General features: G+C 46.4%; 2 protein-coding genes and 1 long non-coding RNA gene across 3 annotated transcripts; all 3 read right to left on the reverse strand.

The window, feature by feature from the left end:
- Window positions 1-16,414: 16,414 nt before the first annotated feature.
- On the reverse strand, window positions 16,415-17,855 carry LOC119453917 (gastrula zinc finger protein XlCGF49.1-like). The gene is made up of 2 exons (XM_037715958.2): window positions 17,806-17,855; window positions 16,415-17,350 (listed from the first exon to the last, which is right to left on the reverse strand). The coding sequence occupies exons 1-2, from the start codon at window positions 17,853-17,855 to the stop codon at window positions 16,684-16,686; spliced, it is 717 nt and encodes a 238-aa protein (XP_037571886.2). The 3' UTR covers window positions 16,415-16,683.
- A 5,536-nt stretch (window positions 17,856-23,391) lies between these two features.
- LOC119453918 (zinc finger protein 239-like) lies at window positions 23,392-36,035 on the reverse strand. The gene is made up of 2 exons (XM_049667065.1): window positions 35,456-36,035; window positions 23,392-24,094 (listed from the first exon to the last, which is right to left on the reverse strand). The coding sequence occupies exons 1-2, from the start codon at window positions 35,694-35,696 to the stop codon at window positions 23,610-23,612; spliced, it is 726 nt and encodes a 241-aa protein (XP_049523022.1). The 5' UTR covers window positions 35,697-36,035; the 3' UTR covers window positions 23,392-23,609.
- A 2,656-nt stretch (window positions 36,036-38,691) lies between these two features.
- LOC125945290 (uncharacterized) lies at window positions 38,692-48,048 on the reverse strand. Its single transcript, XR_007466786.1, has 3 exons — window positions 47,856-48,048; window positions 47,397-47,524; window positions 38,692-38,876 (listed from the first exon to the last, which is right to left on the reverse strand). It is a non-coding gene; the product is annotated as an uncharacterized LOC125945290 (long non-coding RNA).
- Between the last annotated feature and the right edge of the window lie 24,041 nt (window positions 48,049-72,089).

The raw sequence follows: 72,089 nt of genomic DNA on the forward strand, positions 1-72,089 counted from the left end.
AGCGTTCGAGAAGTGAAGCCTTTGTTGACGACGTCTGTAGACAAGAAGCTCCTTTTGTAGAATGCCAATCAGATAGTGCGGGTACGTCCTCATGTGAGCACAGCGACTGATAGCAGCTCAAGTGACAAAGGAGGTCCCCAAGGTAGCGATTCAAGTGATGAGTCTGATGACTTTCTCGCTTCAGACAGCTTCACTGGGCCAGATGAGGGAATAGCCTTCACTTGTAGTCCAACGCTCTCTCATGTACTTTCCGAACAACTGTCTGCAAGTGAAGAGCTTGCTGTAATTGCTTCCAAATATAATATGATGCATGCATGCATTAACGATGTCCTCAATTTCTGCCGGCGAAGAGGCATCTCTGACCTTCCAAAAGATGCTAGGACAGTTTTGAAAACTGAGCGCAAAGCTCAGGTGGAGCAAAATGGTTCATTTGTGCACTTTGGCCTTGCAGAAGGAATTTGTCCAGTGTTGCAGCCGGGGCAAGTAGTTCCAAGTGAACTGAAGCTACAAGGCAACATTGACGGAGTCCCTCGTTACAAAAGTAGCCAGCTTGCCTTTTGGTCCATTTTGTGCCGCATAAAAATGTGGAGGCATCACCGCCATTTCTTGTCAGTGTGTACTGTGGAGCAGGGAAGACGCTATGTCTGCAGGATTACCTAGAGCCATATGTGCAAGCAGTCTCCGACCTAACCTCTGAGGGGTTAAGCATAGGAGGTGCTCATGTTCGGGTGAGCATTGGAGCCATGGTTTGCGATGCTCCTGCAAGGAGCTACGTCAAATGTATTGTTGGCCACACTGGCTATTATGCGTGCGAGCGATGCAACCAAAAAGGGCAGCATATTGAAAACAGGGTGACATTTCCCAAAGTTCATGCAGCAGCACGATTGCATCATTCAGTCTCAAGAGAACAAGCGCCACCATTCTGGTGTTTTCCAGTGATAAGTGTCCTGTTTGTGCTAGCTTAATATATTCTCAAAACTGACTCAAATATATTCTCAATTCATTTCTGTAATTGGCATGCTTTAAATAGAGCTGCTTTGTTTTAGAACAGATCCCATTCTGTGCAATCCCATTCTGTACGAATTAAATCGTTGGAATGCATACAGTCTACTGCTGCAAGGTATGTCCTGGGGCGGTACAATCGGTTTGGTAGTGCAACGGAATGAAAAAGAAATCTAGGATGGACTCCTCTAAGCAAACGCCGCAAAAATCTTCGCCTCAAGCTTTTTTTACGCTATATATAATAATCAAACTGGAATCAAGGCCTCGTCATATCTGCGTCCTCCATATTACTTGTCCACCCGAAGAGACCATGTGCTCAAGGTTCGGGAGTATGCCCCCAGGACTAACCTTTTTAAGTTTTCTTTCTTTCCGAGGACCATATCGGAGTGGAATTTGTTACCGGCTGAGGCTGTGAGCCAAAACTCTGTCGATTTGTTTTATTCTGTATTATGCCCCTCGCAATAATGCCAATGGCGCTGCGAGTTTTGTTTGAATAAAAGAAAAAAAAAGAACCAGCATAAAATCCAGGAGGACAGAAGCAAAACAAGTGACAGAACAAGAGTTAGACTTGGAGATATTAGTTTATCTTCACAATGCCCAACATGGCATTTTTGACACACAAGAGTTCGGTAGCTCAAAATGCTGATGTAAGGGTGGGAAAGTTTGCGAAATTCACGCTAGTGTCTTCGACACACTGAACCATAGCTTAAATTGCAGGTAGCTCAGATAGTCAATTTATAATTAATTACTAAGTTATAAAGACTTTTTTCAGGTGGGGGGAGGATACAAATGTACTTTCTAGGTGACAAAGTTTAAGTTGTTTTTTAAATCTTTTTTTATTATTTTTTGTTTTTTGTTTTGTTTTAGCAAAATGGGTTTTAGGCTTTCTGGGTTTATTCAAAAGATATATCGCAACTAAATGTTTTGCATGTGAGTGATCCCTGCAGCCACATCTCACCTTAACAAGGTTCATAGGTCTGCGTTCTTTATCAATGAGAAAAACAGATGTCATGCTTGCATGTCAGGAGCTGTGTTTCTTAATTAGTACATTTCCAGAAGCTCACTTTCAAGAGTTGTACATGTCTTTCCCATCTCATGCACATCATAAAAACTGGAGGTATAGCTGCGTTCACAGCAATGAAAGAATAAATGGCCACCTGTGTACCCATGGGCAGCAAAAGCAACGTTCACGGATTCTATCATTGATGCACGGATCAATGAATGGAAACCCTGCCACATGTAAAAGGGCTCTGCAAATTATTTCTGTGGCATGTGAACTCTGTGGCATATTTTGTCATGTAGCCACCCTTGAATTGGTTTGCAATATGGCTACAGAAGCCGTCAAGCTTGCTGTGTGCTGAAAACCGTCGATTCACTTTGGGCCCCTTCTCTACTTTCTTGTGCAAAAATGCACAAATATTAGATTATTTCGTTGTTTATTCTTCTCTGTTGTGATCACCTTGACGTGCATATTGCTGCCCATCTCATTTTTTTTTCACAGTCACTGTGCCACCACATCAGTGGCACTACTGAAATGCCCATCAGCTTCCAGGCAACAAATTCCTTGCTGACACCTCACTTCATTTGAGTGAATGCAGCACTCTTTCAAGACATTAATAACAACATGCCTAATGCTTCAAAAATGAGCTGCAGTGAGGTGCGGCAATGTAGTTCTGCCTAGATTGCAACATATTTGGGGCTAAGCCTGACAGTGACTACATAATAGAGCAGGTTGGTCATCATTCAGCACCTTGCCTATCTAAGCCTCACATCTTAATGGCAGCAGCCCTTGCTGCTTCCACACATGTGGAAAGCTAGCGTGAACACAGTATATAAATCTGCATCTATGCATGCAGCATGCACATTGTCACTGGAGCAGCCTTTTGGTGTGCATTAGCACAATGGAAGCACCACATTAATCCACACTCAATTTTACATTATCTCAAGCTGTGCCATGGAAGATGAGAGATGGCACAATTACTGTATCTGTGATGCGTCATGGCATGTCCTTATAGTTGTCATGCACATGTCATCTTCGACGTGATGCCCCTTATGAATGAAGCAACAGCTTAACCACTGCCTTTCAGTATACGTAGCATAGGGACACTAAAGAGCGAAACTAAGTCATCTTAGACTGACTTAGGTTGACTTTTACTGCAGAATATAAAGGCCAAATGGTTTTTTTTTTCTTTTTTAATGTCGTATTGGTGCATCAATGTGGTAGTATGAAAGATTTCAGTGTGTTCCCTCATATTCAGGATGTGTTAAGACAGGGGAAGTACTTAAAAGTTCCTAAGGTTATTTTTTCGCTTCTTTAGAATGAAGTCATTCTTGACCAGATAAACAAGTAGACCCGAGTAGGTCTTGTCAAAATTGAAGACATCACAGTGAGCCTGGTGCTATAGAACTTCACCGCAGCACTACCACTCGTCTTCCAATTTTGTTTCTTCTCGGACTTGCCAAGCTGCCTCTTTTGTTAACAGGGGCCGTTTTGCTATTGCAGTGCATAATTTACGAATACAGCCTAACTTGGTAGTCCCCTTTAGCACACCTATAATGTAAAGTGTAAAATTGCTGTTACAGTTGAGCCTTATCTGAGGTGAGTACATGGTTATGAAAACAGACACCAGAAACATGAGAATTTTCCTGTGTGCATTGGCATGGGAGATAATGACGATTTGGTTAGAGTGAATGCAATAGCCACTTAATTGGGCTTGCATTTCTTAGGTCTAGTTACAATCACTACCACAAAGTGTATGTTAATTGCAAACACCTACTGCACTTCCTTCAAGCAACTGGTAGCAGGATTCTCACACATAACTTCTACACTGTAAACAGTTTAGAATGTATACATAAGTAGGAACAGATGATGGTTTGGTGTGGTAATTAACATGATGAAACAGCACTGAAGACAAACACAAAAGAAGAAACAGATAATGCAGTGACTATAAACTAAAGTTTATTTGAAATGTGTGTGCCATTTCATCAGGTTACCACACGATCTTTCCAGTTGTCATTAGTTTTGCAGATTTTAAGCTGTTTGCAGTGCTAAAGATGAACACCGCACAAAGAAACAACAAGCTTTTTAATAAACTGTAGTTCACATAAAAGGGCATTTAGAAGCCTAGTTGGTGCATATGAAACATGATTTAAGAACCCCCCCCCCAAAAAAAAAAGAAAAAGCAGACATGGCACGAAAGAAAGAGTAGACAAGGTACAAGCGTTTTGAGGGTTCAGAGTTGTGACTACATATGTGTCAGATGGTGCAACATTCAGGAAAGAGGCCTTGTGATATATAATTGGCATGGAAGTTTACATTGCCTTTCTGTATGGATAACACTGAAAATACTACTCGATCCTACCAGCAGTGGCCACAATGCAATGAATGTGGGCAAAATGCAAAATAATGCTTGTGTATAATGCACTTTGGCTGCATGTTGGACTCCCAGGAGGTCAAAATGAATCCATTTTCTTCCACCACACCATTTATCACAGCTACATGCATACACGCCTGTTGCTTAGGGACATCAAACCCCATGAATGAAATCTTTTTATGCACAGCATTTGGTCACTTGTATAAGCTGTTATTATTGTGCACAGTGTAATGGATCACTGTGGCATTTTTTTAGTGATGAATTCAAAAGTCTGTGATGACATATGAGTATGTGTATGTTTCGTGTTATATGATTTGTTGCCATAGAAACTTCTAACATGTTTTAATCCAATCACATTAGCCTCAGCCTCACTTCACCAATGCTGCTATATAGTCGCCTGTTAAGACAGGGGGCGGCCTGTACTGCAAGCTCACCCTCCGCTAAGTACAAAATAACTTATTAGTCAGGGCTAGGTTGCGTGTGCCGCCGCCCGATTTAAAGGGTGCAGCCTTAACCACCCATCCATCCGCACTTTTGTGAGCATGTCTCAGAAGTCACCGATCGCGGGATCGAATCCCGGCCACGGCGGCCCATTTCGATGGGGGCAAAATGCGAAAACACCAGTGCACGTTAAAGAACCCCAGGTTGTCCAAATTTCCGGAGTCCCCCACTACGGCGTGCCTCATAATCAGATCGTGGTTTTGGCACGTAAAACCCCACAATTTAATTGTTTTCTTCGGAAGTCCCCCAGAAATGCTAGCACTTCAGCGGCATTTCTCCCAATAACCACAGATTAATCGGGGTGAAAACGCATGGAATTACAAACGGTAACCGCGAATTAATAAGCAACATTAAAAAAAAGAGAAAAAAAAAGGGTGAAGAGGCGGATTCGAACACGCATCTTGCCGCGAATGGTGAGAAGGTATCCGCACCCCACCCACACGACCACTTACACGAAGCAGCCAGTGGTGCATTTTACGTAGTAATATATATATATATATATATATATATATTTATCACTTTTTGGGTTTACAGAATCAGTCACGCTTAAACGTCTCTTTAAGGTTCGATTTGATAAGAAAGACATTGTATCGACATGCCGTCGACAGCAATGATCGAGTCGAGTGCCTTTTCTACCGACGGCGCCAAGAAAAGGACCAAATATTCCATCGGCTGTCGTGCGAAAACTTGGAAGCATAGCATTCTAGCGAACATTGCAAGGTCGCACTGTTTTGTTTGCTTCTGCCCAAAGTGACGCGAAACAAATTTTGAGTGCTCATGTACACGCTTCAAGCACTCGGCAACCGCCCATACATGGAGCCACTTGCGATTACTGTACTACGTAATCCTCTGACCGTAATGCAAGCATACGTTCCTCGTAATTAATTTTTATCATAAGGTCATTCTCAAACCATTGCTTAATTATCACGTGTGGAGCACACTTAAGCGGCAGGCGCCAGTATATACCCGTGCCCTGCTGTAAACAACCCGCGGTCTGTCACAGCAAATCGATCAGCCCGTCCCCCGTGACAGATAAGCATATCAGCGAAGCTGTATTAACCAACGTGGTATCAGCTCTGTTGAAGGGGTCACAGCTTGCACACGTATTTCTGGTTCCTGCGCAGTGTGCCTGTGATCAGTGCATTAGTCTTTCAAACATGTTATTTAACCTTAGCAAGTCGTACCAGAAAGTATTAAAAATTGATAAGGCGTAAATTGGCTTATTACGGACCAATGTAGCCCAAAGATAGCCAACATAGTAACCCATGTTGGCAAGTCCATATGAAAGTTGGTCCAATAATTCCCGCCTTGTTGAATGGACGAGCTAATATTGTTTACTGAATGTGTAATGCGGGCCAGCGTTGGATCTCTATCAGAATGGTACAGCCTATATTCGCGCCACACTGTTAATCTTAGGCCATCATTCGGCCAGGAATTAGAATGGCCCAGCCCATATTGGAACCATGCTGTTAACCTTAGGCCATCACTCGGCCAGGAAGTGCCAATACGTATCGAACGTTGGTCCGAGCTGACGTGCCGCCTGGGAAGGTGCGAGGCAGGGAACTGCACGCTGGTCGAGGAAACTGGCGCTGAGGCCGGTCTCGGTGCTTGTTTCGGAATCGCTGCACGATCTTCCTCCAGGCACGCTGTCAAACGTTGAATCAGATCGTCTCTTGACCGGTAGCGTCGATTCCGCGGCGAATGAGCTCAGTTTGCAGAAACTCAGTGCTGAAGCATGCGACGGTGGCAGCGTCGACTTCGGCCCAATTCAATCCCGGCATGGCGCTTACTTGGCGGGAGCAAGGAGGTAGACAATGGCGGCTACTTGGCGGGAACGGCGGCACGGCGTGAGCGCCAAATGTGAGGGCGAGGCTGGGGCGAGATGCTTGAGGCTTGACACGAAGGCAGTAACGTTGACGCAGGTCGACGTCTTTATTAATGTTGGCAAGGCATACTGAACAATACAAGGGCTAGCGTGCGCCAGCGCGACTCAACACAACAGTCCTACATGGCAGCGGGACAGAGACTCTCTCAGCTCTCCACTCCCACGGCCGGGCTCGACTGGCGCTCGCGCTCGCTTCTTACGGCCTTCTCACCCGTCGGGGAAACATTGGGAGAGTTTCTCAGCACGTTTCGCCAGCCGTCGGCGGTAGGGGCGCTGCGACCCTGACCCTTCCTCCACTGCTCCGCGTCCATGCGCTTGCCTTCACGCTCGCACGATCGTTTTCCCGCACACACATTTTATTCGGTGCTCTGTCAGTGTTCAGTTTGCAGTAATTTGTGGGCTCCTGAGGACGGTCGTACACCCTTTAGTACGCGCTGCCACAGCCAAGACTTGGCGCCGTTCATTGCACATCGGTATATAACTGCTGTGTGATGGTGTATAGCTTTGCTCCGTATTGCAAGTCCAGTTCCGGGAAAACACCCGGTGTTTCCTTTCACCTGTTCCCTATCAATGAGTTTCTAGCCCGAGTTTCTAGCGCTTTTGGAGAAGATATTTGAACAAGATAGCATCAACTAATAAAGGGGAATTATAAGATAGACATAATAAAGATCGTAGCCTTCTCCCAACGTATTTAGATTACATCGTTGCCTTCTCCTCCGGATACGCTCATCGGCAAATACATAATTTCACTATAACTCCTTTTCCCTCACGCAGCAACTCTTTTCAGTATTCTTTTTTTCCGCGCACAATAGTGGACTGGAACCAGCTAAAAAATGACGTCGTCTCTGCGCCAAATTACCTTCTTTTTTATCATGTTTACAGTGCCATTATTTTGTTTGTGCCATGTTTGCAGTGACAGTATTTTACTTTTTTAGTGTAACGTTGCGTGTGCCCAACCTGTACGCTTTGTGTATTTATTCAAATAACACTTTTCTTTATTAACCTGTGCATTTTCTGTACATACCTATGTACGTATTCGTTATGCCTGTACCACCCTGCTAAAATCACCGCATTGTGATTGGAGTATTTATAAAATTAAAATAAATAAATAATAGCGTTTTTTTTTCGATAAAGCCTCCGAACACCTGCCACGCAGGAATGTACTAGAAGTACTCGAAAGAGCAGTCCAGCCCTATTTACAACGCGCTCCCATCTTGAGCTGCCCTGAAGGTGATGACGACAGTCATGCGATACGATCCGCAAATCTAATTGCCGAGAAGTTTCTGAGAATACTCCTTGTAAATCAGCCAAACCAATGGACTGACGAAAACGACAAGCCTTCGGCGTTTGTACACAAGCCGCCAAGGAAACACTTTAGATTGTAATTGTGAATAAGACACATTTGTGAGCTACTGTGTCCGCAAGAGTTTTCGCCTAGAAAGTATGGCAACCATTGTAAGTGCATACCGAGCAATAAATATTTATTTTAATTCCCCAAAATGCATTTGATGGCGGAGAGCTGTTCTCCCGGCGCATGCATCCCCAGTGAATTTAAAGAAGCTCGATGCATAAATAAAATTACACTGCATCTATTTATAAGAAGCCTAGATGAATCATTTACGCGTCCTCTACAATTAGGCGACTTGTTCTTGAATGCACGGTGAGGTAAGAAGCGCGCCCGAACCAATCTTCCAGCGTTGCGCGCGCTGCACAGATCGGCTGGGAGGAGCTGAGCAGGGTAGGGTGCCTCGATGCCCGCGCGCGCCGCTGAGGGTGAGGACACGCGCATCGTCTGCTACGGCGGCCGCCATTACGCCGCCCGCCGCAGCTGGGTAGCATGCGAAACGCGGTACCGCTTGCGGTGCACGGATACGTTCGGAAGCAAGTACACGTTATCGAGCTTGTTTTCTTGTATTTTTTTAAGCTTGGACAATGCTTAGTGCTGTTGTTCCCTAAATGCTCATTTAGAGAACGATGTACTTCATGTAAGCTGACGTCCTGTGCAAGTGTTATGCGCTAGAGGTTGACGTAGACTTCGTTATATTAAAAATGATTCCTCTTGCTTAGGCCGGAAACAACAGTTTCGATACTGTAAACCCTTACTTATTTCCCTCGGAAACTCTGCATTCCAAATACACAATCGTTTAAAGTACTCATATACATGTCAGCAGCAGCAGTATATGTATCTTAACACACAAATTTTAGCGTTGCGAAGCTACCTGAGCGCGATTATCGTGGCTTATTTTGCTAAGTTTACTAACAATTTCCTCATTTGTTATAAATGGCATCATACGTATTGTACACAGGCTAAAGTAGCGAGGTGCAGTATAGTGCAAATAGCCTGGTAAGATGAAATGGCAGCTTCTTTATCATTAGTATGCTTGCTCAAAGGATTGAAATACTGACCATTATATATATATATATATATATATATATATATATATATATATATATATATAAACACCTGCCGTTTCCCTATTAATATGTCACTTTCTGTACCACCTCCCCCGCCTCACCATTTAAAGCATGCGCTGTGCTGGCTTACCTGACACATATATGTTAGCGATCTACCTTTATGAAACGACACCCGGCAGTTCCAGTGTACAGGTCATTTATTTGTGTGCATAAATGCTCCGCTGACAGAAGCAATTTCTCCAATAAAATGCTCCATGGCAGCATTTGCTGAGGACTGCCACTGGTCGCTTCACAGTGATCGTCAATGAGTAAAAAAGAAAAAAACAACTGCGTAATGATTTAAGACCGGGCGAGAAGGACAGTCATCGACGTTTCTCTCAGTGACTTCATATGCAATAACTTGCTTCCATAAATACAAGAGCATGATTCGCAGGCTCTTCAGGCTTCGGGGGAAGAGTTACTTCTCCGAGAAGTGTGTCTTCAGCACGGTCTAGCTCGAACCCCAGCACTATTTTAATTTCATCCAAAAAAATGGCGCAGTCCTTTTCCACATCCTCCATAGTCTCAGCTTTGCATTTCATAACATCGATCACTTCGTGAAGAATGCCTGAAAGAAACTTCAAACTTTGAATCCTTCGCGCGAGTGTTCTGTTGGATGGGAGAGGATATCCCATTTTTCTTAGCGTTTCATATCCTGTTGTTCCACAAGCGAATTTAATCTGAAGGCTTGACGGTGTGTGCTGACCAAGAGTTCCCCAAGCTGCTGCTTTTTGAGAGAGCGCGAACTTGATCTTCGTTCAGAAATTTCAAATTTTGCGAAATATTCGTTGCGTCACTCTCGAATTTTTGAACTTTGTTCCTGAGACCATGAATTGTGTTCTTGGCGGTGGCATGGTGTTGCTGAAGTTCAGTATACTTTCTTGTAAGGTCAGCAAGCTTCTTCTTCAGTTCTGCTGATTCTGTAGTAGCATTTGATGTTTCAGCAGCCGCATCATTGACTGCTATTGAATCTGCATCACTAGAGTTTGCTGACAGTTTCACAATGGCGTCGCTGACTTCCATGCGCCGGCGAAGGACCAGGTCTATCAGGCGTGATTTTAAAGCGGCCGTTACAGATTTCTTTCCATCTAAAGATTTGTAGCCAAGTCTCCGATTTCCTAATGGGGTCAAATTTAATTATCAGATAAGAATGACACAACACTGCGCAATTGCGCTTGCCTTGTTTGTCATCTAAAAGCACCTGCTTCATAAGTATACAGACGGCGATACACACAAAGCGGGCACGGGTCCGGCCTCGTAACGTTACACATTTTTCACACGAACAGCATAAGTTTTCTATTCAATCGCTACTATTTCGGTAGAGGCCCTCAAATGTCGACCGAGTCGTGGGAAGGTGTACACGAATAAATAAGCGCTGCATCCAGGGTAAAACATTTCCACACAACGAGCACTGCTCTGAAACCGGCGGTAATATTTCTGAATGTATTAGTATACTCGAGGCCCTCGAACCAGCACGAAATGCCGGCACGGGTGCTTTTGTATTCCATATAACACGCCGGCCTCCTATCTGACGCATCTGCTCACAGCGGGGTCGTTCCCCCGAATGGCCCGGACACTACGCTGCACGACGTTTTACTGCCCGACGTTTGTCTACGCACCCAATAAAGAAATAATAGTGCGCTAAGTAATGCTGGCTAATCAAATTACCATGCATTCCAAAAAAATTAATGTTTACTTAAGCTGCAAATGGATGATGTTTTCGTCGAAAGCCACTTGTCGCGTTTGATTTGTACTGTCCAAAAAAGCCTTCTTTTTGGGTCTCTTGGAAAGCGGTACAGCTTCCAGCCGTTCCTGGAATGGTTGGCGCACTGCGGCACGCAACACCCGGGCATGGTGACGGAAGCGAGCGCGTAAAACTGGAGGGAAACGAGCACCGACCTAACAACAAAACGCACGCCACGTACAAGTGATCGGTAGGGGGCGTCAAAATGGCGGCCACGCTGCCGCCAAGGTCGAGGAGGCGTCACCTGCCCCTTCAAAAGCTGACACCACTCTAAGCGGGGGCGCGCGCATCGAGGCACTCTAGAGCAGGGTGGGGTCGCAGCGGCGATAGGCATGAACTAGCCCCAATGCGAAGGCCGTAAGAAGCGAGCGCGCGCCAGTTGAGCCCGGCCGTGCCACTCCAAACTAAAGGCGGGAAAGCAGGGGAGAACGCCAGACAGGTGTTGCCATCTGTCGGGCGACTGGCGAAGTGGACGTGGGAGTCTCGGAGGCACCTCACAGTGCAACATCTATCTCCTCAATGTGCAGCCCCACAAGATACTGCATCCATACCAGACATGCTGGCTGTCCCTTCATGCTGTGGTTGAAAGGCTTATTCAGCAGTACCCTGTCTCGTGGCCTTCTTAGAAGGCCATGGTCATGTGCACTGCCTCTTAGCTGTGGATTCTATCCTCAGTAAGCTGAAGGACCCGACAACGAAGTTGTACCTGCATTTCCTCCATTATGTTCTCCCAGTGTTCACAACACTGAACAAGGAAGTGCAGGTGGAAGGAGCGAGAATCCATATGCTATATGACCGCATACTGTCTGTATAACAATTGTTGAAGCATATTTGCAACCTCGATACCTGCGTGACATGCCGCTCGATCGATTGCGCTACGAAGACCCAAGTAACTTCGTCCCACTCAAGGAAGTCTGCCTTGGTGACATGGTAGCACCAGAGTTATGTGAACCACTTGTCACAGACCGTACAGCTGTGCGCAACTTCCACCTGAAATGTTTGTAATATTATATTGAAGGCGCAAGTCAAATTATCAAAAGATTTCCTCTAGACAATTTATAGATGAAGTGGCTGGAGGCAATATATTCCCGCTATGTGGTACAGAGACATGTTGCTTCAACGCTCTTCTTGCTTCATTCTTGTTCCATTTATTGGTTACGGTACAGAACATCAAGAAGCTTGACAACGAATGGAGGCAACTTTGCAACACGGATCTAGGTTTGCCTGCGGATGTGAATGTGAAAAATTTTTGGAAGTGCATGCAACACAGTCCACAAAGTGACGGTACCCCTATGTTTGACACTAAGTGACTTTGTGAGCAAACTGCTGTGCCTTCCTGATTCCAGCAGTACCGTGGAGAGAGTTTTCTCTCAAATTAACCTTGTCGAGACAAAGACCAGGTACAGACTGGAAGCCGCGACCCTGCAGGCAATGCTTCATGCCAAGCAAGGTTTGGGAGGAGCGCACTGCTACGATTTTCCTGTGCACCAACGGCTCATCGACCTCATGCAAAAAGGCATGGATGAGATGAACAATCTACCGACCATTTAAACATTTTTTGCAACCTGTTACGCGACACACGAGTGGAAGCGGTCATATGCTTCCAGCCGAACAATATGGCTTTTATCAATTTTAGCATTCATTGCATTTTTTCCCTTATGTATGCAAGTTTCAACTGCTTGATGAAGGAGCGCGGCTATCTCCTTCATATGAATATGCATTTGACTAAAATTTTGCTGCTATGTTTGGCATTGTTGAGGCTGTATGCGAATAAATGCTGCTGCAAGCATTATAACTTGCACTATGAGATCATTTTAGCTTAAGCACAGTGACTTCAATAAATCCTTTCAAACAAATACATGTCTTAAAACTAAAATCTGCAGTGTATTTGCATAGCACAAACGCAGTTTATCTTACAGAGAAAATACTAAATAATCGCATTTTTCTAAAGCTCGGGAAACATAGCGAATTTTTCTGTCCGAGTTAGGGGGAAATTATCTTCGGAGGTTGGCAACGCTGTGCTGCGGACAAAACTGCGGTCGCTGCATGGACGCATTCAAAAGCTGCATGGATAGCCCGCTAGACTGCCCACTCTTGTGTCTTGATGTTGGAGCTGCGCAGAGCAGCGGCCCACTTCGATGCAAGAGCCTCTGGAGCTACTGCCATTTTTGCTGCTATAACAGGACACTCCCAAAAGATGTGTGACAGCGTCGCTCTAGTTGCCTGATATAACTTGCAAAGAGCACCCGGGTATTGTGCGGGGAAAATGTGCCTCAATCACACCGGACTGGGGAAGGTGTGTGTCTGCAGTTGTCGCCAGACGACTGCTTGGCGACGTTTCAGTTTGGGGCGAGGTGGGGGCAATATCCTGCCTAATTGGTAGTACTTGGTGATGTGGTTATATCTGACTAGAGCACTACACAGGCTTGGGCTTACCCGAAACCCGGGCTCGACATGTTTTTTCATGGGCCGGGCTCGGGCACAGCATGTGCGTTTTGACCCGGGCCAGGGCCGGTCTCGGGTATTTGCGGGCCCAGGCCGGGCTTGGATTTTCTGGTGGGGTGTATGTAACGTGCAGCAAGTTATCCTCGTGCATCTCGACTCTGAAAAACCTGTTGTCCCGGCGCAGATGGAAGCCAGCAGTGCTACTCCTGTGTACTTCCCTTTTCTTCTTCCATCGTATTTTGCGCCGTTTGAACAGAATGTAAAAGTCCAGAAAGACCGACGTCGCCTCAAACCAAAGAATGCCATTGTATTCCTTACCTAAATCAATGTAATTAATGCTTTCAGCGCGGTGCAAGCACGTTCGTGACTTGCCACTTCTTCAAAGGCAAATTGGTAAAACGATGACTGGTAAGATAAGATAATTCGTCACATGGCTGAAATATGGCACTGCGTCCATCCATGATTCCACGCATGTTTTCAACCGGGCATCTAGCAGCAGCGCATTACGCTGCACCACGGAGGAACGAGAAGCTTTCTGTCTCCATTTACTCCATCCATGTGCTGCGCTCACGACCGGTCGTGGCTGCGCTTCGAGATTACGGTTGAGTGGGACGAGTGGCTGGGGCGGTGCATGCTTCGGCGCCCGACGTGGAAGTACAATGTGGCTACGCTGCGATAGAAGTGGATTGGGCCGCATCAAGGTCGCGCCGTTGGAAACTGCTGGCGATACTGCTTGGCAGGGTCATTCATACGACTTCGCGCTGGTATTTGCATTCAGACCGCTTGTGATGTGTTTTTGTCACTGATCTCACGGGCGTGCGGGTGTTAATAGAGATGGGATTGGAAGACGCATGGCAACACAGCAAGCATATTTTTAATCACACTCAGATTCAAAACTCAAACTAAAAATAAAGCTCACAAACTAACACACACTAAACTAAAACACAATAAACAAATAAATGTTCACCAAAATACAACCTAGTGAATCCATAAACATGCCCTCCCTACAAGAATAAATATCTCTCACTCAGTTCGTCACTGTTGCTCATATTTTCCCGGCGGCAATCTCGATGAGCCTTTCTCTCTGTTGTTCCTCTCGCCGGCCCTCGCTCAATCGTAGCTGCCTTGTGATCGGTCCATCAACTTGAAGTCCAGCTTGGTAGAAGCCCGTAACCCGGTCACTGGCGCTGACGTGGCTGAGAAGATTGACGGGTTAGGCCTCACGACTGGTTCTTTCGGGGCGTCGCTGATGCCGTACGTGCCGACGACTCGCGGTTCCGTTGACCTGGCCGAGTGCGTGGCTGGAGCTCCGGTAGCCGCCGCTGACGTGTCACTTGCCTAATGAAGTGTTCTTCGCCCTCCGACGATCTGCGTGGCGGCCAGGTAGCACGGTGATTATCGGTTGAACGGGCTTGGCCGAGGAAGAGGGATTCTCGAGAAGAAGACCGAAACCACCGTGAGCAGCAGTGGCCGGTTCCAGGAGCTTCGTCCGGACATCTCCGAGGACTACAGCTACGCCTGGGCCTTGCCAGCCTCACGACTTCGTGGCCGGGTTCTCCGCTCTCCCATCATCAGAGCATGGCTGACGAGGCGACCTTCCAGCTCAAGAGCCACGTCGATAATGCTGTTCCGTCGCTTCTCCCTCGTGGATTACACCTCGGCTCGCGTGCCTCGAGTGCTCGCGCCGTTCGGAACGCTCCGTGAACTTCTTCATCCTCTTCTCTCGCCACGGGTCACCTCTTACATGTGACACCGCTCAAATGGTGTTCATAATTGTATATGACATGTATTTATGCCTTAAGAATAAATTCCTTTCATTCTCTTCTTTATTTTTTTTGTTAATGTCGCTCGGTGGTCTTTTTTGGTCTCGGGCCAGGTTCGGGCCGATTTCAAGCCGGGCTCGGGCCTAAGGTAAAGGGGTGGCAGGCCGGGCCGGGCGGGTAATGTACATTATTTCCGGGCCCAGGTCTCGCCATAAAACTTTTGGTCGGGCTCGGGAGGGCAGCCCACCGTAAAAACGGGCCCGGGCCGGGCCCGGGTTCAATATATCAGCCCATGCAGTGCTCTATATCTGACTAAGCGTTCTTGCGGGTTTCGCACCAGGAGGTCCGAACTCGAAGAGGGTGTCTCTAACTCAGTGCAGCGGGTCAGTTTTTGCGTAGAGTGGTGTGCCACCTAATTCAAGTTAGGGGGGCCCTCGTCGGTAGGGGTGGCGACGTGCGCTGGGGACCACATGATCGCAGTGCTATCGAAGAGCTGTCGACCAGCTTTCTTTAAGATCTCAAGAACTTCGGAGGAAATGCGCCCCCGCGCGTAGCTATGAACTGCGGATTGTGAGTCGCTAAGAACTACCTTGCAGAGGGGGTCAGTAAGCGCAAGCACAACCTCTTCCGTTCTTTCTGGGTGCTCCGTGCTGACACTGCATGCTAGCGTAAGCCGGGAGTTAATGTCTATGACTACCGCCGTGAACCAGTGTTTTTGTGTGTATTCTGCCGTGTCTACGAAGTGCACAGTTCTCTTCCCACCGAAGGAGCGCAGCAGTGCCTTGGCACGGGCCTGGCATTGGCCTCCGTTATGTTCGGGGAGTATGTTTCGAGGGATAGGGGTGACATTCAGCAGGTCGCTGATGTCGGGTGGAATGGCCTATTCCCGACCATGTTGAACATGGTAGTTGAAGCCAAGTTTCTGCAGGATGTACTGATCTGTGGCTATGAGGGACATGCGTTCCAGTTGCGAGGCTCTTTGCACATCCACGATTTCCTCACTTGTGTTGTATACCCCCAGATGAATATGGCGATGCGGACTCCGCTGCCTTGTTTCGGTTGGATGCTAGCTCCATTTCTACTCTTTTGCATCGCACCTTTGCAACGATCTGAGCTCAAGCTCCGAGAGTCATCCAAATTAACCAATGTACGGCCAAATATGCCCAAATTACCAAGTTTGATTTTTATTAAATAATGCATACTGCCTGCCGAGACCAATGAATGAGTCCGGATTATCCGATTTTCTGAATTAGCAAGGTTTTATTGCAATTGAAATATAGGTAGTACATCTGTTCAACAGAGTCCTAATTCAGGCTAGTTCAACATGGCTGTTGACCTAGGGCGGTATTCTGTAACAGTCCACCTAGTGGACTGTCCATTTCTGCTGTCGCTGATTGGCTGCTGCTTCACGAGCAGGAAGGAGACCAGCTGGCACCTTCGCGCATGTGAAGCAGCACCCAATGGCGACAGCCGAAGTTGACAGTCCACTAGGTGGACTCTTACAGAATACCGCCCCTAATCTACAGTGTCAGGGTGCTTTCTTTCTTTATGTTCACTCAAGTAATCCGCCCGCACAAAAGACATAGAGCAGACGGTGCAGCAGTGCGGTCGGTCACCTGTATGAATGCGCAGGTGTCGCTTCATGGCACTCTTCTGTGAGAATCCCCGAGTGCATGAAGGGCACTGAAATGGCTTCTCTCCTGTGTGGGTACGCAGGTGCATGTTCAAAGTGGTTTTAAGTGAGAAACTCTGAGGACACCAAGGGCACTCAAATGGCTTCTCGCCCGTGTGGATGCGCAGGTGCCTGTTAAGATCGCCACTATACCTAAATGTCTTAGGGCATGAAGAACAATGAAATGGCTTTTTGCCTGTGTGGATTTTCAGGTGTGCATTGAAATTGGTTTTATGTGAGAAACTCTGAGGGCACGAAGGGCACTGAAATGGCTTCTCACACGTGTGGATGCTAAGGTTCCTGTTAAAATCACTACTTTTCCGAAATGTCTTAGGACACGAGGGACAGTGAAATGGCTTTTTCCCTGTGTGTATTTGTAGGTGTTCGTTCAAATTGGTTTTATGTGAGAAACTTTGAGGGCATGACGGGCACCGAAATGGCTTCTCGCCTGTGTGAGTGCGCAGGTGGCCTTTCAGGGTGGGTCCTTGTGAGAAGCTCTGAGGGCACAAATGGCATTTAAATGCCAAACTCCGTATGTTGGTCCGGTCTTATGTGGCGCCAATGACAGTCCGATTTACCCTACCGGACAGTGTACTGCTCGTGTCCTCATCGACGGAATTCGCCATCATATACAGTTTACTGTGCTTCCGTCGTGCACTCATCCGATCATCTTAGGCTGGGATTTCTTGTCAGCTGCATCTGCTTTCATTTCGTGCGGACAACCACTTATACATATTACGGACACCGAACTCTGTGACGGTGCTGATTCCTCGCCGCCGCACCTTGTCACAGCGGCAGATGTTGTTCTTCCACCCGGCCAAGCCCGCATTCTCACCATTAGATCTAGCGAAAATATTGACGGCGACGCAGTGGTTTCCCCTTCTCAACGCTGCATTTTTCGGGGAATCGCCATCGCTTCTTGTCTAGTGTGTTTCTCACGCGGCTGCGCCAGTCTGACAGCCTACAACACGACGTCAGAACCACTTCTTCTGCCGGAGTGGTCCACTGTTGCCATGCTTATCGACGCCGCACCAGTATGTGTCATCACTGCTTCGCCTGTTTCCTCCTTCGCCGAGTGTACGCCCACGGACGGTTCACCCAGTGCTCTCAGGGCCACAGTGAGTTCAGATCTGAGCCCAACTCAGACTGATGCCTTGCTGACCATCTTAAGGAAACACCAATCTTGCTTTGACATGTGTTCGGATGGCTTGGGTAAAACAACCGTGGCCGCTCATCACATCGAAACCGACGGATCCCGCGTCATTCGTCGGCGCCCTTACTGTGTATCGTCTGCTGAACGGAGAGTTATAGAAGACCAAGACAACGACATGCTCGCACGGAACGTTATAAGGCCTTCAGGAAGCCCTTGGTCGTCTCCTGTTGTCCTAGTTAAAAAAAGGATGGTTCGGTACGCTTTTGCGTCGATTATAGGGCACTAAACAAAATTACCCGTAAGGACGTATATCCTATGCCCCGTATTGACAATGCTTTGGATACCTTACAAGGTGCCGAATACTTTTCGAGCCAAGACTTGCGTTATGAATATTGGCAGATCCCGATGCATGAGCCGAACAAAGAGAAGACGGCGTTTGCAACACCTGATGGCCTTTTCGAATTCATCGTAATGCCTTTTGGCCTGTGCAATGCGCCAGCCACATTTCAACGAATGATCGATACCATACTACGCGGCCTCAAATGGAAAACCTGCCTATGTTACCTGGACGACATTGTCATCTTTTCCTCCAGCTTCTCCCAGCACCTAGAACGTTTAGACCACATTCTCACATGTCTGGCCAAGGCCGGTGTCCAGCTCAATACTAAAAAGTGTCGATTTGCGAGCCGCAGCATCAAAGTATTAGGTCACGTGGTCAGCAAGCACGGCATTGAGCCAGATCCCGACAAGGTCGCTGCTGTACAGCATTTCCCAACACCAACCACACCTAAAGACCTTCGCAGCTTTCTCGGATTAGCATCGTACTTCTGCCGCTTTGTCCGTGGCTTCGCGACTATCGCAGCTCCTCTTCATAAACTCCTGACCACGACCATACCATTTACCTGGACGGATGAATGTGAAGCCGCCTTTCAGACAGTCAAGCGATGCCTCACATTAGGACCAGTGCTTCGTCACTTTGATCCCACACCCTCTACTATCCTCCACACTGACGCAAGTGGACATGGAATAGGCGCTGTCCTGCTGCAGCGGAACCACGCATCTGAAGAGCAAGTTATGGCCTACGTGAGTCGTACTCTTTCTCCTGCTGAGCGAAACTATACCATCACCGAACAAGGATGCCTCGCCATCGTACGGTCCATACAAAAGTTTCGCCCCTATTTATATGACCACCAATTCACAATTGTGACTGACCACCATGCTCTGTGTTGGTTGTCCTCCCTGAAGAATTTGTCCGGATGCCTCGGCCGTTTTGTTCTGCGTTTGCAGGAGTACGACTACACTGTCACGTATAGGTCTGGCAGGCAACGTCAAGATGCTGACGCTTTATCTCGTTGCCAGCTGTCGCCAAATGGCGACGTCTCACCTTCCCTCCGTTCGGCACCGCCCAGCCAACCGACCACAACCATGGCCCCGGTACGGTTCGTGAGTTCGGTTGACATTCTGTCCTCAGAAGACCTCGCCGCCCTCCAACGTGCAGATACGTACTGCCGCACAATTATCGACCGGCTCACTGGCTTATCCCGTCCTCCCAACAGGCGCTTAAGACGACAAATGGCACGGTTTAAACTTCATGATGGCTCATTATTGCGGCAAGTTTACCACCCTACCGGTCACCGATGGGTCCCAGTCGTCCCTCACTCACTTAGACTGCAAATTTTACAAGCTTTTCACGACGACGCAACAGCTGGCCACTTAGGGTTGCATAAAACCTACGACCGCATTAAGACTCGCTGTTTCTAGCCTGGCCTGTCTACTAGTGTTGCCAAGTACGTCAGTTCATGTGCGTCATGCCAACATCGAAAACGTTCGACCTCTCTTCCCGCCGGCCCTTTACAACCATTGCCGTGCGCGTCCGTTCCCTTTGAATTCGTGGGCATCGACTTATACGGACCCCTTCCGCTTACACCCGCGGGTCACCGCTGGATTGTCACCGCCGTGGACCATCTCACTTGCTATGCTGAGACGGCAGCTCTTTCTTCTGGTGTGGCTTCTGAGGTCGCCGAGTTTGTCCTGCAAGCCATTATCTTGCGCCACGGTACGCCTCGTGTTCTTCTAAGTGACCGTGGCAAGACATTTCTTTCCCATGTTCTTGCTGAAGTCCTGCAACCCTGAAACACCATCCATAAGACCACCTCTGCGTACCATCCCTAGACCAATGGTCTTACCGAGCGTTTCCATCAAACTCTATCCGACATGATCTCCATGTAAGTGAAACCCGACCACACAAACTGGGACAATATACTTCCTTTCGTCACGTTTGCATATAATACTGCTGTTCAACGCACAACAAACTACAGCCCCTTTTTCTCGTGTATGGCCTCGCACCGCCTTTTTTTTTGGACACCACCTTTCTCTCTACGCCTTCTGTTCCATCCACATCTCTACTAGAGGAGTTTGCCGCCCGCGTCGCCCACTGCCGCGAAATTGCGCACGCCCACACCGCGACCATTCAGGACAAGAGGAAAGTCCGTTGTGATGCGACCCGTCATGTCATTTCGTTCCGCCCAGGCGACGAAGTGCTCCTGTGGACACCTGTTCGAGTTCCAGGACTCTGAAAAATTTCTTCATGGGTATCACGGCCCATATACCATGCTTGAAAGAACATCTGCCGTGAACTATCGCGTAGCTCCTGTTACCTCGGTTACTGACCGCCGTTGCCGCAGCACTGAAATTGTTCACGTCTCTCGCCTGAAGCCGCATCTTCGGCGTTCCGACCGTTTCTGACTCGCTGCCTTACCGGCCGCTTTCGTGAGGGGGTGAAGTTAGTGTGAGCGCTAACTGTGCAGTTCATCATCGTCTTCATGTGTATATAGCCATCGTCACAATCATCATCATTTTGTCGGGTTGGTGTTCGTGGACTGTCTCGCGCTGTGTGACAATACAAGAGCTCTGCCTTGATCCCGGACGTCGTCTCACAATATTATTATTATTATTGCGATAGCAATTATATGGACACTCCGTCCATATAATTCGGCGTCGCCATTGCCGTCGCCGTCGCCGTCGCCGTGAGGTTCCGTATGACGTCAACGGAGATGAAATCGTCGCCGCGCGCCGCCGAACGCTGTATGTGCGAGTGAAAGGGCGCGAGGGACGTGCGCTTTCACGGGGAGTGAACGCACGGCGGAGAACAAACGCACGTTCTGTGCCGTGCTCCCTTAAGGGCTGCAGAAGTAGGCGTCTCTTTCCTCCTTTACAATCACCATATATGTAGAGCAAACGCGCCTTCTTCTGACGCACGAAAGGCCACGGGGGGCAGGGAAGGGAGGCGACGTTTAGCTGCGGCACCAAGTGCCTATTTATATCAGAGGCTCCGGCAACAGTCACCAACGCCGCACGCATTTTGTGCGAACGCGGGCAAAACGCCGACGGCGTCGACAACAGTGCTGTGTGTTGCCGGTGCTGCTGCATGTCCAAGTTTGTACAGCAGATAAAACTACTATCCTTACTCCGTATAGCTCTCTACTAAGTTGCTATCGCAATTGATGCTTCGCCTTTCGGGTGAAACTGCGCCAACTTTATTCTGAGGAATGTGGAAACAAATATTTGCTTCGGTATAAGTGACACCCCCATGGCCGATCCCTCATTTTCGATTTCACCAGCAGGAAAATACTCTGCGCAGAGGCCACGGCGGCCCCATTGCGATGAGGGCCAAGTGCAAAAACACCCGTGTACGTAGATTTCGGTGCACGTTAAATAACCCCCCAGGCGGTCAAAATTATTCTGGAGTCCCTCACTATGGCAGGCCTCATAATCTGATCGTAGTTTTGACACGTAAAACTGCATAATTTTATTTTATTTTTTACTCTGCACAGATAAAGCATGACAAAACAAATTTTACATTTACTTCATTATATCAATAATTCTTCATGCCCGTGTTTGTTATATCCAGGTTTGACTGTATTGCAAAAATAGACACAGAGTTTCCTAATGGAAATTAGCAAAGCAGGTCATTCAGACATCCTCAGCACAGTAATAAGCATTGCAGTACAGTAAATAGAACATAGATATTTTGTAGGGGCGTGTGAACAGTCATTCTTGAGATCGAACGAAACAGTATTGAATTAAAAAAATATGTTTTGAATATTACATAGTTTCTTCCACAAGTAATAAAAACCAGCAATCGCATCCAAGTACTCATAACGTTAGCCAACTTTCGTCATTACAATGCACATTAGGAAGCATTGTTAATAAAAAGCACAAATAGAGCATTATAAAACCGATTAACAGCCTGTTCACGTACACAGAACTCTTCGGAAAGTGCAAATGATCGCTGTGTAGCCAGTAAGGTCTGACTCTCCGAGCAGCACAGCCTGTTCCGCTAGGCAAGTTCACATGTTGTGAAATACCATGTTGCTTAGGAATTAGTATATTATGTTTCTCGAGAAAAACTACAATTCTTTTCTCAATGAGCTTTTCAAAAGTTGCTTATGCATGACAAGATGGTAATGAGATGCTATATTTATAATGCACTCGTATCACTAATTTTGTGATTGACATCACCTTGTCTTAACCAAGTCTGCATATATGCCCGAGAAGAATATGTGATGAAAAACTTATTTAGTGGTAGGCATAAAAATATTATATTTTGTGTTTATATGTTTAACAATTCATCAATCATCATACACAGCTGTTTTGTTTGATTTCGTTGACTTTACAATGTTAATATTCTCTGATGCACTGATGTCTTGATATACAAATGTGTTATATTGATAAGCAGGGATCTTGCGGATGCATTCGTCACAGCTAATACCAAGTGGACTACTGCCCATGTTGATGGAAATGTCAGCAGAACATTCAGCACGTGCTGCCTGATTGCACCATGGCTGATCTGGGTCTAACTCTTCAATCAGAAGACAGTTAAAGTAGATTACTTTGCTGGTAATAGCAGAATAACAATGGAACATCCTTATAAACCTAGATAAGTTTAAGGATGTTCCATATCCACTGCCATGGCCATCAGCAGCAAACCGGCTAACACATCCAGGTGTAATGCTGTACACATACACAAAACGGGCAGGATGGTTCATTTGCCCAGGTATCTCACCAACTATTAACCAAACAACCTAACTAGTAAAGCACTGAACTTGGAATTTGGAAGATGTAGTGCCACCTGTGGGAAGTTTTCTTTATATTTCCCAAATTCTCATGATTTGAATTAAACACAATTATTTTCCTCTATGCTTTCTTTGGCGATCGTCTATTTCCATCTTATGTTCATAACTTCAAATAGGCAGCAGTATATTTAGAGCACCAATATACTTGCGTGAGACATTTGATTATCAGAATTTCACATGCAGGTATACTATTATTACACACACTGAGTCACTTGAAGGCATAATTGAGAGATGAGCATATCTCTGTTATGTATTTACATGAAGGAATATAACCTGAACATGGCGAATGTAGTGCACTGCAATCTTATTACTACAAGTGTCCCTGCAACTTCCTAGATCAGGCTGGAACCTCCTGTAAGGTGACTTAGCAATTCAAAATTAAAGGGCACATGATGACACTTGTGCTAGCTGATACACAGAACATGAAGCATGCTACACATGTATGTAGATTCCTACCACAGACTCTAGTTCAACAAGGAAATTAAACTATGGTATCCTGGTGCTTCCTTTTATGCGTTCTCAAGCAACCGTGCCACCGAAATGTCATGGAGCAGACGGTGCAGCGGTATGGTCGATCACCTGTATGTATGCGCAAGTGTGACTGCATTCTAGACTTTTGCTTGAAGGTCCGAGGGCATGAAGGGCACTGAAAGGGCTTCTTGCTTGTGTGGGTGCAGAGGTGTTGCTTCATGGTGGGCATGTCGGAGAATGTCCGAGGACATGAAGGGCATCGAAACGGCTGCTCACCCACGTGGACACGCAGGTGCCTGTTTAGGCTGTTCCTCTGTGAGAAAGTCTGAAGGCACAAATGGCATTCAAATAGACGCTCGCCAGTGTGGATCCTGGCGTGTACTTTCATACACCACAGCTTATTGGTCTCATAATCACAGAGGGGACAGCTGTGGAGGCATCCCTGAATTGAGTTGCCACCCTTGGCCTTTGAAGGAGAAATAGAAGGCCTTGATGCTGCACAATTAAACAAAAGTGAAATTTATTGTGAAATGCCAAAGAGCAGCATAAATACTAAAGGTATCGTTGTTCCATCAAAGCAAATGACAAATCTGCAGCATGCTGCAATACTTTTGTACTGGTAAAACACTTCAGCGCAATCATCTAGCATGGCCGAAGTGGGCTTGCAAGTGCTAGAGCATCGGGCCACGTGATTGGGCTATCTTGTCGCAGTAATCTTAGACAGTCATAACATTTTTGGCTCAAGATACCTGAGAGCTGTCGCTTCCACGGCTTCAGGCGAGTGATGCACCACTCACTACGGCACTGTAGTTCATCAGTGTGAAAAACAAATAAGTAGCCATGCGTGCACTGTACATATTCCTTGTAGCTGCATTAAGCTGTTGCAATTATAGCACGAGTTACAGACCAACAGTCAGCACGGCCTGTAGCAAAGCCTGCCCTGTCCATAAACATCCCACGTGCGATCTGCACTCCCCGCACATTTAATCTTCACGATGGGGGCGAAGCCCAACGTGGGCACAGAGATGTTGCATTATGCAAGAGGTCTTGCAGCAGGCACTATAGCTAGCAGGCCGAGGTGGCTGGCATTTGTGTTTCCATGCGCCTAGTGTTAGAGGCTGTGCAATCTGAAGTTTCTTATGATTCGAAGAACTGGTGAATTGAGATGGAGGACGAAGCATGGCTGGTGCTCTTCAACATGCCAGTATTGTGAAAGCAAGGTCATCGAGTGAGATGTGCTCGTGTTTTCCTGCGCGCCCATGACACTATGCTTATTCGTTTAATTCGTAAGCAAATGTTTACTGCAATTGGTAAGGCCGATAAAACTTTGAAGCTTACTCTTGTCTAATACCCTTTTATTGCTATCAATATTTTGCCTTTCGATGCAAACTGCGAAGTTGCGCACCTCGCGACACTTCGTTGTGAAACTGCATTTGATCTTGCGCTCAACTGCCACCAGGCCTAAGAGTGCGAGCCTGTTGGCGGCAGGCTTCTCGAGATGCCTTGCCACCAGCAACTTCACCAGCCACACTGCTTAAGCCGCCAGGTCCAACCAGCACCGCTTCATTGGGGAGTCGGCAACCAAAGTTGTGCTTTTGCGCCAGTCGACATAGGAACACCTTTCTTCATGGCCACCAAGTTTGCGATATCACAGTGCAGTTGATGGCCGAAGCACCTTGCAGCATATGAAATTGCAGTCATTGCTGTTATACATTAGTGCTCGGGGTAGCTGATTATGAGCCACTACAGCGTGCTTCATAATCAGAACTGGTTTTGGCACATAAAACCCCAGAAAGAAGAAGGTAGTGGTGCCGCAGCAATTGTGAAGTCAAGAAAAATCAGGCGTCTGGAAACTCCAGATTTCATTTATTGTTTTTGCTACCAATACGATTATTTTGAGGCATCTGCAAACAAAAATATGCTTCACTATAACCAATACCCTGACAGATCAACTCCGATTTATTAATAGCAGAAGAATAGTCTGCTAAAATAAAGAAAAACCAACCACGTTTTATATTTATTTCCTTACATACGATAACTTATTATATCCTTCAACTGTATATGAAGAAACATTATATTGGAAAGCACTCAGAGAAATACACAGCATTTTGTAACTGAACTGAAGTTAACAAATGAACCACTCAGACGTGTGTCGTGTATAAATGCATTTATTGAATACTGTGACGAGCTTTATTAAGTCATCGAGCGGCAGCCAGAAATGCAGCGGCAGCACTGAGAGCTCAGCTGGATGGGCTAACTGGACACAAACACGCAATGGTAATGGGACTTTCGAGTGTGCTGTAGTGCTTTCTTACAATCGCCCCCTGGCTGAAAAAAGAGCCATCCTGGCAACCTACGGGGACGACGACAGGATTGGCTCATAATAGAGCTTGAGACTGTCTACGTGAACAATTTCACATCCACGGCAATGATGGTCTCTTGGGCCCATCTGTAGCTCAATAATGTAGTGGACGAGCAAGGTTTGGGCAATGATAGGATAAGGACAGTCAAATTTCGGGAGAAGTTTGGTTATAGGTGGGGCCCAGGGACACCCGAGAGATTCGGGCGGGAAGGTGCTCATTCTGGCAGCAGCGAGCTGTGCACTTTGCGTGTTACGAAGACGGCATTTAAAAATCTGCCTGGTTATCTCGAGTTTCTATTATTGTTGCCTGATGGTAATAAGAACATGATTTGCACAAAATAAGGAAATCTGCGGCAGCAAGGCTACTTCGTATCATGCGATCTGACGGGTGCAAAGGTAAAAAAGTTTCGAATTGTCACACAAGCTGTGGAATACTGAGATATGGTAACCCATGGAAGCGAATGCCGCCGATCTTGCTGATGTGGCAAGACTGGGTCGCGTGGGATTACCGGCTCCTGGTAAAGTTGCAAGGTGTTTGAAAATGGTTGAAAAATTGCATAATACTGCTAAAAGCAAAAACATTATGGTAGGGAAGAGGGACGTGAAGGGATGGAGTCAAAGTAGAGTGGCGTAGATCGCCCTGATAACAGGGATGCAACCAGCGCGGCTGCTCTGTCGGCCTGACAACAGCATGTGTCTGGCGCAACGAAGCCTCCTTGCCAGCTCCATGGGGAATCGAGCTTCAAATAATTTGCTGCGGCACGAAAAGTGGTTCACAACATTAGAAATTTAGCACATCGTAAGCTAACAGACTTGGGCTGGGACTTTTGAAGTTATCAGGCATGATTGCATCAGAGATTCTATCGTAGAGACCAGAATTTTCAGCACCTGTAAGTGGCCGCCATATATTTGTCATGACGGTAATGGTGAGGGGGACTGCCGGAACGGTGCGGGCGGCAGCGGGCCCAAGTGTTTGCAGTTGTCAGCCGCCTGCGATGGCTGGTTCCAAAAGCACTGCAGCCGTCTTGTCGTCCCTAAATGCCGCTAAGTGTGTCTTCTTTAATGCAATCACATTTCAGATAACAGAAATACACCACGGAAACTTTTTTAGTGAGAGCACTCTGCAGCACCGTCTGCTTCACTGCAGCTGCCACGTCCTTCACTTGACCAAGCTTTTTTTACGAGATCTGCCTAACCATACACATTTTCTTAGGGCTTCAAGCACTGTACAAGAGATACTAGAGGACATCTAGTATGTATACAGGGGTGGAATTGATACAGTGTGGTTTGGAGCACTCCTGGGAGCAGGTAAATTGCAGTTTTGGAGCAGACTGGGAGCAACTAAAATACCGGTTCAGAAGAGATAGAAGGGGCATATCAGACTTTATTTTGCATTAGAGGAGCATGTATTGTACCTTAAAACGTTGAACATCGTTACAAAAAGAGGCTCGATCGCCTTGGACCATTTTATAGGCACTGGACCGATTTTAATGAAACTTATTGCATTTGTGAAAGAAAGTTAAATTCTAGGTGACTGTTGGAAGCGGAATCTTGATGCCAATTGGTAAGTTCGAAAAAAAAAATAGATGCACGACGTTTACAAATTTGAAGCTCTGCTCCAAAAACAGATATCGCAGTTTTGTAAACTGCATCTGTAAGAGCATCCAAAGTAGACAAATTTTATATATCAATTTATATCTTAAGTGAATTGGAACATTGTTTACCAGGATTTTGCAAAAGTCACACTCACATACTAACTGTATATTGCAGAGCAGTGTATTATACATCATTTTTGTCCACTTTAGATGTACAATTAGATGCAAGTTACAGAATTGTGTTATCGTTTTTCATTTCCGAGTTACAAAGCTGTAAGTTTCATAGTATCGTTTTCTGAAAAGTTGCAATGTTTGACAATCTTTATAAAAAAATCTATGAATAAATCAAAAATACGCTTCCGCCAGTCTCTAGATTTTAACTTTATCTTTTAAACGCAGTAAATCTCATCATTGGTGCAGTGGTTGCCGAGAAAAACTATTTCTCCTTTCTCATGTACAGTATAGACCACTTATAACGTAACCGCTTATAGTGCAGGACCGGATATAGTGCGGTCTTGTCAGACTCCCGTTAATTTTCCCATAGCACTCCATGCATACACGTATCACTTATAGTGCAGTTGCGGGAGACAAAATACCGGTTACAGTGCGGCTGCCTGGGAGTACGGAAGTCGGCGGAGATGGTGAACGCTCCCCTCAAACGGGTGCGCCAAGGAGTGCTCGAGGAAGAAAGAGAGACGAAGTGGAGGAGAAGGGCACGTGGTGCGAATGAACAGCTAGTGAGGCTGAAACCAGAACCTTGGGTGCGAGTCGTGAAATATAACAGCGCGCATAGCAAGCGAGGGCCACGAAACTGCCAATGCTGGCCAACGCTCGCTTCACGATAACGGCAGTAAACGAAACTTCAGGGAGGGAACGGGCGGCGCCGGCACGGCACGGCGAAGGGCGCGCGTGGAGACCGTGGAATGTAAGGGAAGAGGGCAGCAGGGAAGCGAATTTCGCCTCGGCAACTCTGCCGCTTCGGTGGCTCCCCTCGCCATCCCTCATAGCTCCCTCACTTTCGACTGCCACCGTGCGCGCCCGCAGGCGCCGCCGCTCCTGAAGTTTAGTTTTCTGCCGTTATGGGGAAGCGGGCGTTTGCCGGCGTGGGCAGTTTCGTTGGCCGGCCTGGGACAGCGCCGCTGCTTCCCTCTGCGCCGTAGCCGCAGCGTGCAAGGTCAACACGTGACTAGAAAGTAGAGGAAGCATAAAGGAGAAAGAAGGGTTCACTGCCATTTTCTACACGTGGCTACGGTAGCGTAGCTGAGACGTCGGCACTTACACGCATGTTCTGGCGCGACGCAGAATCGGCGACCTTGCCATTTGAGAGAGGGTGAAATTTCCGCTACGTTTTTTTTTTCTTTCTTTTTTTTTTTGTTTTGTTCGCGCGCGACATTGAGGGGCCTCTCCTAAGCTTTTACTCTATGGTGGTGCCGGAGCAATGCTGGTCGGAGGCGCCGCCGCGTGACTTGGTTCGAATTAACGAGATGCAACTCTAAATTGAATGCAAACATTCGAGCCGCATTCCTCGACTGTCGCATATGCGTGGCGGCTCGGTGCACATGTTTTGCATATGTGCGGGCCTTGAAAATTGTTGCTTTGGTTATAGTGCGGTACCACTTATAGTGCGAATATTCGCGACTCTGGCGACTTATGTTATAAGCGGTCTACACTGTATTTAGATAGGAGTGCCGGAGCTAAAGCTTCCTCTTAAACCCTAGAATGCCGTAACTCTTACGCGCGCACTCTACAAGCAGGGCCGCAACACCTGCGAGCGCGGAGAAAAGGTCTACCGGTCTACCGCTTCCGACGCCGCATAGCTGGCTACACGCTGGCTGGTGCGCTTCACACTTTCTCGAGTGCATGCTTAGTTTTGGTTATACAAAATAGCAGCAGAATATTATTTACTTTTGGCCATTTTTCAGTCCTTGAACCTCCCGAAAACCGGCGCACAATGATAGTCGCCACTAACTTCACCAACCAACACGTATGAAGAAGAAGAAAAAAAAAACCTGGCTACAGCAACATCGTAATAAGACTGAATTGAGCTAGCCAGACAGAAGACGCGCTTGCCTGTAACAGAAACCGAAACTACGTAAAGTGCCGCTACAGCGGAGCTGTTAGTCAACGCTTCGCTTCTGTTTAGTCTGTCACGTGACAATAGAGAATGAGAGCCACGACGATGCGAAGGTATGCCTTGGCGCGGCCTCCTCCCCACGGAGCTTTCCGGTCCGGCGGGACCGTGCGACCGCAGTAAAGCGCAGCTCCTCCCTGCCCTCCCTCCGTAGAGATGTCCGCTACTGGAAGACTGCGCACTTCCTTCCCGCTCCCTGCCCTTGCATGCACGAGCCGCGATTGCCAGCTGCCCGTCGCACGCATTCACTCGCACATACCGTACAGCGCGCGGCGATATTATTGCGTGTGGACTTCATACAGAACCTCGTGGCAAAACACCTATAAACAGTCTGCCAAAACGAAGACAGCAACAGCTCCGCTGTTTCGACAGATTTCACTTCGTGGAACTGGCTTCAGTTTTTTTTTAAAGTAAAATTTCCTGCATGGTGCAGTGCAGCGCAGGGTTTTATTTTTGGCTCAATTGGCGGGCGATGGAGCAGGATAGCGCAGGAAAACTCAAATGGAGCAGAATGGTGCAATTGGAGCAGGAATTCCACCCCTGGGTATACCTTGCATTTAAAAAAATGAGTATTATAACTGACAGCATGCTACCGTGATAAGTTGTGCCTCATTTTTCACACTGCTTTGTCATCTTGACCACCTAAGATTTTAGCGTACCCCGATCGTTATGAGTACAATAAAGTTATTTTCTATGTTATGGAAGCTGCACGCAGTCACAGGGAAAGCTGAAGCTCCTATGTGCTTACGTACGAATTGGACACGAAGCAAGTATGAGCAGAATTTCACACTCACAATGGACACACACAGCCGCACAACCAATCATTGGGCCAGTGCAGTCTGCCCGAGATAGAAGCATTCAGTTTGATATTGCTGCCAGTTACAGGCGCTTTATTATTGTCTCCCTCGCAGTCAATAGAGAACACACAATAATTTGCCTATTCATGTATGACATCGCTGAAGGGAGTACCAGCTCTGTTAGGAATGGCTGAACATGCTTCTCGTGTGGCTCACCGTAAGCATCGCACAATTCTAGCAGTTCAAGCATCCTCACATACTGCGCGAAAGAAAGAAAAAATCAAGTTACCGTATTTATTCGAATCTAGGCCGATAGTTTTTTTTTTCAAATAATCACATACGAAACTCTAGGGTCGGCTTAGATTCGAGGATTTTAAAAAACGCGCCAGTTTTTAACTGAAACTGATAAATATGGTGCATAGTTAGCGCCATCTAGAAAAGTCAGTATCTCAGCCGCTACTAGCTGCGCCAGTAGCCAACTGAAGTACACGAGTGACGTCGCCATTTTGACCTGCGTCGTATCGGTAGTATCGGTATGGTGCAGCATCGGCGCGCGGTGTGGCGTTATCGTAATGGCACCAAATGGGCGATGCCACTATAGTGCCGCTTTCTAAACGAATACTGTATATACTCGAATTTAACGTGCACTTTCAACACGACCCTAAATCTGCGTCGGCATTTCAAAATGGCCGCCTCGCACGCGCGTCGAGCCTAGCTACCGTAGCATGCGGAAGCTTCCTCCGTGTGCTGCAGTACACGTGCTTAGGCAATAGTCTAACGTCTGTCTTCACCTTCTCAGCGTCTGCTCTATCAGCATGAAGTACCGAGTTCATCATGATGACGCATTTAAAAGGAAAGCGATCATCTGTGCGGAGACGGACAGAAATCGGGCCGCATCACGGGCGTTCGGAGAATACGAAACTTGCGAGCAGGACTGGCGCAAACAGAAGGAGAGGATTTTTGCCAGCAAAGCAATGCGGAACGGTTTCAGTGGACCGAAGCAAGACGTAATCTGCGACGATCCACTCCAGCGATACGATTGCCTTGGCCCTACCTTGAAAGCAATCTGCGACGGGTAAAGTCCGCCGCGCGCCGTGTTTTCGCCGCGTTGAAGCGAGAGGCATGCTAGCATGAAGGCGCGCTTCGTCTCCAGCGTTCTGACAGTTCGTTTCCGCGGTCAACGAGCGAGATGCGTTCATGCTTGCTTGTGCGCGCGTGACACCGTGCTTGTTAATAGCGGTCTACTAATTTGCTATTGCATTCGATGCATCGCCTTTCGGGCGAAACTGCGACTTTTTTTTATTCATCGCAACTTCAGTGCATAGAGAGGAAATATATTTTTCCAAATGACAGAAAGTTGTATTTCTGTTTGAAAGCATGATGTGCGTGGTACTGGTAAAGGACTTTTTTTTCCTCACAGAAAACGGGTGCGCGTTACAATCGAGGAAGCGTGAGAATCGAGTAAATACGGTAGTTGTGCTAGCCGTAGAGGCATCGTCAAACGTTCAAGCCGGGCGGAACTTCGGCATCAGTCTGTCGTTGGAGGGGGCCACGGGAGATGATTTTTGCGTGCACCGCAACGTGCGCTCCTTCCAAAAATGCAGCATCTCTAATGCGCTGGACGGTACTGAATATAGGCTCCGTACAGTCAACAGGTGGCGCTGCTGCGCAGCAGCGGTGCATGTGGTGGGCGGCGCGAAACTGGGAAGGGGGAAGACAGCGAGATTTCGGAACTACGTATACACGCCTTCAAAAGCCGCACGTATATCCGCGATCCGCCTTATTTTTTTGTGCGTGTGTGTACGTGAAAGTACAAGCGTGGCCCTCTGTGATGTCACAAATAGTTTTTGCGGGGTTCAGGCCTATTAAAGGAATAGACGATTACTTTCACGGTGCAGCGTTAACCAGTGGAGACAAGCTCTACGCTGCTTCGCATGTTGCTTGTGTGAAAGAAGTGGACGGCGTGGACGTTCACGCAAAGTGCCGTTCGCAACAGGGAAAGCAAGTATACGACGTCATCCTTCACGTGAGTAAAGCTTACTGTTATACTAAAATTGAAGTCACTAAACTGGCACCCTGAAAACGTTGTAGTTGACAGATTTTTAATTGACGCCTCACTGTTGGCAATGCATGCCTCATTTCGCTCCGGCGCGTTGTATGCCGCGGCCTATCATTTGATGCCCCTGTCACACTGTTACTTTAGATTGCCATACAGCTCGATCTGGACCGCGTGCATCTACACGCTCACTCGTAGGCTGTCGTCAGCACAGTCATGTCGAGTGAGCTAAACGATTCGGATTGTTGGATCGTGTGGCAGTGAGCATGCTATCCTCGTTGACTCGTTTGGGACCCAGTCGGAGCCACGTGCTGCGCTGATAAACGAGATTTATTAACTAGGCGATCTTAATTTACATGACGTGAATGTTCGTTTTTCATCATGTACAATGATCGAGGCTCATTAGGCCCCTTTCACAAGATACGATTTCGCCTGCGAATTCCTTTCCTTGCATACGCGCTTTGCTTTTACAATGATACATCGCAAATGTATATCACAGAAGAAATCGCACCATGTGAAACCGCGCCTCTCTAGCGCCAGCGGCCGAAACGAGGATCGTCGAATTAGTGCTCGCCAGCACAAAATAGGTTTCCTTGGCATAAAATATTGCGCATCGCACATGCCAGTGCTATGCTGATCATACCGAATGCTAAGACAACGGCAAGCAGTCGTCAAATCAGCAAAGTCGTGACAAAGTTCTTTTAAATGTTCAGCAGCTGGCCATGGCCGCTGGCGTTGCACAACGAGCTGTGAAGCGCGCATGTGTAGCACGCTTTACAGAACAAAACCTTCTCACAAATATCAAAGAAGCTGACTTGCTTTACTCTCCTCACAGCTGCGATCCATTTCTTTCGCCGTTCGATCTCATAAGACTTGCCAGAAAACCTGTACAACTTTATCCCAGGCTGGCCTTCATGGTTGTGACAGTCCTTTACGCAGCAGTATCGCCGGTTCCACTTGCCTTTTTTTTTTCACCTCCGACGCTTGCCGATGAAGCGCATGCCATTGCACCGTCGCAAGACGTATAAAAAAAAAGGAGGCTGGTGAACAAAGCAAAATGGCTTCAACCGTGGCCGCCGAAATGTAGCGCGCGGGAAAGAATACTCATCGAGCCGGCCGAGCTGCGGTGCCCACTTCCCAACAGTGTTGCGTCGCTGCGCCGGATCAGCCGCAAACTCGACTGTACGGAGCCTATAGCGCACTGTTTGAAGATGTCAGCAGTAAGCAAGATAGCGACGAGGCTAGCAGCGATGGTGACATAGAATGAGCTCGGCGTGTTCAAATTTAATAAATGCTGTTTCATTTTGCGAATGCTGTCCTCGCTTTTTCGTTTGGCCTACATTCGAGGTAAGTTTTTTTTTTTCTGACTTCGAACTTTTGGGGGGTCGGCTTAGAATCGTAGTCGGCCTAGATTCGAGTAAATACGGTAGGCATTGACGTGCGCCCAGCCCTGTTTCTGTACAGGCTGTGTGCTGTGCGTCAGAGAAACGAGGTCTCAGCAGGCGCCAGAAAGGCGCCTTTTGCCTCGTTGACTCTGGTAGGAAGGTGTCTCTATTTAATTTTGTGTGTTTTTTGTTGCTGTTTCCTGCCAAAATAAAGAAAGAAAGGCTCGCCATATGCTGCTTTCTCTTTTTGCAGTCACAAGTACTCAAACGCAGTTCAATCATGTGCATGAAACACAGGACACAAAAACCACCAAGTTCCATGCAGTCTTGTTGGTTTGCCGTAACGGAACAATCGCCGCGCAAGTTACGAAGTCAACACATGCACCCAAAAGCTTTCTGCTTACGTATCTTTAGTATCCAAGATGCAGTTTTGGGTACGGACTGACCCCTGTGAGCTTTCTGTTCGGAAAGTGAACTGAGCGGATGCAAAATAAAGACTCCGGAAAGGTCTAAACGGCACCACACAGTGACGTCTTAATATCAACATTGTCATACCATTGTCATCATGCCATCATCCTTCTACTAATGTAATCATTCCAGCATTGGCATACCATTGTCATCACAAAGGTGTGGTAAACCAATGGTCATCATGCCGTATCCGTCGTGCAATCGTGGTGATGCCCCCCATCATGGTCGTTATATTGTAGCCATTTCTTCCACTGTCGTCATTCCATGCCATTGTATCCATTTTAGCATCACCACCCTAATGTCATTCCTTTGTCGTCATTCCGTCTCCGTAATTTCCTTTGTCACCCTGTTGCCATCGTGCATTGTCATACCTTCGTCATCACATCGCCAAGCCATCTTCATACCATCATCTCATGGTCCTCATGCCATCGTCTTGATATAATCGTTGTCACTCCTTCGTACTGCCATTCTCATTTTTTAAATAGTTATTGGTGTGTTTGTTCATCTTCATTTTCTATTGCGATTTGAGTGTTGTCACGGCAGTATCTTCATGCAAACATCGCCATTCCATCATTGATGTTGCATCGTCAGAAAGTCATCTTCATGCCATCATGGTCGTTGCGTAAGTCCTACAGCCATCCTCATCCATCATGATCATAGTGTCATCGTTATCTTCATGCCATCATGGTCGTTTTGTCGTTCCTCTGTCATCAAGCATGTCATCTGTATGATCAAAAGTTTAGGTTGAGCGAGGAGGTTCCTATTCAAAATGTATCCAACTACCTCATGTGGTCACTACTCACAAATGATCACTAAGCAGGATCAGCATTCTCACAAACAGCAATGAAATATTCACTTAAATCGATTCGCACAGCGAGTGGGATCCGTGGATCTTGCATTTTGCCTAAATCAGAATGCAGACAAGAATCGCACACCTGCTGACTTCTCCCTCAGCAGTAGAAAGTCATATACACTTGTGCAGGTCGCACCAGGCAGACTTGACCCTTTACCATAAACTCACACAAGCAAGCTGAAGTAAGAGAAGTGCCGGTAACTGCCTACCTGAGGTCGAGCTCGACTCATCCACAGCCTCTGTAGTCTGCACGCTCCTCGACACACTCTGTGCTTTGAAGGAGCACCCGACAGACTTGTCGGCTAGAGGCACGCAGCACTGCGTGCCAACTTTGACCTGACCGACGACCTTGGAAGGGGCCTGGCATGCCACTATGGCAACAGTGATGCATTTACCAAGGCTCATTGCATTTGTGAGGCCTGCAGAAAATAATTGCAGCGATTGCAACATTGAGAACAAGTGGCAAATACAACAACAAAAATGATGCAGGGGCAGAATACAGTGTAGCCATTGAACTCAATATAATCATGTTGGTTTCAGTAGCACAAAAAGACTACAAGGGACAATCCACGCCAAATATTTGAAAGCTGGGCAACCTTTGTCTGCACATGGTTTATGACTGCAGAACATCAGGCATAACTTCAGCTGACAGATTTTAAAGCTATTGGTGTAGTCCGACTAATGCAAACTAATTAGAAGATACCAAGGTCATTGTCATCTAAGCAGCCTTTTTAATGTCCATCGCAGAACGAAGGCGTCTCTCAGCAACCTCCAATTGCCCTGTCTTGTGCCAGCTGATACCATCCTATGCTTGCAAATTTTCTACTTCATCACCACCACCTTATTCTCTGCCCACCAGGTATCTGCACTCTTCATAATATTCATCACATAAAACATCACAACGAATATTGTCCCTTCCATTGGTACCCCTTCACTCGCCCTAATAGACAGACCACTGATTACCTGCCCTACACACTACAGGTACGTTCAATACGCCTGCACCACTGTGAACCAGTTGACGGCGGCTCACGAGCAGTTGAGATATTGTGCAGCTCGATTTCTGCGGTGCAGGCGTTATGTTATGTTCTACTAATGTGCACAGAATGCGTAAATTTGAGACGTCCTGAACTGCAGATATAATCGGCTTCTGGGGCATAAATACACACCACACTTGCATAGATACATCAGACGTGCATAAGTTGGGTTTTAAAGGCGCTCGTGCCCATGTGCTGCGTCGTCTGCTGCGCTGCTGCCGCGCACCTGTACGCCTGCACCAAGGCGGCACCGACAGTGGAGTGGGTGCAGCAAAATCATGAACCAGCCCTGCACCTTTTGAAACAAACGGCGTGGTTCAGCGGGCGCCATTGCTGCACTGCTGAAACGAATGGAAGGATGCAGCACCTCGTGAACTGGTTCAGGCGGTGCCGAATATTGGCTGCCAAATTTTACTTTTATAGCAATAGCATTCTTTGGGAACTTCATCCAGTTTGTGGTATGTACGTATGTATTTACGTATGCATGTATGTACATACGTATGTATGTTTGCATACCTTTACCGCCAACTAAGGCCACTGGGTAGCCCATGGTTGAAGAATTCAACAGAAACCATCTCACGATGACTGTCACAATGACGGTAATGCGTTTAACGACACAACGTACTGCAGTAGGACTTATCTTTCGTGTTTTGATAATGACGATATTTATTGGCATCCCCTTCGAAACGGGGCAGGGACAAACAGTCATCTAGCCTGCTTGATTTAATCAAGTCTTACTACATCAAATGGTGCCACTGACAAACTGGGATTTGGAGAAATTTTTGGAGCAGCAAAATGTTAATTTTGGAGGAGTTTGGAGCGCCCAAAATGGAGATTTTGGAGCACTTTAGAGCAAATATATGCCAACTGCTTGGGCATATATTCACAACTGGCATGGACCAATTACATGGACATCAACATTTCAGACACGCTCGATTATTCCGACTACTTCGAGGCACCATCACTGGCCCAATAGTTTCAGATACGTTAAACATGCCATTCAATAATGCGGACTACGGCTGCATGACTGCATGCTAATTTGACCACTGAGTTTTCGCTTTGATACATTGCTCACATTGCTCCGGCATGGCCGTCGGCTATGTTGCCGACACCTCCTGGACACTAAAACTTGAGGAGCCCGGTTAATCCGGCACTGACTGCACCCAAAATGAAGGATAAGCGAACCCCGGTAACCCATTCATGAGTCCCGCAGTAATGGTTCCGCACGTCCAGAATTTGTTCATTCACATAATAAATACAGACATGGTCCCCGCGACTTAAGTTGTTCAAGCGGTGCCGACTCTACCTTTGATATCTGTGTTGACGGGGACAATGATCGTTGCTAAAAAAAATGGCGTCATTCGGCTATAACAGCACGGTCGACTTCTGGGCCGCCATGTTGTAGCAATATATTCCACTCGACGCTATATGCCACTCTTATCATGCATCGATCTTGGCCGGCTAATACCATTGATAACGCAGGCGGAGCGTCGCTCTTACCACTGACAAAGCGCAAGAAAGAGTGGCATTGGAAAAGGCATCACGGTCCTGCTATGTTGCCAGGGGTTGAAGATATAGTGCATGCATTGATTGTATTTTCCACACTCATCCTGTCTGGTCTTCCTTCGTGTGTCCATGTTTCTTGCGCTTTAAGTATCAATTGATTGTACTTTCATCTATCTGTAGCGACAGCATGACAAGGGTAAAGATACAGACTGACCAGATCGTAGGCAAGTGTATGTGCATGCTGCCATGGGTTGACAAACATTGGCTTTATTTTTGGACAATCTCTTTTAGGGGTACCAGAAACATCAATGGAGAACAACGTTCCTGGCACAGTGCCAAGAATGCCATCACTCGTAGATGCCGATGTGTCTGAAGCTAGTAATGCACAATCATGCAAAAGAGAACGTATCCCTGAAAGTGATCATCTGAGAATATGGCACACTTTTTTAGCCACTCGTGAAATAAAGTCACTTGTTTTCTGCTGAACTTGGATATTTCGAACTGCCAATTATTCGGATTTTTAGGCGGTCCCTGTCGGTATCCAATTATCGGTCGGCGCCGTATATATAATGGAAAGTTCGATTTATTAAGCCGCTTTAATCATGCGCGCTATGCACGTCTGCAGACAACTGCGGCAACACTAATTTTCTCAAACTTCAGCTCAAAATCGTGTTTTTTTTAAACAAGGTGGCACAGAATATCTCGTTTGGCACAATTTGGTGAATTTGGCACAGGAGTGGGAACACTGTAAATCTATCGCTATTTGACCTCGATCTTTTGTATTTAAAACTATATTGTACCATTATCTATGCCCGCAACAATTCCGGTTCTATCAATCTCTTTCCTGGTTTTTTTTTTCACTAATACTAAAATTGTTCCTTACTTAACTCGTACCAGTTAATTCTTTCACCTTCCTTGAATCCCAACACTTCTAGAAGGTAGACACTCCCCACAGGTCTCGCTGGCTGAATATCTTGGCATTCCATGGCGATATGCTGAGTCGTTTCCAGGCTTTGTTTTTTTAGGAGCGAAGCTCCTTATAGCAGCACCCGTTCCGTCCCCGTCGTAGTAGTAGTAGTGTGTAACCAGTCTGAGAAAAATGAGAAAAAAAATTCCGAAGTTGTGTCCGTAGCGCGGAATCGAACCAGGGACCCCTCGCTTCCGAGCGCGCGGCGTTAGCCCACTACGCCACGAAGCGCACATAGACACACGCACCACGATGGCAATAAATACCCAACATTAACGAAAGGCCGCGTTTCTAGCGCGTTTCTAACGCGTTTGTGCTAGCGCGTTACGGCCCGTGTAAGAAGCTGGTGTAAGATGTTGTGGCCTCTCCGCCTTACCTTCAACGCGTTTCGAACGCGCTGCCCAAGGCGGTGGCAAGTCAAGTTCAAGTCGAGGAGCGTTTATGAATACGGGGGGTATACTCTCTCAGCAGTCATGTGATGGCGTCGGCAAACGCGGTGCACGTTCCGGCATGTGTAAACGGCTGCGTAAGACGCTGTGGCCGCTCCCCCTTACTAGAGAGTACTGCACGTTTCTAACGCGTTTGTGCTAGCGTCCCCTTCAGCGGGAGATCCGATGATTCCCTCCGGAGCTTCGCCCACTCATCATCATTCACCCCGAGGATATGCTGTGATTTTGTTTTGTTTTTGGAGCACACACATGCCCCATTCTGTGGCGCATATTTGCTCCGGTATTTTCTTGTCCTTAGGCAGCCAGCTCAGGCCTCAAATAGCAAGGCACTCCCGTACATACTTTCCCAACTGATTACTTTTTGCTGCATTTGTAAATCTCTAAGATTCTCTTCGGTTTCCCTAAGAACACTTGGCACCACCTAGTGCCGCTGCCGTGAAGCCTGCGCATGGCCTCCAATCTGCATGGCGCACCAGTGCCTGCAAACACAGAGAAATGCATCATGCAGCAACCGGACTCCTCTCTCGCGCTTCTTTCTGGACGTGCTGTGCCACTGCCGAGAAATCCGCACGTGGCCTCCAGGACGAGAAGCGAGGTGCACCAGTGGCTGCTAATGCTGAGTGTGATGATTATGGACGTTCGTCACTTGTTTGTGTGTCTTGAGACGAGAAAAACGCACAAGAAACGCTAGTAGGCAAAAAAAATGTTTTTCTTTCAAACACACGATGGGCAAGGAAAGGAAATGAAAAGAAAACAAAACAATGTCACAGCGGATTTTCACGCGCACATCGATGTACGTGACGCTCAGTCCTACACCACCGTTCGGCGCGTCAAGAGTTCCGAAAAAACCATCTCACGGTTTCGGTCGTGACGATCGACTCGCTTGTCGTTGCCGCGGTACGGTCGTCGAGGCGAGCCGAGGCAGAGGTGGCACGGTTGCTGCTGCTGGAACCGCCGCCGGCACACGGCTGCGTTACCGTGTGCGGCGCCTGGCTAAGTGGAGGACACCACTGCGTTGTCCGTCCGCAACTCACGAGGACCGCGACCCAGGGTCGACCCACGCGGACAGTACCTCGGTAGGCCTCGACCAAGAACAGCCCTCAGCAACTGCGCCCTGGCAGGAGCCGCTCAGCAGGCCTCGTCCTTGGTCCCGGAACAGGCCTCCGCATCTGGCCCGGGTACGCACGCCTTGGTCACTCGGACGCGGCAGGAACCACGGCCCGAGCTCTTCTTCCCGAGCGTCGCACCCGATCTGCTGCCACCGTGGCTTCGCCGCTCGAGCTCCTCCGCACGTTCGCCACGTAGCACTTTTTTACGTCGTTTTTTTTGTTATTTTTTCTTCCAGCTCCCGTGCCACCTGCCATCAGCTCGTCTTCTTCACTTCGGTAGGCACTTCTACTGAGTCCACATGTCTCGGAGTACACGTAAAAAAATATATATATAAAAAAATATTGTGTCCTTTCCCCACAATATCCCCCCGCTCAAGAAAGTTGTTAAAAAAACAACTTTTAGAAAAAAAGTACACAAATGAGTTCATTTATAGATGATGAACCGAAAAGGATGAGACGTCCAGAAGTCAAACGCGGCTGAGGTAGTCGGCACCTATGTTTTCGGCGCCCTTAATGTATTCAACCACGAAGTCGTATTCCGTTAGCAAGAGACTCCAGCGGAGCACTCGGCTATTCATATGTTTGGCAGAGTTTATGTAAGCGAGAGGCTGGTGGTCCGTTTGCAGCACGAAACGTTTGCCGAAGAGGTACACATGAAACTTTTGAATAGCCCACACAAGTGCCAGGGCTTCTCTCTCGATGGTTGAGTAGCGGGTTTCTCGTGCGAGGAGTTTACGGCTGGCATAGGCTACTGGATGTAGCACCCCGTCGTGACGCTGCAGTAAGACGGCGCCAAAAGTGGACGAAGATGCGTCCGTGCGCAATATGAAGGGCTCTTGTAAGTCCGGTGATCGTACAACCGGACTAGACGATAGCAGGCGTCGCAACGATAAAAGCTTGTTGCTGACATTCTTCCCACGTGACCCAGTCGTGACCTCGCTTCTTGGTAGTTTCCCGTTTGTGTAGACCAACAAAAGGTATTTCTTGCTCGTGTGTGGTGTCCGTTTGAACAACAACCGCGGCATGTTGCAAGACGTCAGCCGTGGACTCCCTTTCCACGTATTTCTTTAGGAGGTTGATATGAAATAGGCTCATTCGACCCCCAAGGTCTACCAAATAGTCATATTCATTACGTTTCTCGATGACTGTGAAAGGCCCCTTCCACGTCAGAATCAGCTTGTTCCTATCTGATGGTAGGAGCAGCAATACCTTGTCACCTGGTGATAGCTGTCGAACTCTCGTTTTTTTATCGTAATACTTCTTTTGTATGACTTTGGCCTTCTGTACTTCTTCATGGGCTACCTTGCAGGTGTTTTGCAGGCGCTCCTGGAGCTCTACAACGTATCCATAAGTTGTCTTCGTTTCCGCATCAACGTTATCGCCTGTCCACAGTTCTTTCAGAATGGACATCGGTCCCCGGACGAATCGACCGTAAAGTAGGTCGAATGGCGAGAATCCAAGGCTTGCTTGGGGAACTTCACGGTATGCGAAAAGCAAGGGAGCCAGGTATCTATCCCATTGTTTAGGGCATTCTTGGCACATGCGGCGGACCATTTGTTTGAGAGTTCCATTGAACCTTTCCACCAGTCCGTTTGCCATGGGATGATAGGGAGTTTAGGAAGTTGACGAAATGACAGTAGTCGCCAGAGTTCTTGCATAAGGTTGGATGTGAACGACTTTCCACGGTCGCTCACTATTTCTCGTGGGACTCCAACCAGGGAAAACATTTCTAACAGTGCATCTGCTATCCGCTCGGTCTCAATGCTCGGCAGTGCTACCGCGTCCGGATAACGCGTAGCAAAGTCCACCATCGTTAGCACGTATCTGTTTCCCTTAGCTGAAGTTGGGGACAGGGGGCCAATAATGTCGACGGCGACCCGTTGAAATGGTGTGTCGATGATGGGCATATTCCCCAAAGGGATTCGACCAACGAGATGTTTTGGTACTGTCCTTTGACATATTTCACACGACTTTACAAAATGTGTGACATCCGCCTGTACACCAGGCCAATAAAATTCTTCAAGGACACGGTCTGTAGTCCTTCTTTGCCCCTGATGACCAGACAGAAGACCTTCATGGGCCATTTTCATCACTGTGTTCCGGAGATCCTTGGGGACCACAAGTTGCTCCAAGTCTCGCCGTTCTACAGTGTGGTATCGCCGGAAGAGAACATCACGTATCAGCACAAACTCTATGACTGCTGATTTCTTGGATGTGGTTTTCTTCCCCAACGCTGCGAAACAAGTTTCTAGCGTGGGATCGGTGCTCTGTAATTTCCGCAGCTCTTTCGGGCTGATGTCTACTGGGTTATTCCATGGAACTGACCGTTGTCTTTGTTGCTTGTCTTCTTTTCCTACAGCTGCTGACACATCTTTCCGTCCGCTATTCGGTGAAGTTATGCATTCACTTTTGTCTTGATGGGTAACCTGATCCGTGTGGACCTGTGCGGACCGAGGTCGCTCTTCCGGCTTCGGGATATGGGGTGTATCTGAAAGTACTCCGGTAACGTTGCCTAGCACAACTTCATATAAAGGGTTGTCCATGCAAACAGCAAGAACTTGTCCCTTGAAAAACGGAGAATCAATACACACTTCTGCTTCTGGTAAACTCTTCGTAGACTGATCCAATAAGCGGATAGTGCGGATGCTACCAGTTAGTTTGGAGTCGGGAACCAACGACCGTTTCACCACAACTGTATTGCATCCGGTATCCCGTAATATGGTGACTAATTTTCCTTCCAGGTAGCCCTTTGCTGTCGGCATTTGCTTCGATCCGCCATCACAAGTCGCATTGCTTTGTGTACAGTCGCAAATGTCATGACTCTGGGTTACCCTTTTCTTATCATGTCCCGGTTCCACTAACTCTTCATGCTGCGCTTTCTCGGATCCTAAGAGAGAGCATGATGCTTCCCCTCGTTTTCCAGAGTCAGAGGGGCAACTATCGGATCTGTGTCCTGTCTTCTTGCACGTACAGCACTGTGGCGACTTCGGTGCTCGGGATTTGGTCCAGCAATCCGCAGCTCTGTGGCCCTGCCTGTTGCACAGAAAACAAAGCAGTTTTCCTTTGCTTTCGTTTGTAGTGCCCACTTTACCAGTGACCATAGAGTTCCCTTTTTCTTCTTTACACTTAGCGAGATTCACGATTCCCTGGGCTTCCAAGTACTGGTCTGCCGTCGTAGCCAGCATATCCAGATTACGACATCCTCTTTCCTTCAGAAAGATAGCCAACTTCTCGTCGCACCGTCTTATAAACTGTTCGGACACCATCTTGTCTCGTAGAGCTTCATAAGTCTTCGACGTCTTCGCTAGCTCTTGCCAATGGTCGAAGTATCCCAAGAGGCGCCCTGCGAACTGTCGTACTGTCTCAGCATTTTCGGGCCGGGCATCCCGAAACTTCACGCGGTATCCCTCTTCTGTGTAACGGAACCGCTGTAACAGCGTCTGCTTTAGCTTTGCGTAGTCCGTAGAGTCTTCAGCAGACATGCGTCCTACCACCGTTAATGCTTATCCCGTGAGACACAAACTTAGCGAAAAGGCCCACTTGTCTGTTGGCCAACCTTGGCTTGTGGCCACCCTCTCAAATCTCTGTATGTAAGCATACAATTCATCTCTACCCTCATTATAGGGCGGAATCATCTTGTGCGGGCTGCGAAAACTCTGACCACCACCTGTGCCATCGCCTACCGAACTCATATTCGGACGCTGCGCCTCTGCAGCTCGACGTCGCTCCTCAAGGAGGGCTCGTTCAGCCTCCATGCGAGCTAGCTCCCGCTCATGATCTCCCTGTGCTGTTATGCGCGCCTCTTCTCGTTCTTTCGCTCTTTGGTCCCTCATTTCCTTCTGCTCAGCGCTTACCCATGCCACTAACGCCTCTCCACTCAGCCCCATCTCCTTCCCTAGCTCCACTAGCGTTCTCTTCTCGTCCATTCTCGTCTACTGCACACAAACAACGTGAGGCTCTAAGATAGAATGAGAGCTTCGTCCTGTTCGCGGACGCCAGAAATTGTGATGATTATGGACGTTCGTCACTTGTTTGTGTGTCTTGAGACGAGAAAAACGCACAAGAAACGCTAGCAGGCAAAAAAAATGTCTTTCTTTCAAACACACGATGGGCAAGGAAAGGAAAAGAAAACAAAACAATGTCACAGCGAATTTTCACGCGCACACCGATGTACGTGACGCTCAGTCCTACACCACCGTTCGGCGCGTCAAGAGTTCCGAAAAAACCATCTCACGGTTTCGGTCGTGACGATCGACTCGCTTGTCGTTGCCGCGGTACGGTCGTCGAGGCGAGCCGAGGCAGAGGTGGCACGGTTGCTGCTGCTGGAACCGCCGCCGGCACACGGCTGCGTTACCGTGTGCGGCGCCTGGCTAAGTTGAGGACACCACTGCGTTGTCCGTCCGCAACTCACGAGGACCGCGACCCAGGGTCGGCCCACGCGGACAGTACCTCGGTAGGCCTCGACGAAGAACAGCCCTCAGCAACTGCGCCCTGGCAGGAGCCGCTCAGCAGGCCTCGTCCTTGGTCCCGGAACAGGCCTCCGCATCTGGCCCGGGTAGGCACGCCTTGGTCACTCGGACGCGGCAGGAACCACGGCCCGAGTTCTTCTTCCCGAGCGTCGCACCCGATCTGCTGCCACCGTGGCTTCGCCGCTCGAGCTCCTCCGCACGTTCGCCACGTAGCACTTCTTTTTCGTCGTTTTTTTTTTTGTTCTTTTTTCTTCCAGCTCCCGTGCCACCTGCCCTCAGCTCGTCTTCTTCACTTCGGTAGGCACTTCTACTGAGTCCACATGTCTCGGAGTACACGTAAAAAAATATATATATAAAAAATATTCTGTCCTTTCCCCACACTGAGAATTGTTCCCTCGTTTGCCACACACCCAGTGGAACATATTCAGTGACCCAAGTTGGCGAGAAGAGAGGTGCATACCCACTGCAATCACGGCGCAGCTCACAAAAGCGTTGGCGTTAAGGGAATAAAAGCGGCACATACGCCGTGCATTTGTGGCGCAGCCTGCTAAAGCGTCGGGTTACCGTCCTTGAGGAATGCTTCTGACACAGGTTCGATTCCACTCAGCATCGGGGAAATTTAACGGGTATTTTTTTTAACACGAAAGTGTTTTATGCCGGGGTCCACCAAGACTTCACTGACGTATTTCCGTCACGGAAATACGTCACACGAACATACACGAACATAATAAAAAGAAAGAAACCAGAAGAAAAAGTTCCACAAACATGCAAAATTTGGAAATCGAACCCACGACCTCTCGGTCCGCGACGATAGATCGCCGAGCGTTTAACCCATTGCGCCACAAACGCATTTGCAGAGAGCTACACAGACGCGCCTTATATATCTAACACTCCTCCGTGTACCCGCGCTCTTGCTCGGGGCGGTGCCGCCGCCTACGAGCAGAAAAGAGAAGTACTGCATTATGACACTAACGCGCACCGACAGTGAACGCTTCGGTGGTCTCAGCACTACGACGCCTCGATGCCAGCATTCGAAGGGACGCTGGCATCAAGAAGCACTACCAACGCGTTCTCGCAGAAGCACTACTAGGTGGCGTTCACCGTACTCAGCACAGCGGAGCGTGGCCTCCGCAATTAGCTCTGAAAATGTTTCTGAAGTTGATCGCGGAGGCTGCAATTACGACGCGCTGTACGCGCTGATTTGACTCGGTGACGATTCAGTTACGTGCTTTGTCTTGCGCGTTGTATTAGTGTGTCAGTTACGTGCTTCGTCTTTCGCGTTGTGCTAGCGTGTGCAGCTTCCATATGCACGACGGTTGCTCATGGTCATCGACGTTGGTAGTCGTGATGGAGGAGACGTGCCACCAGGCGTCAGCGTGGGTGCATCAACGCCTAAGGGCGCTTTAGCCACAAAACACCAATAGACATTATATATCAATGTGCAATAAACATTACAGTACTTCTGTGAAGACACGTTTCACTTTCGTGTTCTATACCGATTCCTATATAAGAGGGATCAACCACATTGTTGTCACTGTAGAGTGGCACACTCCCAGTGACCCAAGTTGGCATCAAAGAAGTTCACTGAACAGCGGTACCTACCCAGTCCCGCATCTACAGTGACACATGTCGCCATGAGAGAGGTTCTTCGAAAGAGCGGCACACATGTAAACACTGCCACGCAGTCAGTGACCCGAGTTGTTCCGACAGTTGGTTTCGAACCGTTCCCTCAACACAGTAGCCCAAAGTGCCACCTATTCGACCATGGACTACCCTGTAACCCAGGTAAGCGGGAAAACGGTTAGATACAAACATACATAAATACCTAGCACCCAAAAAGTGTGTGAAATACTTGAAGAATGCTAACACATTAGTAGGGGCTCTCATGCAAGAAACGCTGGTGAACAACAGCGGCCCCTTAGAAATATGGGCCAGAGCTGAGAACGACTATGTTGGTAGCTCTCAACACAATTTTTTATCCATTCACGTGCATCACTCATAGCGCTACCATTGCATTGTACCAATACCCATTTATGATTCACCTCCACGACGTCGTACAGATTGACAGAGTCTTGCGACCATAGATCAGACGCTGAGGATGCAATTGAAAATAACAGGGCCCCTCATGCAACAGATGCTGGTGAACAACAGCGGCCCCATAGAAATATGGGCCTGAGCTGAGTGCATGTTCTCTGGTAGCTCGCATAAAAATTCTTCTTCTATGATTTATTGTCTCGGGAGAGCTGGAAAGAAATTTTTTGGATTCATCTTCTAGTGTGTTTTTTGTGATGGCAGTATGCATCAAGTGCAATACAATATTATAAATGTTTTAGCCTACATAATTCCAAATGGAAGTTTAACACCAATGTGGTAACTTACAACGTTTAAATGACAAGCATCCACAGCTTGAATCTGTGAGCAAGCCCTGCCACCTGTCCAGCACGATTATAAGGTGCCATACATCACTCAAACCCCCATTACCCAAATACGCTCAGCAGCACAAACATTAGACGCTGGCTTTTTTTGCGATGCTCCTAGCACCTTGGAAGGTGCTGAATGAAGAATTGATTGACTGATTAAATCAAGAGCACACTCTTAACAAATGGACATACGTACCAGATTCTGGACTGAACAAACGAGCAACAATCAGTACGTGGGGCTAATTGTTGTCAACAAGGCAGAGACAGACTAGATCCTGGTGGGCCCAACAATTACAAGGTGCAGGCAGAAGAAATCAGCATAACCTGTAAAGATAGCAGCAGCAGAATGAAACAAAAGAGACAATTGGCTGTGTACACAGCCAGGGAAAGGGGTCTAGGGCATTTAACAAAGTTTCTACCACAACTAGAAACATGCTCCTCATGCGCCAGGGCACAAAAAAAAGAAGAAAAAAAACGTATGTTAGTATTTTTAGTTTACATTTTAAAAACGGCGCAGACAAAACACCAAGGCACCTAGTGCCTCTGTCGTCTGCCTTCTTGCTGTTTTTAGAATGTCGATTACGAATGCAAAGTTAGAACGTACATTACTTATAAACGAAAGCAGCGGGCGGCTGATTCGTGCGCTCATGTTTACCTTTGGAAGTGCCCGTAGGCGACAGCAGCAGTCAAGTGGGGTTGTTTACCTACTCGCTCACAATGTATGTACACATAGCTTCACACGCCTCCACAGCTGACACAGCTGCTAGGCTTTAAGTAAAGGAAACAGGCTGTTTCTATCAAATGGAAGGTGCCCACAAGCTGTACAAGCTGCGAGTATGGTATGGGGCTCTTGCGTGGCCCAGGGGGCGCTGCAAATGGATGGATGAATGGATGGATGGATGGATGGATGAGGCTGAACCCTTTAAATCGGGCGGTGGCATACGCCACCTAGCCATGGCTATTAACATAATTTGTACTTTGTGGTGGGTGAAATTTCACCCCTGCCTTAATTTTATCCACCAATCAGATAACCTCTGTTTGGTTATTTCTACCCGCTTAAAGTCTATTTTGCCTTCACTGTCCCTAAACCCCAATGCTTTGAAAAAATCAGCCCCGTTGCCTTGCACTGTAGGGTTCAGCCCCTTACAGAAAAGTATGAGGTATTCAGCCGTTTCCTCTTCTTCTCCACACGCACAGCACAACGTGTCTATACCTTGGTACTTGACTCGGTACATCTTAGTCCGCAATGCTCCCGTCCTGGTTTCAAACAACAAAGAGCTTCCCCTAGAATTATCGTAGATATTTTGAATTATCGTAGATATCTTGCGTTGCCCAGGGGGCGCTGCAAAAATGGTGCTAAAAAGCGCCCTCAATCCGAAACTGGGTAGTACCAAGCTCGGTCGTCTGCTTCGGGAATCACGTTTACAATATGGACCCGCCACTTTCGGTTGCGTTGTACCACGGCTTGCAGCGAACATCGGGCGCCGAAGACTTTTCCATGGGTGGCATGCTGCGTAAAGGCAAGAAATTATGCAACGCCGAATACGTGTACGCCATTCAAGAAATAAGCGGCGAAGTTTTAGCGCGGTGTCAATCGCAAGTGAAGCGAGTCACGCACTTGCAAGTTGAACTTCAGGTAAGGTTTGCACGCTGCTAGATTCAGGCGCACAAACGCGAGGAAATGCTTTCTATAAATGAATTCACAGCAGCGATAAGCAGACATGTGTACGGAACTGCTCGAGCGCACGACGGTACGCGCCGCGACGGCAGCGGTCTTTCAGCATGCAGCGGTGTACGAAATGCTCGAGCGCACGATCGTACGCGCCGCGACTGCAGCGGTCTTTCGACATGCCGCGAAACGGCGGGTCTCCTGCAATCTTTGTTGACTGCATGCCGCTAGACAAGTAGTTGTGCCTGCGCTGTAGTAGCGGCCATCTGTCTAGCAATTGATAAATAACTGATGCAATGCATATAAGCTCGCAGTAACGTACGTACGTGCGAATCGCGCTGCAGCGCGCGCTCGTGCAATGCTCGCTTGGTGTAGCTTTTAATGACAGCGCTCGAACATCGATGTGCTGTAATCAATACTACCTTGCTGTACTGCCTCAACGTGCTGGCTTGAGGTTAAGGATGAGCACATTCAACTCTCTAACCTGTGCTGCTCGTAGTGGGGTAGTGAATTGTCACCGAATCAGCCCGACCATTTGTGGTCATTTGCACACACCTGGTCACTTCACCACTTCGCACCGTTCGAATTGTTAATTGTCGCTGTGGTCGGGTCTCGAATCGTGAATCACCAGCCATGCCTGCTGCTACGTCGGTCTTCCATTTCGCTTACACAGTGGGACGAACTGCAGTTATCCAGCGCACCCGACGCTCCGCAGCGTGAGGCCTTGAAGGAAAACGGTAGAATCTGATGTTGGGATTCAGGCCTTCTTGTTCATGGCAGCCCATGACGCAGCAGTAGCGACGGTGACGCTTTTTCGAAGCTGAGCTAGGTCTCTCCGGATCGGCGTCGCCGATGTCTTCTGCTTCCAGCATAACGTCCCACGGCACACGGAGAGTCGGTTTTTGTAAAACTATAGGCTGCGGCCAGCTCGCAGCCTGGTCGCCGTGGTCTGTGAGAAGTGACGAGCCTTTTCGCACTCGAAATAGGGCAAAAAAATTGCGAATCGACGCAAAACGCGGGCTAGAAACGAGCTTCGCCACAGCCAGGGCTCAATACTATCCAAGCTGGTACTACCCAGATGTCGTTTTCGCCGCCACCAGGTGCCGCTACTATACCTCAAACTCCAGCGCAAGACGCCCATACTGCAGAGAGTTTCTCACTATAACATATAGTGAGAAACCATATGGTGTACTGCATGGTGTACTGGAACTGGAAATATGTCGTCCGACGCTTCTGCGATGACACCACCAGACGGGCGCTGCGATTGAACGGTGTGCCTGGCGCGCGAAATTTAAATATGTTATGCAAAACTTTTTGCCTTTATAAACTAAAACGCTCTCAAAACACAATAAAATAATAATATACAAAAAATATATAACTGTTAGGCTACATCAGTAACGCCGTCTAAGTTTCCAATCACAGATTTTCCATTGTTCCATATCGCCTGCTCAGCGTTTCGGTATTCTATGGTTTCGGTTGCAGAAGACAAACACACAGAACACCCATGACAAACACTCGTCTGCTCGTTCCGTTCGGTTAGGACGCATGTGTTTATCAAGAATTTCGAAACACACGAGGACGAGAAGCCTGGAAGGAGCACCTGCACTACGGCGGCAAGATGTACCTGGGCCGGTATTTTGTAGCGATGCCTTTAAAGTAATAATGTCTTTTCGCGCTTAACGCACTTTGTCAGTGGTCGGAGCAACGGTCCGCTCGCGTTATCAACGGGATCCGCCGGCCGTGAGCGGTGGATGATAAGGCTAGAGTAGAATAAGTCATAATGCCTCGCTACAAAATCGCGGCCCTGCACTGTGCCTGGTGGGTTGCACGGGATTCCTTTCATACTTCATTGGCCAGAAAAGCGGTCGCCAGGTTTCACTGAAGATAATAATAATAATAATAATAATAATAATAATAATAATAATAATAATAATAATAATAATAATAATAATAACAATAAGAATAATAATAATAAGAAGAAGAAGTAGAAGAAGAAGAAGAATACAGTAATGTTTCCATATACTCATGGAGGAAGGACATTTTTCTACCTCCATGCATATGCTAGTGTGCCCGACCTGAAGAAGCCTGCAGTTGCAATTATTGTGCTAGAACCACAATGCACACACATAAAAAAAAACTATTACAAACCCAGCGCTTGCCGCGCACATAAAGGAAATGTGTGAACGTGGTAGGAAAAACCGCACCAACCAAGAGAACCATAATTGTCAATCCCGGAGGCCCTGTGTTGCACCGTTATGTCTCCGCTTGCCAGCAATGACTTCGGGCTGGAGTGAAAGATGACGCTGCAGTAGACCAGAGTGCTCCAGCACTACAGGCCATCGTCGCATAGAGACACGTTTTCGCCCGCAGACTAGTGACACTACTCTCTCGACCTCCAGTGTGCATTTCCAGTGTCGTCTGCTAGTGCGCGTTTCATGACGGGATTGCACACGCACTCTTGTCGTGTTCCGTGATCGTGCTCGGCCAGCCGAACGTGCACCACCACATGCGTGGCGCCCAGATAAGCGTACGGCACCACAGATTTTACTAAAATAATTGTTGTACAAATTGGCACCACATAAAAAAAAAGAAAAGAAAGAAAAATGCCAGCCAGAGATGCCAACAGGTCTTGAAGGCCATGCATTTGCTGCCTGCATGCTGCGAAAGCGATTCTGGAAGCTGAAACACATTTCGGAAACGTAAAGTGAACAAAAGCACAGCCTTCGAGATTTGCTTTTGTAGCAACTGGAAATGCATGCACACCATTTATTGCTTCCGGCGTAACAAATAAGCGAAAGCATCGCCTTTGAGATAGACATGTGCTACCTCTAGAAAGCGGTCGCCGGCGCTGGATTTGCACATAATTTCTAGCTACTCTCGAACACGCGAACGGCTCACATGGCTCGCATCCTTTATGTGCAAGCAGGCAAGCAGCGCGAATTTCGCGTGCTGTAGTGTTGTGATTAGCTCCTATAGTTTTTTTGTACGTGTTTAGAAGCTTTGAGTTACGAACATTGCGGTGGGCCACGAGTTGTTCACATTTGTTGCATATAGCTGCCGGTGCTCCTACTACAAGTTTGTATGGGTGTTCTGTGCTACTACTACATCTAGAGCAAAGGTGGGTGTTCTGCGGCGTTATTTTGTAGGGATGCCTTCTGCTCGGTTCTGTGCCAGCCTTATCACCCACCCACCGCTCACGGCCGGCTGATAACGGGACAGTGTCACTCACCGCTACAAAAGATTTGTGCGATTACGCGTTCTTTTCCTTGCACTTGTAGGAACAACCGGTCGCGAATTGGTGCAGTGTAAAGTGATCTTGAAATGCCAGCGAATGCGAAGCGTTGCTCCATTCTCGCAGGGTTTCCAAACTGCTGTTTCTTTTAGCAATAGACTACTACTGTTAGTAATGTGCAACACGTGTGTGTTGTCGTGTCTTTAGAAAAAAAATGTCACAGTTTCGCCCTAAGGGCGAAGCAATGAATGCGATAGCAACACAGCAATGTCATACGAAGTAAGGTGAGCGGCTTTGGTAACAATATGAATTGTAGTAAACATGAGCTGATTAAGTAAGCAGGTGTGCTGCGGCGTAAGTAGACCGACATGAAGAGAGACTCGATAACCACGAGAAGGCGCGTGTGAAACGGTGGTGTTGATGAGAAGCGCTTCCCGTGGGCAGCGCGCGTGCGAAGGGACACACCTGTAGCGCTGCACTGCCGATCCGGGCAGCATTACATGTGTAGCGTGCGTTGGACAATGTGACCCGACTATTACTAACTGAATGAACAAGCGTGGTGTGAGCGCGCACAAACAAACATGTAGAGATCACACTGAATGACTGCGGACAACGACTGTCAAAACGCTGGCAGCAAGCATACGCCGCTGCCGGCGAAGGTACGTGCGGTCTATCGCTTCAACAGGAACTGAGCCGCGAATGCACGGCACAGAACACCCATACAAACTTAGAGAAGGGAAACTGTACCTTCCACAGTGCAACGAAAATAAGCGTAGCGGTGGCGTTGTGAACTAAAGTATGCGACCGAGAGATGGCGCTGGCAGAATCGAAACTAATATCATCATCATTATGTAGTGAGCAATATGGCCGCTACGGTAGCGGTTCGTAGGGCTGGTCGCGCTGCTCCCTCGCTGCTTTGAGGCGTTTGGTTACCGCTTTCGGGGAGGTATTCGTGTGTACTGTACTCTAACATGACTACAGATATCTTCATTATGTCGCCAGGTGACCGAGAGGCCTCAACTGGCAATAAAACACTTCAAACAAGTAAGCTCACATTGTTTATTGTCAATGGTGAATGAGGCAGTACATGATCACAATTTTCATACAGCTCAGGTGGACTTAATGTTGTCCGTCACTGAGTTTACAACACAGAAACACAGATAACCATCTATTTATTGGGACCCAAAGCTGAAATCGAGCGAAGTTTTCTCATCGTGTTCGGCGTGCCGTAAAGCAGGGAGAACGAAGGTTCAGACAGTGATATTTATGCTGAGCTGCCCTCGTACTTGGATTGCGTACAGTGCTGCTTGACCTTTTACATTCTTTGCGTTCGACGATTTCAGCTAGATTAAAGAAAGGAACACAAAAAATTGCTCGGCAAAAATGTACTGTCAGCAAGATAAGCTCGAGCTGCAATGTCTCATTGCTCTCATAACACATTGGCGAGAGGCACGAAGTGTAGGAGGGGGGCGTTATGCTAAATTTTACATCACATTTCCTGCTCTTGATATTTTTCTGCTGCACATTTAGTGCTCAGGTGCGGCAGCAAAGGCTTTGACACAAGTGGAGTACTTGTAAGGAAACCAAGGAACGTTATGGAGACAGCAGTGTTTACAAGGACTTCTGGAAATATTGTGTGAATAAACAAGGGCACTAAATAAACATATAAGCAAGCCCAATTAATGCTCACAGATCCTTGGGAAATGGAATTTGTGGTTTCATGGTGAGAAATAATCTCGGTATATGTATTAAAACACAGCAAAGAGGTTGCAAGGAGATGAACACTTCAGTTGAGTAACAGGTGACCGAGGGAAGCCTCAGCTTGGAGCCAGCGTTTCACCAAGCAAACATATTTGTGAGGGCCGAGACGAAGACCAGTTCCCACGCTGAGGTTTCCCTTGCTCGTTCACTGTTTATTAGCTGAATGTTAAGCTGAACTTATTCTGTGAGTACATTTCAAAATATTTTTGGGAGCACACCGTGCGCAGGTTTTGTCATCTGCTGTTTGAAGAGAAAGAAAATTTGCTTTTAGTGATTTCTCAAGTTTGTGAAGTGTGAAATAGGCTGACCGGTTGTGTGAGCTTGCCTTTTCTAGCTATCTCTTATGGTGCAGTACTAGCCTAGTTATTGATTTCATGCAAACTGTATATGAGCCTCTTGTAGTAAGCAAATGTAAAATCATGCGCATTTCCAGATCTAATTCTAATCCTAGCACTTGCCATGCTAACGTTCCCTTAGATTTTGTCATGTCATATAAATAACTTAAATTGGACCAATAATATAAAGTACGTCATTAGCAGTGCTAATCACATGCTCGTGTACTTATGGCATAACTTTTCCAAAGCACCATCTACTTTAGAACTACAGCTTTACAAGACTAATTCGCTGGAAACTTGAATATGCATCTGCAATACGGGATCCCAGTCGCGTTAATCTGATTACTTCACTTGAACTAGTACAAAATAACTATACTCGTTTCATTATTTCTAATTATAACCGCACCGCAAGCATAACTTCAATGTAAACTGGCCTAGCACTCATTCCACTAGCTAATCACCATAAAGTCGGCCATCGTTTGCTATTTCATAAAATTTTCTATCACACCACACTTCATGACGACTTCATACTGCGGCCTCAGTGCATTTCAAACTGCGTCGATCATCGCAGTAAGGTAGGAATTGATTCATGTAACACGAAGTCTTTCTTTCATGCCCCGTACATCTCAGAACTGGAACCACCAAGTATCGTAGCCATCACAGATAACAAACTTTTTTGCAAAACATTAGCTAACATTGTATAATCAGGAGAATCATTATGTTACAAGAACTCACTGCACTTGTTTGTTTTACTCTACTACTTTGTAACCACTCCCCTCTTTAATGCCTGTGGCCCTGAGGGTACATTAAGAAAAAAATAAAATGAGTTTCAGTCAACATGAAGTGTCATTTCCTTAAAATTGCATTAAGCGCTTTTGATCATTTTAAAATTATTTGCATTGTCATGTAACAAATTATCGTTGTGAGAGAGCATGTGATACTTCGTGGTACTAATGCCCGTCAAATTGATTTGCAAATAGCAGATGACAGAGTTTGTGCATTAGCAAGTAGGAGCTTGCTACATTGTTTCTGTTCTGGTCGTCATGGCTATAATGACTGCAAAAGAAACAAGTTGGGACTCAACATGTTACTTCTCCGATTGTCATAAAGCGCCCTTAAAAGCAACTAAGCTTGTATGTCAAATTTCTCATTCCCGCTCAGTATGATACAGAACTGTAGACTGCTGTTTTCCTAATAGGGCTCACACCTCTCTATCTGGTAAACTTCCAAACATTTCATAGTGAGGCACGTAGTTCAAGAGGACCTGTTGTCATTGTGGTGACAGTTGAGCATCTTGTGGCTTAGCGTGGGCAGCTTGCAGACCAATAATCTCTCTTTTGTCCGTCTTCCTGAAAAGAGAAATGACAAAGCCATGACACACATGCAAGCAAAAAATGGTGAAACAAAAGTCAGTCCCATAAATGAAGAAAAATCACGGTTCTAGTTGAAGTGTTCAGAAACATACCCTGTGAGGATTCTGGCCCTTGATGTTACTTCCAGTGGAGACACGTTCACGGTTGACTTCTATGTCCAGAGACAATAGAGTCCAAAGGGATGAGTCCAAATATGAGCAGCGTCTTGGAGGCTGGAGTCGAAAGAAAAAAGAGCCTAAATTACTATGGTGGAAGTGTGCGTGAGTTCGTGATTCATGTATGACAGAGAACAGTGCACGAAACGCTCCATGACAGAAAAACGCACAAACACACACACACAACACTGTTTTGAGTGTGCATTTCTTTCAGTGGTGTCCTTGTGTGGGCTGTGCTTAGTCAAGTCTCGATTAGATTACAATTGTTTCTGCCAGATACTAGTAATAAACACAGTCATCTTATTATGTCTCAAATGCAGTTAATCTAATTGTATCACCGGAAGTACACTTGTCACTAATGTGCAGTGAATTTATCGCGGTGTATCATTTATGCAGAAACAGCCAGAACTTTATTTATTATTTATGCTGTACTCATGTTAGCAATTTTAGCAACTTGGCAAAGTAGCAAGAGCCTCGTTTGAATTGCTTTGGAAGGGCAGTAACTTTATAATTATTACTATTTTCTACTTTTAAGAAATGACGACAGGAATCTGCTTTATCCGCCTCGCACGCAAAGAAATTCAAAGTTGAAAATGCGAAACACTGCTTTTTTACTCACCGGCGCACAAGCCCAGGGGCTTCAAGGTTAATCCGCTTTCGTGGGTAGTCTTCAAGCAGACTGTGCTCGGTTCCAGCGATGAATTTTCGTGCTGTCCAGCACGTTTTTTCGAGCAACCAGACGCAACGCGGCCAGACGCGGCAGATCACAAAGGGCGGAAGCCGTGCATGCAGCCGCCAGTGAAACGCCGCAGCTGATAAAATTCACCGTCTTTAAACACGTTCGCTTGGTGGCAGCTATCGAATGTTGGACGCATAAACTGGCTGAGGTATTATTGATATCTAATTAAAATGAACCTGCGCGATGCTGGTCAAAGGAAACGACCACCCCGTTCGCAAATATAACCGCCGTACAATTTGAATCGATAAACAGCACGGACTGCAATCGATACCAGTGGGCTGCCGCTGATCACATGTCAGTGAGGCCTCAAAACCTTTATTCAAGTAACAAAGCACGGACTTTAATAACAGAAGTCCAATAAAAACAATAGACTGCTTATTTTGTAAAAAATTGACACTGTAACTGTGTCTGTCGGTTATTATATGTACTTTAATAGCTCAAATATTGGGTCGTGTTGAGCGCCCCTAGCAGAAAACATACAAACTAAAGTATTCGACCAAATTACAGTAGCTCCACTTGCGCGCTTATGCTGGAACGCGCCGCGGTTGATTTTTCGCCCTCTGTGGCCATTTGGTGAACTCGAGAGTTTCCGGGGCCTGTGCACGGCTCATAAAGGTCAGAGCCGTGTGGAGATAAGAGACGGTGCGGCGAGCGACGAGCGCGGTTGTTGGCAGAAGAAAAGTGCGCCCCCCCTCCCCCCGCTTCCTCCGGCGCTGGCTTCCCGCTTCCTTGCTTGCGCGCGGGAGAGATAAGAGACCGTGCGGCCGAGCGACGAGCGCGGTTGTTGGCACAGTAGAAGTGCCCCCCCCCCCCGCTCCCTCCGGCGCTGGCTTCCCGCTTCGTTGCTTGCGCGTGGGGGATTGAGTGCGTTCGCTCTCCGTGATAGCGTGCGTCCCAGCACGCTTGCGCTCGGGCATACGGCGCGCGGTGAAGATATTATCTATACGGAACCTCACGGCGACGGCGACGGCGACGGCGACGCCGACGGCAGAAATCCGGTTGAAGTGTCCATATAATTGCTATCGCAATAAAATAAATATGCCAGCACATGCCTATGTCCTCAGGTGTTCCTGCCGGCGGTCTCGCGGTGTCTCTATTTTCCTCCGTCTTTATGAGATGTTACACGCCGATTATTTACTCATACGGACGTCATGGGTCTTGGTTCAGCAATGTTCGCACGGCTGCATTTAATTCCCTTTTATCACTGCTTGTGCCGACCGCTCTAGCCATAGCTGGGGGTGTCATCAGCACCTTCCATTTGTGGCACTGAGACAGTGTATTTTCTTCAAATAAAGCTTCTTAGCGGCTCTTATGTGTGGATCGATATGTGTCAAGCTATGTGTACTTTCTGGGTGACCAGGTACAAATAAACTCACTTCACTGCTACTAGTTACGGGCACTTTCAAAAGTAAACATATACGCGTGTATGATCAGTTGGCTACGTCGTTTATATATCGTGTCCGTTACTTTGCATCTGTGATCGACATCTAAGAAACGGCAGGAAGGCAGATGACACGTGTATGCCCCATTTTTGTCTGGGCCGTCTTTAGAATGTCAACCTAAGCAGACCAGCTCCATACACTCATGCTATGTACAGCTGAAAGATATTCTTTTTTTCCTGTTGCATAAGGAGCGAACGTTTCTATTTGTGGCAGTGACATTGTGAAGAGCCCTAGGCCCAGACCCTTGGTTTTGTGTGTAGAATTTGTCTAATGTGCTTGACTGTGCGGCTGCTGCTGCTGTCTTTACTGCTTCTGCCGATGCATTCTGCCTGTACCTAATATTTCTTCTGTTGATCCAGGTCAGCTTGATTCTGCCTTGTTGGCAACAAATATAGCCAGAAAATATATGCGAGGCTGACTTTGTTTCACCTCCCATTTGTGTTCCTGGCATCACCGACTTGTTCTGAATCAATGCTTAATGTCCACCACAATAAAGCCCAGCTCCCTCCAACACTAGTGCATTTCTGTGATGAGGTAAACTACAAAGCCATGAACACAGAATTAAAAAATTTTGTCACTGTGTTGGAAGGTATATGCATTGAGACAGTAATAGTGCTTGGAGAATTCTCAAAGACAATATGCTTGCGTTGATGTCGGAATATATACCAGATCAATGGAAATTTGCTCGTGTTGTCCCTGTCCATAAGCAAGGATAAAAAAATTCAGTTGAACAATAATGGCTAGTTTCTCTGATATTGGGTGCTTCGAAAATATTGGAACACACAGTGTATATAGTAACTTAATAAAACACTTGGGCCTGCTTAAGTTTTTCTACTCGGAACACCATGGTTTTAGAGATTTTCTTGCGACACTCAGCTAGAAGAATTTATTTTTGACATCATATGCATTAAATCAGGTTACCACTGTTGATTGCTTGGTCTTAGATAAAAAACAGCATTTGATCTGGTTCTTCGTGATTTTATTATGCACAAACTTCAATATCTAAATATCCTTGCTAACCTAATGAATTGGTTGGATAACTAGTTCACAAATCATAGACAGGTTACTGTGGTCAATGGATGCTGCTGACCATATATTCCAATTACGCCTGGTGTGCCGCAGGGGTTAACTTTAGGCTTGTTATTAAAAAATTATCATTGATATTGCTAAAGGCGTAAAATCAAATCTGCGGTAGTATGCAGATGACTGCATTATTTATTGCCCACTGAAGAGACTGAGCGACAGTGCCATTGTACAAGACATTAACGAGGTTTCCGAATGGTGTGCCATGTGGTGTATGACATGAAATGAATCAAAGTTCAGCTGTGTGTGCTTTTCCTGGAAAAAGTTCCCACCACTGCAGTCTCAACTGTACGACCTTTCTGATAGTAACAACGGTCGAGTATCGTGGCACCTCTTTTTTGAGCACTCTCAGTTGGCAGCATCACATTGCCAAAACTGCTATGAAGGCAAACAGCATGCTATTGTTATTTCCTCAAAACTGCCCCCATCCACACAAGACCAATACTCGAATACGTGTGCATAACATGGAACCCCATAAACAAAACATAACAGACATCTTAGAGCCTATCCAAAATCGAGCAGCATGCTTTACCACTGGGAACTATTGCTGGTCTAGTAGTGTCACAGAAATCAAAAGAATCTTGGCACTTCTGCCTTATTTGAATGCCAGCATCGCTTGCATGCGAAATTTTTCAATGATATTTGTTACATTAACACAAGCATTAACAAGTCGAAATACTCGCTTAGTTCCATCACATATCACATCGGCTGGAACACAGGCTGAAAATTAGGTTAATGAAAATAAGAACTGATATATTTAAGTGTTCTTTTTCTCCCTTACCATCAATGAACAGAATGGACAGCCCGAGGACATTGTTATCCAAACATGAAACTCGACCGTTTACAATAAATGTTAGGCATGTGATTAAAATTTGTTCTTGGTCTAACTATGCAAATTTTTTACTTCTACGTCTTGGCTGTGCATGTGCGCGTGTGTGTGTGCGTGCATTGCTGCTTTTGTTGTACACAGTAATGTCTGCTGTTCTGCTATGTCTGTTCTTTTTATGTGTGTGTGAAATCTAGATTTTTATTCGTTTAGTACTGTCATGCCTTTCCCCACTGTAATGCTGCACAGAAAAAATGTGGATTTTATCGACGTTTATGACCAGCTATAAAGGGGGAGAAATTTTTACAGGCACAGAAATGTCGCTTCCCCTTTATAGATAGCATCGATAAAATGCATGAGCCAACTAGCCCAGCCACAAGTAGCGAACATGTGTTTGTATAATAAATAGATTGCTGCTGGTTTTCTTTGTCCGGCATGTACATGCATTTGCTAAGGGTGTGCTGTTGCTTCTAATGCTGGTGCTGCTCCATTAAAGGAGGATTTAATTATTGGTGGCTTGAGTGATGGGTATGACACCCTATCACTATTGTGCTATTCAGGTGGCTAGGCTTGTTCGCAGATTCAAGCCGTGGATGCTTACCGTTTAAATGTTGCAAGTTGCCACAATGTGTTAAACTCGCATATAAAATTGCGTAGGCCATAACACTTATAATACTGTATTGCACTTGATGCCTGATGCTGTCACAACAGACATAGTTGAGGAAGAATCCAGAAAATTTGTTTCCAGCTGCCCCGGGACAATAAATTGTCGAGGAAGAATTGTTGCGAACTGCCAACGATCATTCTCGGCAGTGAGCCATTTTTCTGAGGGACCACGGTTGTTCACCACCGTCTTTTGCTTCAGGGGCACTATCACTTGCCAATCGCATCCTCAGCATCTGGCTTATGGTCGTCAGACTGCCTATCTGTACAACATCGTGTAAGTCAACCAGAAATGGCTTTCTCTATGACGCAATGGCCACGCCATGAGCAGTATGCGCAAACAGTACACGAAAGTGTTAGGTTTGTTTGGGTTTTGTACATGGGATGCTTCAGTTGGCTGAAGCAAGGGCTTGCATCACCCCGGCCACAAAAGAAAACGCTCTGCGGGCCTGTGCCTATGCTTCTTAAACGTCTCGGTGCTCGTCTGATTTGCGATAGGTAACTGGTTTCACCACTTCGTGGCTGAGTTTAGAAATAATTATAAATGTGGATGTTCGCACCTGCGTTATGCATTTCTGGTTGACCTGCACGATGTCGTAGAGGTGGACACGGTCAAATCATAATGTTGGCAGTTTCTTGCCAGGGCTGTGCACGCAAGCTTAAGGCACTTTGATTTCATGTGGACAAGTGTACCCCCTCCTTCATAATCTTTTGATAGCATTGAAATCACAAAACGGTGGTACATTCTTGTACCTGGTTTTTATGTATGCATGCAGTGTGGGGTACTCTGCACTTTTCATTCTGGCGTGGATGTGTGGCTGCGATGGAAATCTTTTTTCACACAAGCTCACAGATTAACTGCCGAGCATGGGGCCAGCATTCTTATGAATAAGAGCTTAGGGCTTGCAGCACTCTTGCTTACTAAGATTGTGGGAACATGAGAGGTTTAAATACATCCTCGGTATAGTCTCTCTCCTCCCTCATTTCAGTGCCCATTTATCATTCTGTGTTAAATTTTTTTTGATCAATCATGTGTTAAACCATCTTTTCTTTCAGTGATTGAATGCTTGGAGTCCTCTGTAAGCGGTATATATCATGTTTCTTTTTAGCTGCACCAAATGAAAAAGAATTGCCTGTTGCAGATAGCCCAATTCTAACCCTTGAGCTAAATTTCACAATGAGGCGGCCATTACTTATAAGAAAAGTCTAAATGCTTAATTGAATATTTAACGTAAACACACCAATAAACTTTTTTTAACGACATTACGGCTCATATTTAAATATCCAAATTACAGCCAGTGCGTTCGCAAGGCGTATCCACTTGGTACGAATTCTCAGGTTAAACTAGCTTTGAGGTATAATTTTTAATGTGTTGGATGAAATGAATTGGCATTCCAGTTACCTTTGGGCCTCAATGCATAAAACAGCATTATATATATATATATATATATATATATATATATATATATATATATATGGAAAATGAAAAGATTAGTCTGGCTGATATTTAGATAGCATAGGGTAACCTTATGTTCCCGTACCTATGTGTTTATCCCCTTTCCTCCAGCTGCCACACCAGACATGTAGATGTCCAGCAAAATTTCTAGCTCTACTACTGTGTCTTGTCTCTGTTAATTAGGCTCATTTCATTATGACGGTTCATCACAGTGCCTTCTTGGAAGTGAAGTTTTCATTCCATCTCATTCTTTTTTTTTATGTGGTCAAACTGTCTTGGTGTTCCCAGTTTGCACATGGGCTGCAGTGCTTGCAATCCTGAATGCTTGTTGGATGTGTGCATTCCAGATTCTTTGTCCTATCAGTTCTACACATTCACCTCAGAGCCCTCAGTCATTTACGTGTTTTTAAAATTTTAGACTTCTTTACACTCATTCGCTGCGTATACATTATTCCTAACTTTCACTTTGTGTACCTACAGTTAAATTCTTCTGTGTCTTTCGTGGGTTCATAGTCTGTATTCTTAGTGTGCTTGTTACTAATAAAAGCGTGAGCCCCTTGGTCCCCCAAATTTTCTCGCTCACTGAATGCAAGTGTCTCAAATTTGGCAGCCTTGATGCATGCCTCGACGCAGTGCACAATAGTCTGTTGGCCAGTTGCTTGCTTCTAAGAAGGAAGTTTAAAACTGCGTGAAAAGACTAGGACAAGCGGAAGGCACGCACAATACATCACATGAACCACCACTAGCCAGCAAGAACGTTCTACTAAATGCTTCAAAGATAACATGCTGTGTAACTACTGTGGTTGAATAGGATGTCTCAAATATGCCACCACAGCCATCAATGGTTGCGAGCTAGTACTCCCATGGCTAGATTTAGTACAGATACGCAACTTCCCCAAGAAAGTGGAAAGAGGTTCAAGGTGCAAAATAAGATGTGCATTAGATACGAACCAGCACGCACTTGCAACCGATTTAGTTTTCCAATGCATCACTAAATATAAGCTGCACACATGCAAATAACAATACAATGAATTTCTTCAAGGCGAGCTGCAACGGAATTTCGAACTGCATAAAAAGCTTAGTTTAAGATAGTGTAGATATAGTGGAGGGGGGGCCTCTGGGCAAAAGTTCACATCTGAAATACAAGTGGAAACACCACGAAAAGCTAGCAAAAATAGGCATTTTTGATGCCAGTACGTTAAAAAAGAAATGCCATCATGCCGGCAGTGATGCATGACCTCTGAGAAAACGCAGTGCCTGGCCATGGCGCACTGAAAAATCTCGAGGCGGCATGCTGGGACTTGCGTCATGCAGACAACCGCCACATGCATGCATCGTCCAGTTAGGTGCTGTTTACAGGCTGCTAACAAGAAAAATGTGCAATTGCCAGCCCTGGGGCTTTGGCAAGATTGCTTCAGCGGTATGTCATCGTCAGCCTATATTTATGTCCACTGCAGGACAAGGGCCTCTCTCTGTGATCTCCAATTACCCCTGTCTTGCGCTGGCTGATTCCAACTTGCGCCTGCAAATTTCCTAACTTCATCACCCCACCTAGTTTTCTGCCGTCCTTATGTACTGGTTGTCATACCTTACCTCCCACTCCAATTGCTGCTTCTGAGATAAGCCTAGTTACGGTTTCATTCATTACCTTTATGTTGTCTTCATCTTCCTGTTCTAAAGCTGCATATTTGCTTGCGAGCACCAGCCTGATTTGGTCTGCTTTCACCCTTACTGCGTCTAGGTTGGCCCGTTTCTTCTGGACTAATTTCACTCTTCAAATTGAGAGAAATCCTAGACCCCACTAAGCTATGGTCATTGCACTTTACCGTACCTAACACTTCTACGTCCTGCACTATGCTCGGATCGGCAGAGAGTATGAAATCTATTTCATTTTTTGTTTCTCCATTAGGGCTTTTCCAGGTCCACTTCCTGTTGCTGCGCTTCCTGAATAAGGTATTCATTATTTGGAGTATATTCCTTTCTGCGAATTCTACTAACATCTCTCCTCTTGTGTTCCTAGAATCGATGCCGTAGTTGCCAATTGCTTGCTCGCCAGCCTGCTTTTTCCCCACTTTTGCATTGAAGTCGCCTATGACTACAGTATACCGAGGTTGCACCTTTCTCGTTGCAAATTCAACTTCTTCATAAAACTGCTCTTTTCTTCATCAATGTGACTGGAGGTTGGGGTGTAGGCTTGTACTACCTTCATTCTATACCTCCTATGCAGCTTTGTTACGACGACTGCTACCCTCTCATTAATGCTGTAGAGTTAATCAGTGTTGCCTACTAAGTCCTTATGGACTAGAAATCCTACCCCGAAATTTCTCTTACCTGGAAGACCTCTGTAGCAGAGGACGTGGCCGTTAGTCAGCACTATATAAGCCTCACCAGTTATTGTAACCTCACTAAGATTTAGATTCAGATTTTATTAGTTCCAAATAAAGTTGTTACATCAAAAATATGCAGACCAATACTATTCAGGCCAATAATATCCTAGGCAATGCCTGATAATTCCTCAAATAGTCTTGCTAAGCTAGCCTCACTCGATAGGGTGCGCATGTTGAATGTTGCCAGGTTCAGTTTCCAGTGGCGGCCTGTCCGGACCCAGAGACTCTTAGCACCCTCTGCCGCATCACAGGTCTGACCGCCGCCTTGGTCACGTGCTCCGCAGCTGCTGGGGACTGAAGGCCATGGGTTAATTGTAGGAGTCATGAGGGAGGTAGTGGCCGAATACTGCACCAGGGAGGCCAATTCTTGTTCTGGTGAGGGAGTGACTCTGTTGAAGCTTAGTGTGCCTTCCTAATTTGGTTGCACCTGGACTTGTATAGCCCCACTAGCTCTCGGCAATATTTAAATTTTTTTTGCAGGTGTCAGGCAACCATTCCATGCCTGAAAATGTAGTAGACTGGAGCAAGATTCGAACTTATTACCTTGAGATTAGAAACAGGGTGTTCTACCTCTGTTCCACGCCACCGTATATACTGCTCACCACTGGATACATGCAAAGTGCCTCGAGTGGCCAGTCGGGAGGTAATTTTGCATGTATTGACGGGCTTCTTTCACACTCAGAAAAACACTTTTATGTAGCACGTATTGAGCAATAGAAAGCTGTATCGGGAGTTTTTCATGTTCTACAATTTTCTCATTGACACTTTGATAATTAGGACAGTACTTCTCGAGTTAGATAATTAATTACAATCACCTAATTAAATCTCAGGGACGAGAACATTACTGGAGGCTTCTCCACTGTGCTGGAAACAATATGCGCAAGGTTTTCTTCGAGTAACGCAGTTGCTCTTTTTTTAAATCTTGGTGCATGATGGTTGGGACACCCTGTATAACACTATATTCAAGGGCCTTAGCCCAATCAGCTCTGAGGAACTTGGCCAAGCAAATTCCTGTAGTCATTCCAGCTTGTAATGTTTCCTCCCTGATAAATGAGTTCAGCCTCGTGGTGACAGATAGCGTAGACATTGCTCCTGTGGGATGTCTGCTTGACTTTTGGCAGAAGATTTTCTCTCTGAGGTTCGCTGATGGGACGGGGAAGTATGCCTTGCTGTGCACACTTGTGAAAACTTTTTCAAGCCTGTCACACAGAAATGTGGATTCAGAGAGGAGCTTTAATGAAAATAGATGAATCATGCAAGAGCGAGCCAGCCTTTCAATAGCTAGGACTCAATGGCATCATCATAAATTTCATTGATGGACTCTTCTCTAAAGTGGGTCTCTTCGATTGTCCGTCTCTGACAGTCCTGGACTGTCCAAGAAGCTGCACAGGCAATGCTCACTGGCTGAAAGCACTGCTTTCGGACAGTCTGAGACTGTCAGGGACGGATAATCGAAGAGGCCCAATTTCATATTGTGTCACCCATGTGCTGGCTGTCGCAATCTCCAGATTAACGAGGCAGTCACGCCACACTTGGCTCCGTTTGCAACATGCCGCACGTGACAGATTGTCCGCGCCAGCCAATATATTGCGAAATGAAAACACGTATAGAGCTGGCGCTGAAATTTCGCATTGAGGAGTATGGTAATCACCGGTGGATTTTTTTATTAATACAAATTCTGGTAAATAAATCTAGTGCTGCTTTTGCTCCAAAGCTGATGTAGTGAAGTTCGGTTGTACTGAATACGAATGACGTTTTTAGTTTAATAGTGGACCAGTATTTTACAGTAATATTTTATTGCATATAAAGTTAACGTTTCCAGTTTCCATCCGAAATACAACAGGGCTTTCCCATCTTTAAGGCAGAATGGGTTTTGTGAGTTGTCTTCAACTCATTAAAGTGTATCCACAACTGACAAAAGCTCAAGCTATGCACCACTTGACTCGATCACCGCTCCACACGTAGCTTTTGTTGGTGCTGTGCGGGTTATTGCAGATAAATATTCCACTGAAATAAAGCATGACCAAGAAGGTATTATACTTACTCCATTATACGTATCCTATAATTCGTTATATTTCGATTTGGCTGTTTCGCTATTCGTCAGAGGGTAAGGCTTCTGATGCGAAGGCCACCACTGGTTGACACTACAGAAGGACCGAGAACCCAGTCCATAGGGGCTGGCATTGGCAGACATGGATGTTGGGAGTTCTGGGTTGTACCAAGCTGTGCATGAACTTGAGGCTTTCTTCAGCAAGTCGAACGCTGTAGCTTGAGCAGTATAGACCCTTTTCACCACACTTCCGTAGGTGCTGCCATGTTTTATCACTTGGTTCATTGCCTACCTCAGCTGGCCTCTGCAGCCTCTGTTTACATTAACAGTGGAAGATTCCGGTGCGGGGTAGGAAGCCACTCTTTTGGTGTATGTTGCCAAACAATGACTGCCTGAATTGCAAGGAATTGCAATTCCAAAGCTTCGAAAGACATGTAAAGGTCACATATCTATCTCTTTGAGCTCATTACGCCTTGCCCAAATGCTGTGGGCACTGCCATACATTTTGCGTTCTCAAAGGCAGGGCTGGAAATTCTTTTCCAGGACACTGTAGTACATACTTTCAACCACTGCATTAAATCAGGATTACTGTCATTCACTTTATTTATTGCCAATGGCTTGGAAGTCATACGAGGCGGCCATGTCTTTGGTTCAGTATAACGTGTCGTGACAATATTTATTTTTGATGTAATATCTCCTGAATGTGTCAGTTGCACTATATTTTCTTATGCTGTGGTCCAAGCTAAAACAACCATGTTTTGAATTTTTGTAGTAGCTTACAAAAAAGACTTAATATCATTTGTCGCTCATTTGCGTAGTGGCTCGTGACGAAACATTGAGCTTTGAACAGTCTTTTTAGGTACATGTAAACAATTCATTGGTCAGCATACTCGCTAATGAGTGCACTCATTTTTAATACACATGGGACTTAGTCTAAGTTAATTTCAGCGAATGGGTTGACGTTAGTGGAGACCAGAAAAATAATATTTACAGGCACGAGCGAGTGTCTACTAAATTTATGGAGCTATCCGGCCATCAAATTTTATTGGGAACTTCATCTTTGATGAAGAATAATCGCAAAATTGTTCCGCTAGCATGGAACGAAAACGTGGTCTGAGTTAGATGATGCTTTAACATTTAATTTCAGGATTGTGGCCTCAAAAAAAGTAAATAATAATAAGTTAAAAAGAAAAAACAAGCTGTGGGAGACTGATGGCCAAGGATTAAGTGGTAGATTCATTCAAGGAGGTAGTGGCATGAAATACTGCACCAGGTGGGTTAGTTTCTGTTATACTAGAAAGTACCTTTTTTGTAGCTTTTATTTGTTGGCACCTGGACTACGTTTATCAGTACTAAGTTTGGGCAGCGCAAAAAGAAACATTACATGGAGGAACACAAAACGACATAGACAGGCGCTGACTTCCAAGTACTTTATTTCCGAAAATGTCGAGCCAACTTAAATGCATGCAGACATGTTATCCGGCAAAGAATAAGTATTAAAAGTGACGCCTTCTAAAAATGTAGTTGGAAGTCGGGGCCTGTCTACATCGTTCTGTGTTCCTTCATGTCCTGCTTATTTTGCACTGCACAAACTTATAGTACTGAAAGAAATGCACCAACTAGCCTGTGATCAAATTCTTTTGAAGCGAATTTCTTCTACATTGGGCCCTTTCCTATCTCACCAAACCAACACAGGTGTCATTGCAACATGTGTCAATCTCATCGCAACCACAACATGCCAGTCAGGGACGCTTTCGTACTGCAGGCCTCTCTGGTTCATTGTGTCTCTCTCTCTCTAGATTTTTCTTTCTTTAGGATTCAGGTGTCAGTTCCAGCTTGGAAAATGTAGTGGCTTGGATGAGGATCCCAACTTGGGACCTTGAGCATATAGACCCGATACATATCCTCAATTCCAAGCCACCATGTCTAGAGTGATTTGAAAAATTTGTATTGGCACACTGTGCCGAGTATGAAACATGACTCTAGGAACTATATTCGAGTAAGTACTCTGTATAATCTAATGTTATTGCAATAGCAATATACGGATGCTTGAGGCAGGTTTGCGCTGTCACTGTTGGCACCACGCATGCGTTGCTAGATGTTTAGCTACTAGTGTCCAGCTAAAGATGATTTGAACTGGCGCTCATTTTATTGGGCAATCGGGAAGAAAAGCTCAGCTGAATGAATAAGTTGTACGGTTTGTTCAGCGTGTAGCTCAGTAGATTCATTATACATTTAAGGGCTCATTGTGTGGGCCCTTAAATGTAAAAAGAAACAAAGGACCTAATAAAGAAACGACAAAACATGAAAGTGTCCAACTCAAGAGATCAGATAGAATTCGCTGAACTGTCAAAACTGATCAACAAGAAGAAAGTAAGGGATATTCGAAATTATAACGTGGGAAAAATTGAGGAAGCCGTAAAATATGGACGCAGCATGAAATCAGTAAGAAGAAAAAAACTAGGCATAGGACAAGGCAAGATGTATGCACTGAAAGATAAGCATGGTAATATCATCAGCAATTTCGATGACATAGTAAAAGCAGCAGAAGAATTCTATACTGACCTGTACAGTAGCCAAAACAGCCAAGCTTCTTCCATTCGAAATAGTGATGAACCGGATACAGAAGCTCCTTCTATAACTAGCGATGAAGTTAGAAGGGCCTTGAAAGATATGACCAGGGGAAAAGCGCCTGGAGAAGATGGAATAACAGTAGATTTAATCAAAGATGGAGGAGATATCATGCTTGAAAAGCTTGCGGCCCTTTATACGCAATGCCTCACAACTTCAAGTGTACCAGAGAGCTGGAAGAACGCCAACATTATACTTATCCATAAGAAGGGAGACGTTAAAGAATTGAAGAATTACAGACCCATTAGCTTGCTTTCAGTATTGTATAAAATATTCACCAAGATAATTTCCAATAGAATCAGGACAACACTTGACTTCAGTCAACCAAGAGAACAGGCTGGCTTCAGGAAGGGGTATTCTACGATGGACCATATCCATGCCATCAATCAGGTAATCGAGAAATCTGCGGAGTACAATCAACCTCTCTATATGGCTTTCATAGATTATGAAAAGGCATTCGATTCAGTAGAGATATCAGCAGTCATAGAGGCATTGCGTAATCAAGGAGTGGAGGAGGCATACGTGAATATCTTGGCAAATATCTACAAGGATTCCACAGCTACCTTGGTTCTCCACAAGAAAAGTAGAAAGATACCTATCAAGAAAGGGGTCAGGCAAGGAGACACAATCTCTCCAATGCTATTCACTGCATGCTTAGAAGAAGTATTCAAGCTCTTAGACTGGGAAGGATTAGGAGTGAGGATCGATGGCGAATATCTCAGCAACCTTCGGTTTGCAGATGACATTGTCCTATTGAGCAACAATGGAGAGGAATTACAACATATGATTGAGGACCTTCATCGAGAAAGTGCAAGAATTGGGTTGAAGATGAATATGCAAAAGACAAAGATAATGTTCAATAGCCTGGCAAGGGAACAAGAATTCAGGATCGCCCGTCAGCCTCTAGAATCAATTCTGACCTAGAGGCTGACGGATCGCCCGTCAGCCTCTAGGTCAATTACTCACAGGGGACCCTGATCATGAGAAAGAAATTTACAGAAGAATAAAATTGGGTTGGAGTGCATACGGCCGGCATTGCCAAATCTTGACTGGGAGCTTACCACTGTCGTTGAAAAGAAAAGTGTACAATCATTGCATTCTACCGGTGCTAACATACGGGGCAGAAACTTGGAGGTTAACAAAGAAGCTCGAGAACAAGTTAAGGACCGCACAAAGAGCAATGGAACGAAAAATCTTAGGAGTAACGTTGAGAGACAGGAAGAGAGCGGTGTGGATCAGAGAACAAACGGGGGTAGACGATATTCTAGTTGACATTAAGCGGAAGAAATGGAGCTGGGCAGGCCATGTAATGCGTAGGATGGATAACCGGTGGACCATTAGGGTTACAGAATGGATACCAAGAGAAGGGAAGCGCAGTCGAGGACGGCAGAAAGTCAGGTGGGATGATGAGGTTAGGAAATTCGCAGGCGCAAGTTGGAATACGCTAGCGCAAGACAGGGGTAATTGGAGATCGCAGGGAGAGGCCTTCGTCCTGCAGTGGACATAAATATAGGCTGATGATGATGATGATGATGATGTGTGGGCCCTATTAGTAAATCTGAGTTGATGAATGGGATGAACGCCGTGCTTGTAAGTTTCCAAATTCGCATGTGAGCCATGTCCAGCTACTGGAATGAAAATGTGGTACGCCGACAAACGACCTGCTTGCTTTCGTGAAACTTCTTCACCAGAAATATCCAATGGCAATCATAATCGTCACTGAAATTTGGGCTCCAGTTACTCCATTTTCTGCACGATTACACCGCACAAATCAGTCTTTTGCCTCCGCAGAATGCAAGCCGAGGATGTAAAGTTTCGGTTTTTGTCAACCTTAAGCGGCCAAATGGCCGTCGTAAAAGATTGGATAATATGCGAACAACACGTATTGGTTGGCATGTGCGCAACATACACAATGTACTAGATGACATTGTTTACGTCAGAGACTGCTGATATCACTGGTGTAATGACATTTTGTTGGGGGCAATTTCTTTTTCAATTCACGGGCGTTTTATTCATTTTTATTCATTCTTTTGTCAGAAGAGAGGGGCACACACGACCTTGGTTGCTTTAAACACTGTTATCGGTCATTTGTCGACATCCTCCAATACCTTTCAATTGGCGCCTTATCCAATGAGTAAGTCAATAAATGTTGGCTTAACAGCTATATATTAATTGCTTGTGTGTAACAGGAAAAAAAAGACACTTGACTGTTCCAAAATGTCAAATTTGTTTCTTCCAGAGCTGCTTCAAACTGCTTTTGCCGCCTCCATTTCTACATACGTATTCAGACAATCCTGTGTGTGTATGTATTGTTCACTCACTTGCCCCGCGGGGACTTAGCTGCAGCGAGGCTACATGGCACAGCGTGTCCAGATGGAAGCGTAAGAAGGCGGCCTGTCGTACATGCCTCTTGCGCGACATGGTTCTGCAGTTGGAATACGCTGTTTCAAACCATTGCCCTAATGCTAATTGCATTAACGTCAACATTCATCGTGAGATGGGTTCTGCTGCATTTTCTCCTTCTTATTTTCTCAGTTACTATAAGTGTTAGTATAAACATCATTTTGTTGTCGGCATGTGTTTTCTTTTCTTTGATGGTAAATGCACATCATTTTTGCATGTTACCTGCCTGCAGTAATTGAAAGAAAAAGAAAAGCAGGAAGATCCCACGCTCTGTGGGAATCGATGTTATGCGAAGCAGTGTGCAGAGAGCCTACGAAGTTAACGAAACGACCATGAGAGCACCAAGACGTAGGCGGCTCTTCCGTGACCTACGCGACATGCATGTCATGACATATCATTTATGTTCATCATATACTCTTGTGATAGTATGCGAATTTTGGTACGTACCAGTTTAACGAAACGACCATGAGAGCACAAAGACGTAGGAAGCTAGATAGATAGATAGATACTGTCAAAGTAGCAAATGTTTCCCAAGAAATGCTTCGCATTTAAAAAGTTCTACAAACCTCGCACTGCACATAGATAATGCTGCCAACCTTCTTGAAATCATTTGTGCTACTTCACAAGGGTAATAATATTTTGTTTCGGATTCTTTTTTCAAAGTGTGCCTATTACATGAATGTG

This window comes from Dermacentor silvarum, chromosome 5, assembly GCF_013339745.2.
Source record: "Dermacentor silvarum isolate Dsil-2018 chromosome 5, BIME_Dsil_1.4, whole genome shotgun sequence".
Taxonomy (NCBI): domain Eukaryota; kingdom Metazoa; phylum Arthropoda; class Arachnida; order Ixodida; family Ixodidae; genus Dermacentor; species Dermacentor silvarum.

What these genes read in the sequence shown, in the direction of transcription:
- LOC119453917 (XM_037715958.2), bottom strand. Translation starts at nt 17,855, where the DNA reads ATGGCAACAGTGGACCACTCCGGCAGAAGAAGTGGTTCTGACGTCGTG. An exon ending in AGTGGTTCTGACGTCGTGTT is followed by an intron (nt 17,351 to 17,805) that starts GTAGGCTGTCAG and finishes ATTTAAATGCCA; the next exon opens with TTTGTGCCCTCAGAGCTTCT.
- LOC119453918 (XM_049667065.1), bottom strand. Translation starts at nt 35,696, where the DNA reads ATGTTGCAATCGCTGCAATTATTTTCTGCAGGCCTCACAAATGCAATG. An exon ending in TGAGTCGAGCTCGACCTCAG is followed by an intron (nt 24,095 to 35,455) that starts GTAGGCAGTTAC and finishes TTAATTGTGCAG; the next exon opens with CATCAAGGCCTTCTATTTCT.